Source organism: Barbus barbus, assembly GCF_936440315.1.
Source record: "Barbus barbus genome assembly, chromosome: 26".
Classification (NCBI taxonomy): domain Eukaryota; kingdom Metazoa; phylum Chordata; class Actinopteri; order Cypriniformes; family Cyprinidae; genus Barbus; species Barbus barbus.
In genome coordinates, this window is record NC_136754.1 from 10,104,827 (window position 1) to 10,176,915 (window position 72,089).

Below are 72,089 nucleotides of genomic sequence, written 5' to 3' on the forward strand. Positions count from 1 at the left end.
TGAATGGCGGCAGACTGACCCTGAAGAGAAGAAAACATTGAATAAAGTCATTATTTTAGTTTTCTTTGTGCACAAAAAGTATTCTCGTAGCTTCATAAAATGATGGTTGAACCACTGATGTCTTGCTGTTAGTGGATTTCATCAAAAATATCTTCATTTGTGTTCCATAGAAGAACGAATAACAGAATTAATTATAGCAGAAAACACTCCTTGGATCTTTTCACAAAGCTGCTGGTGTTTTCCGTGGCTGACAGAAGCTGGTTAAACATGACATTTTACATCTTGACCACATTAGCAGGATAAACGGTAACTTAGGTTAATTAAACTTAATTACTTCTAATACCATCAAATAAGCTATGCAGGAGATCTAATGATATTCTTATAAATTACCATGGGTCTCTTAAATATGTTTATATTTTTAAATGTGAAAAGGTATAAAAGTTTATAGTTAGAGTATCAGCAGGTACCTTCTTGAGCCACGGCACAACAGTCAGGTAAAATGGGACAATATAAAAAGAGAACAACACAGGCAATTTCAGCTGCAATCATTTTATTTTTAACAGTAAATTGACACTATTGTCTTTAGTGTGCCATAGCAACACCATAAATGTATTTCATTAAACAGAAAGTTGAATGGATATTTAATTAAACAATGCAATTAAAAACGAACTGATGGTGTTGTATAGATGTGTGTTTCTGTGCATTGGTGACTTTTGTGTGCATGTATGTGTGTATGCTTGTATTTTTTTTAAAGACTGTTAAGATTTTATATGGATACATATCTACAGTAAGCCTAAAAAACCTATTTTCACCCTCAATTTCTGTGTAAAAATGTGTATGCATCCCATTTTACTGACATCTTCCTTCATTTCCCTTTCTCTTGGCCCATTTTAGCCTAACCAGCCATTTCTACCTAAAATGACCTTTTTCACAAAAATCAAAGTTTCTTTTATAAATTAATTTTTTTTATTTGAAAGAGCATGTCAAAACATTGTTCATAAGCCTTTGCTTTGTTGGTAAGTATACTTATAATTGCTTTAGTACCCTTAATACTCCTTTTTCAGTATTTTTGTCTTTCTAAGAAGCGCCGGAATCATAACTATACAGAGAGACATTTCTAAAGAACGAGGAATATAATTTGAAGGTACAAAATGAAAAGAGAAATCTCATTGTGCCACTTTTCACAGCAGTTTTGTAGCTACTGAGTTGCTTTAACTGTGATTAAGGATTAACTTCGTATAGCATTCTTTAAGCAGTGTTGATGATCTTAAAATGCTTTGTTGTTTGTGTCTTGCCAAGGCCAGAAGAGACCAGGAAAGGTGTCTACGTCTCAAGTAGGGATATCTTCTAGAAGGTTTGTTTCAGAGTGGAACAAGCATTGAGGAGCATATTCAAGACGTCACTGGAAGTGCTCAGCCCTGTCTCCTGGCTCTGGGAAGAATTGTTTAGGAATGGGGGCAGTTGTGGCCTAATGGATAGAGAGTCGGATTTGTAACCCAAAGGTCGTGGACTCGTGGGTTCAAGTCTCAGGTCCGGCAGGGATTGTAGGTGGGGGAGTGAATGTCCAGCACTCTCTCCTCCCTCAATACCACGACTGAGGTGAGACCCTTGAGCAAGGCACCAAAGCCCCAACTACTCCCTGCACGCCGCAGCATTGGCTGCCCACTGCTCTGTGTTTGTGTGTGTTCACTTCTCACTGATGTGTGTGTGCACTTGGATGAGTTAAATACAGAACACAAATTCTGAGTATGGGTCGCCATACTTGACCACACGTCACTTCCTTTCCTTCAGTTCAGTACTTCAGTTTAGATCAGCGTGCCATTCCACGCAAGCCAATCTCTTCTCTTGATGCCTTTGATGAACTGTTTAATGGGGTTAATTTACCCAAAAATGAAAATTGTCATCATTTATTCACCCTCATGTCGTTCCAAACCAGTAAGACTTTCGTTCATCTTCAAAACACCAATGAAGATATTTTAATGAAATCTGAGAGATTTCTGTCCTTACATTGAGAGTCCACGCAACTAGCACATTCAAGGTCCAGAAAGGTAGTAATGACATCATTAAAGTAATCCATGTGACTCCACTGGTTTAACCTTAATTTTATGCATGCATTCACAAAATGTCTGCTTTAATTTCAAACAAAACACTCATCTTTCGTCGTGCTCTTGTGTACGCATGTCAGGGATTAATATTTTCATAAAGTTGTAAATTTATATGAAAAAAAATTCCTTCGCGCAAACAAAGCAAAATAAAACGGAAGTTAAATCACCATAGTCTCACGGATTAATTTAATGATGTCTTTAACACCTTTCTGGGCCTTGAAAGTTTTAGTTATAGGGTGTCGATGAAAGGATAGCAGTCTGCCAGATTTCATTACAAATATCTTCATTTGTGTTCAGAATATGAACAAAAGTCTTATAGGTTTGGAATGACATGAGGGTGAGTAATTAATGAGAATTCACATTTTTGGTGAACAAACTTCTTAAGGCGCTCTTTGTTTTTGGCTCCACTTATAACACTATTCTACACAATATGTACACTTTCATTCAGATCACTGTGTTCAACAAAGATGTTGGCAAAGTGAAGGTCCTTGTATAGCTGAGGTTAGAGCAAGGCTGCTTAGCTAGGTGGTTCAACAGTTTCTGTACTGAATATAGTGATGTATTGTCATTTCATGCAGACGTGATGTATTTTTGTGCATGTAATTGTGTATGTTTCTTGAGCATGACAGCATTGTAATAAATGTTTTAAATCTGATGTCATTGATCTTGTTTTCTGTTCTGTTTTTAAAACACCAGATGGGATTTAAAATTAGAGAATTTTTCACTATTATAAATGTAAATGAACTCTACATAAGTGAAATATTAACACTAATTAGAGTACATTTTCCTGCAGAGTTAAATTGTGGTAACAGTTAATTTCCCCTAGTGTTAAACTCTGGTAACACTATTCAGTGTTGAGCAGTGTTCATTTTTTACTCAAAATAGTGTTAATTTAACTCTGAAAATTTAACACTATGACGAGAGTCAATTTATCTCCAATTCTGAGTGGGACCAAATACACTCGGGCCGAGTGTTAAATTGAACTCTTATAGAGTTAATTTAACACTGCAAAATTTACTGTGTACAGGTGACGTGCCGGGCTCTGTAGGATAGAGTGAATGTGAGCGGGCAACTACTTGTAAGACAATGGTGTTTGGGCAAATCTTGCCTATATCAAAAGTATGTCATTTTACCTTAAGATTAAGTTATATTTTATTTGAAATTTACAAAGTCAAAAACGACTTTAATAAATTAGTTATAACAATAAATTAATTGTTCACAATATGAGCAATAACATACACTGAAAAAGAAAAAATAGTGATTTTGATTTCAACCAAAATGTTTTATTGTTTGTGTTCATGAAACCGATTGTGTCAATTTTAACGAATGCAATATTATTGTGAAGTGCAACAGAATAAATATTAAATGTTTCCTTGTATAAAAGTTGTGTAACTTTTAAAGTGCAAGCATTTAAAAAAAAAAAAAAACTTTCAGTATCAGTGTAACAGAGGACACTGTTATAATGCTTAAACTTGATAATATGGGCTTGAAATAAGTCATATATAAAGGAAAAACGTAGTAAAATAAAATTGCAGTCTCTGAAGCTGTTGAATTTGTCATCCGGTGACTGTTGCAGGAGTTATCCTGCGTATGTGTGTGTAGGACTTCCTGAGAGTCACACTGCCATGGTGAGATACTCCACGTGGAAGCACACACTCCTCAGTCAACTTTTTCGTCTCTGGGTTCCAGCAGAGAACAGTAGCAATCACTTCGTTCTTGTCATCACGGCCACCAGTAATGAAGAGCTTGTTACTGCAGGCAGCAATGCCACAGCTGGCCCTTTCACAACCCAGCTGGATTATTAGCGTCCAGGAGTCTTCCAGAGGACTGTAGGAATACAAGGCCTTCATCGCACCACCTTTATTTTAGAGGAGATTACACAGTTTATCACCAAAGCAAGGCAGTTATCTCTGGTGAGTAGTTCGTTTTATTTAAGCAAAAAAATGTAAAAGGCACGAACCAACAACAAAAATGGCATCCTTAAAGGTCACTGCGTTTGTGCATTTGGCCTCAGTTGGCATCGGACATTTTAAACTCCATTTGTTTGATAGGGAATCAAAGCATTGCATGTTGTTTGTGGCTAGCTTGCCATTGGGGCCTCCACCTATCACAAATATGTATTTGTCATAGCTGGCAGCAGAGAAGGAGCTTACACTCAGCATGAGTGGTGCTGTCTGGAAGGTGGATAAAAATATTAAATTGTGAATTGTAATGAAAATATAGGATAAGATTAACCACCATACTGTAAATGCACTGTAGTGATGGGTCGTTCTTGAACGATTCGTTCATTTTTAACAAATCTTTAATGTGACTCGGGAAGAACGAGTCGTCTCGGGGAGTGATTCGTTCAGTCGCGCATGCGCATTGCACAACATTCTATGGGTCCTGTACTGGAATTAGTTCACCTCCCGAGTCTTCGGGTTTGAGTCGTTCGTTCATCATGTGACAGCCCCATAAGCTTAACCAATGCAGCCTGAGCCGGAAAGAGAATTGATTAGTTCACCTCTTGAGTCTCGGGTTTGAGTCGTTCTTTTGTCACGTGACCACTTGCCAGATCAGTATAGGCTACTATAAAGTAAAACTGTATTTTTTGTATGTTGGATCATATTTAAGAATTATGAGTATCTGTGTTATTTTATAAATAAATAAAAGCCTGTTATAAATAAAATATTGATTGACTTGTCCTTTGACTGTCAAACACTAGGATTAGGCTATATAATAAAAAAATATCCAAGCCTAAAATTACAAAGCACTTATAGTTTGTTCATTTTTGTTCCAATTTTGACTTTAGCTGGTATAATTGTTTTTCCTAGGGAAACTTGACATATTGGTCTAATATTTGTATAAGAAGATTGGTCAAAAAGGACACAATGACAAAGTGAAAGCAAATAAAATTTTGAATTTGAATTAATGTTAGTTAAAAATATTAAGGTTATGATGTCAGCTTCAATGGTTGTAATCCAAACTGACATAAAACTGGAGAGTTAAAGTGATTTACTTAGAAATATAGTCTGCTTGGGTCACACAAAGTTCAGCTGAAGGACAACTGCCACTCAAGACTGTCACCAAGGGAACAGTGACCTTTCCACACCAATCCCCCTTTGTTTTTCACTAGGTGAGGGGCAGAGAAGAGCCTCAGACAGATGTTAACATCTCAGGAGAATGAGCACTAGAAAAATTAGTGATGTTTGGAGTCATTTTGTGGCAACTTCAGCCACTGAAGCAAAATGCAACATATGCAAAAAAAAGTTTTTCAACTAAAGGAGGAAGCACTTCTAATTTGAGGAGGCACCTTAAATCCTCACATCCTACTGTGCTGTTAGCACAAGTTAGAACAGAGACTGCAGATGATAACCCTGCAGCAGCTGGAGCTGTTTCTACCACCAGCACTTCTTCAGCTAGACCTTCCACGGCTTTGGCTGGCATGCTGACCACATCTACCACATCCAGTACACCAGCAGCATATATATATAATCAATTCTCTTTCCGGCTCAGGCTGCATTGGTTAAGAGTATGGGGCTGTCACGTGACAAAAGAACGACTCAAACCCGAGACTCAAGAGGTGAACTAATCAATTCTCTTTCCGGCTCAGGCTGCATTGGTTAAGCGTATGGGGCTGTCACGTGATGAACGAACAACTCAAACGAAAAGTAATGAAAGGTGCTGATTTCTTAGATTCTATCTATCTATCTATCTATCTATCTATCTATCTATCTATCTATCTATCTATCTATCTATCTATCTATCTATCTATCTATCTATAAATTTGGAATAGTTCACATTTTTTACGTTTTTGAAAAAAGTCTCTTATGCTCAACAAAGCTGCATTTATTTGATAAAAAACTAGAAAAGCAGCAATATTAATTCTCTTTCCGGCTCAGGCTGCATTGGTTAAGAGTATGGGGCTGTCACGTGACAAAAGAACGACTCAAACCCGAGACTCAAGAGGTGAACTAATCAATTCTCTTTCCGGCTCAGGCTGCATTGGTTAAGCGTATGGGGCTGTCACGTGATGAACGAACAACTCAAACCCGAAGACTTGTCAGATAAGAGGTGGTGCGCAAATCATAGACTAAAGACCCAGGTAAACAATTAATTAATATTATTGTTATCATTTTTATGTTGATGGTTGTATTCTGTTTTATATTCGTGATTTTTGAGCTTTAATAAAAAAAAAAAAAAGAAAAAAAAAAAAGAATTAATATTTTCTGTTTCTTATAGCATTATAGTTTTGTATTGTTTGTAGTGTGATAAACGTTTGCATAAGTAGTAGATGTGTTTGGAAAGTAACACGTAACATTTGAATTATATTTTGCTAAAATGAACGAAATGACTCGAAAAAAAGATTCGTTCATTTTGCTGAACGAGACTCAAAGGTCCGAGTCGGTAAAATGATCTGAACTTCCCATCACTAATGCACTGAAAAGTAATGAAAGGTGCTGATTTCTTAGATTCTATCTATCTATCTATCTATCTATCTATCTATCTATAAATTTGGAATAGTTCACATTTTTTACGTTTTTGAAAAAAGTCTCTTATGCTCAACAAAGCTGCATTTATTTGATAAAAAACTAGAAAAGCAGCAATATTGTGAAATATTTTTTATAATTTAAAATAAAAATTTTATCAATATATTTTAAAATAGAATTTGTTCAACAGAATGTTCAGCAGCCATTACTCCAATCTTTATTGTCACATGATCCATCAAAAATCATTCATGCTGATTCGGTGCTCAATTATTAATAATGGTTCTCATTATTATTAATGTCAAAATTATAAATGTCTTTCCTGTCACCTTTGACCCATTTAATGCATTTTTGCTGAATAAATTTATTATTTCCTTTTTTTCTTACCCCAAACTTTTAAATGGTACTGTGTCACAGTTTACGCAACAATATTAAGCAGCAAACGCAGCGTGTTGTTAACATTATTAATAATTATAAACATTTCTTGAGCAAATCAGCATATTAAAATGATTTTTGAAGGATCAAGTGACACCGAAGGCTGGAGTAATGGCTGTTAAAAATTCAGCTTTCCCATCACAGAAATAAATTACATTTTAAAATATGTTACATAAAAATATTTCAATACATATTTTCATTAGAAACATTTTTCATACATGGAATATTTTCTGTAATTCATAGACATTTTTAGCAAACAGACAAAACTGAAAATAATATTTTATCTATCTCTCTCACTTATTTATTTTTTTAATTTTACTGTTTGGACTGCAAAGGGCCCAAAGTTACCATACAGGATACCGGATATATAAAGGACTCACCTCTGTCCAGCAGTTGTGAAATGGATCGTAGGCTTCAACACTGTTCAATCTCTGGGCTCCATCAAAGCCACCCAAAACATACACTTTTCCTCCAACAACTGCCATCTTGTGTCTCCAGCGGCCTGTGTTGAGATATTCTATCTGGATCCATTTGTTTAGTGATGCATTATACTTCCACACATCATGCAATGTTTCCTTGCCACCTGTTTTAAATGTAAAATAACGAGTTTTACACATTTCTTTGATCTTGTGCATCAGCGCCCATGCGAATAAACAAACTACACTGTCACTTTATCGCTATCTCAGTGTGTGTCAGTGTGATGTACTGATGCTCACCTGATATGTAGACTTCATTTCTGAAAGTGACACATGCAAACTCCACCCACTTCTTATTTTCATTCTCAGATTCCATCTCTGTGTTTGGTAGTTTTGCGACCTCTAAGCGACTCCGGCGTAATGGGTCCAGACAGGTCACCTCAGATACAAACTTCTCATCCTTTGTGCATCCTCCAATGATCATAAACACCTCAGACTGGAACTCCTGCACTCTAGGTTTGGTGCGCTCTGAGATCACCTATAAACCAGTTCACCCAAAAATGAAAATTCTGTCATCATTTGCCTACCCTCAAGTCATTCCAAGCGTATACATTTCTTTGTTCTGTTGAACACAAAAGAAAACATTTTGAAGAATGTTGGTAACCAAACAGTTGACGGTAGCCATTGACTTCCACAGTATGGAAAAATACTATGGAAGTCCATGGCTACCGTCAACAATTTGGTTACCAACATTCAAAGTCAGAATTCTACAGGTTCCCTGTAGAATTTACAGCTTTTGCTAACAGACAGTTTCTTTCATATGTAAGCAAAGTGGACATTATGCATTAATACACTTCCTCCAAATAGAAAGCTTGCCATGTCATTATGACGCACAGTCATTAATCCTAAACTTGGATTTCAGTTCCTGAATTTGAGTCTTGTGACCACTTCAACATGACATCAAGCATTCAGAAGTCACCTTTGTAAAACTGACCTCTTTGCCTGAGAGGTGATAAACCCGGGCCTCCTGCAGCAGTGGGAACACCTCGGCACACTGGCGGATCAGAGGGTCTCCTTCCACCCTTTCTACAAAGTACCACGGGTCCAACAAGGGCAGCCTCACATGTGTGAGGACACGGGGCAGCTGAGCTATTCTTTCATCCTGTCGGGCCCTCAGCCAACGCATAACCACATCAAACACCTGCTCCTCTTCTGTTACCCCCAAGTCATCATGCTGGAGCAGACTGACCAACACATCTGCAGGAAGCTCAAGGATCTCATCATGGTCCACCACTTGAAAGAAGTTTTGGATAATGTAGGTGTAGACTTGGGATTTCAAAGACTCCAGCGAATGCACATCAGCTAGATGCAGGATTCCCACACAGTTTTCCGGGTGAAGGGCTTCTGCCAAGTAACCGGCACAGGCATCCACTATACGCGGAAACTGCAAACATCGATTCAATTTAAGGTGATAACAGAGCATTAAATTATTGCTTTGCATTTAGACATTTAGGGACTTTTTAAAAAATAAACTAATACTTTCATGCAGCAAAAAATGCATTACATTGATCAAAAGTGACAGTAATATATTACAAAAAATTACAATCCTGAAAAAATGTATCATGGTTTCCACAAAAATATTGTGTTTATACTGATTAATAATAAAAATACACTGATTATAATAAATGTTTTTGAGCACCAAATCAGCATATTAAAATAGTTTCTGAAGGATCATGTGACACGGAAGACTGGAGAAATGAATGCTGAAAATGCAACTTTGCATCACAGGAATAAATTATTTTTAAAAATATATTAGAGAAAGTCAATTTAAATTGTATAATATTTTTACCGTTTTTACTGTATTTTGATTAAATAAATCAGCCTTGTTGAGCATAAAAGACATCCTCTTGAAAACTATTAAAAAAAATCTTACCGACCCCAAACTTTTAGAGAGTAATGTTTTTATACAGTGGTATATGGTGCTATATATATGCTTTAATAATCTGAAATAGCCTGATAACAGATTTGGCCTTTGCAAAAATGTCATTATTATGATTATACTTAAAAGTTTATGTTTTGATATATAAGCTACATCAACTATATTTAGTAAACACATGACCCCACCCAGCTACAGTACCTTAAGCCAGATGTACTACTAAACCTGACTGTAGTGGAAAATACTCCCTCTGTAAATAACGTAGTTTCACTTCCCTGTTATATTTGGTACTTTTGAGGTCTTCACCTCTAACAAAAAGAAACAATACATAGCAAAATACCACACATATGGCGCTGGGGAAGTAAAAAGTGAAATATCTGTCATGTGTACCCAGCAAAAACATAATGCTGAACAATAAACTGTCATACTCGACAGCGACCTTTTACATGTAGGCTATTCTATCATACTAGAAGTGCTGCAGGTAAAAAAGTAAAAATGTTGTCCATAAAGGAAAAGTTTGATATAAAGCTGAGTGTACAAACCTGAAATAGACTGGCTGCCTCAAGCATTCTCTGAACATTGTCCTTGGTTATGATGACTTTGCTGGTGTAAGTGTATTCTAACAGGATTCCCATTGTGTCAGCATCAATGCCTTTAATATTTACGCTGTCTTCATGTTTTTCTCTCAAGTCATTACAAAACATTGCTCTGTAAAATATGTATTAATAAAAATTCAACTTTAAAATTGTCTATCTAAAGTAGAATCACTGCTCTCTTACCATTTCTTTTTGTAATAAAAATAAATGCTATATGAAACAAGCAAACTCATTTCTTCAGATCTGAATGTGCCACTGGCTGACCTGAAATAATGACTGGCTGCAGCAAGGACCACTCGATGGCACTGGAAGCTCTGACCCTGTACGTGGAGGCTGACGTCGGTTAAGCTGTCCTCCAGCCGGAGACTGTGCAGTCCATCCTGCAAATAACCAGCAAACACAGAGTCTTCAAACACAACCTGCCCATCTTGTCGGTTCTCCTGCATCGAGCTCTCCAGCATGCTCAGACCGCTTGCTGAAGCTTCACTCTTGGCAGATGGAGGGCACTCAGAGTTATTCTCTAAAGTGTCAGCCATGATCTGGAGTCCCAAAAAGTTACATTCAGCTACTCGGAATCAAGTTTAACACCATGTGATATCTAGATATTGGCGAAACACTAGAGGCGAAAGCTGAACTGTTCTTTCCTAACAATCAAGCTTCCTGTTTTCATAACGGACTACAAAGAGGAAGTGCTGAGGCCTCTCAAAATTGGCTCTGCAACTTCTCAAGTCTTTTAATTTTTGGCTATACCTCTGTGCTATCTGTAAACTGTATTTTTTAGGGGAAATATATTAGTTCACATGCTCAAGCTATACATCAGACATCAAAGGTTCATTAAAATGAATGAAACAAATGTCTTAATTATACCTTCTGATAAAAAAAGAAAGAAAAGAAATAATGAAGGGACATCCTTTTCAAGTACAGAGATTATTAAACACTACAGTCTGACCAAATAGGATTCACAGCAGTATTAACATGAATTTCATTTAGATTTCATCAAGTACTGTAGTCAACTATATCTTTTAAGTCACAACAGAATGCTGCAAGCTCTAGAAATGTACCAGTCCACGTTACAGGTTCAACCATCTTTTCTTTGCTCCATGTCTGTTTTAATAATAATTTACAAAGTATATTTTTAAGATGGTTTCATCATTAACAAAAACTTTGTATCTCATAGGAAACAAGAAAATAGACAGAAAGTGTATGTACTCATTTGGAATGTCTAAAAAGGTTTCTCATCAAAATGTTAAAAACAAGTTAGATTTAACATGCAAAGAATATAGCACATTATTCATTTCTATAACAACCTCTGGAGACGCATTAAGGTATGGTATTCTGTCAGATTGTTAGTTAAAATATAAAATACTGTATACATACACAAATACAAAACATGTAAAAATGTCCTGATTTGCCCCCCCCTCCCATTTCTGCATGCTAATCAAAATACATAATATACAAAACGATTTAATAAACTTTAGGTTTTGCAATAAAAATTTAAAAACAGAAATGGTCCATTTAATTTCATACAGCAAAATTGTTCCATTTTGTTGAGAGGTGAAGACAAATAGGTAGTAGGCACAAGTGACAGGTCATTAAGAGAGGATGGGATAGTTCAAGTATTATAATACTTCTCTGGAAGGTAAAGTTCTTTGTCAGGCTAGAGCTCAACAATACTCAAAAAACAAGAGAATTTTGACAAATGCATGAAATGTTCAGGTACACCGGCCGATGCAATGGTGTCTGAACCGTTTACATTAAACAAATACAATGAGAGACATCAGTAGAAAACAAGAGAGGTCTACAGTCTGTGGCTCCTCTGGTTTTGTAGCCCCTTAAGGCACATTAAAGGAGAGTTTGGTGTGAGGAGGCAAGACATGGTGATTGTGCAAGTTAGTCGCCCAGGTGGAGATGATCAGGGTCCTCAGGGCTGAATGGCGAAGGTCCTTCACAGGACTAGAAGGGAGACTCTGCTGGAGTGATAAGAGGTTCTCGCAGGAATTGGTCGCGAAAAGGAATTTGGGCATTGGCACATAGTGACAAACGGCTAGCGGTTACTCTTCATTGCCTCCTTGGCAGCAAGTATAAGGGGAGTGAGGCTGGAAAGAGGTTTCGCCAGCTTCAGGAAGGGATGCTACAAGAGACAGAAGGACATTAGCACATTTTCCAGAAAATTACCTACTCACCAATAGTCTATTCCAGGGGTTCCCAAACCTTTTTGGTCAGCAAAACCCCTTAGATGTAAAATATTTACTTTAAGTAAACATTGCAATAAGTTAAGAACAAGTCCACAGTTTTCTGATGATGGTTAACAGTCTCAAGATTTGCAAGTTAACAAGTTAAAATGTTTCATCTTTTTAGTGCCTTTTTTCAATTAAATTAATTTAAATTATTATTTTAAGGAAATATTTATAATTATTATTATTACTTTTAACTCCATAAAATGAAGGCAGAAATATATTACAGTAAATTAAAATTGTACTTCAAAGTAAAAACATATTTATAATGATTATAATGTAAATTTTATACTACTAGTTTCAGCTACTACTAATGTTTGTGTCTTAAATTCCTCACTTTCAAAAGTTCAAACCCTTGAGCATATAACATTTCAAATCCTCAAGCTTTTATTTTGGCAGAATTTTTGGTGAAATGCTGTAAACATTTGTCCACAAAACTGTTGGAAATTATGTGAATTTAAATAAAGAGAACTTACTGCACATTGCGGTAATGAATGCACTAAATAGTGATCATTACAATTTTATTTTGATTACACTTGCAGCCCTATTTATCCATTTAAATTTTACATTCAATCTTTTATTAGCTTTTCATCCCCTCACAAAGCCATTGCTAATTCCCTCACAAACCCCCGTTAGGACAAAACTCGGTTCATAATTCAGTTTTGCTCCTTACCTGCAAGAGCTCTTTTCCTCCACCTCTCTTCTCCACATCCATCTCGAGGCAGCGGTTTAGGAAGTCTCTAAAAATGGGTGACAGCTTCTCTGGGTTCTGGAGCTCTGGGGTGCCATTAGTAGCAATGAGGTACAGCGCCTGGGGATGAACATTAAGCATTAATGCAATAAATATTTTCTTTAAAGTTAAACAGATCATAATTACATAATTACAAAAAGACTTAAATGAGTAATAAAAGTATAAGACAGGAAAGGCTCACCCTCAGAGGATTCTCATTGAGATAAGGAGGTTCGCCCTCTACCATCTCAATGGCCATGATACCCAGAGACCATATGTCCACTTTGGGCCCGTAGGCTTTACGCGTGACCACTTCAGGGGCCATCCAGTAGGGTGTTCCTACCATGGTGCTTCTCTTACTTTGCTCAGGCGTGATTTGAGCACAGAAACCAAAATCAGCTGAAAAGAGAAGAGCAAACAATTCATACAAACTGTTCTGATATAATGAAGCCAGGACTTGACAGTGGGATCATGGACGCACTTAGTTTGACAGATCCATCCATTCCTAATAGAACATTGTCACTTTTGATGTCTCGATGAATGACCTGGTTTGAATGCAGGAACTCTAGAGCTTGTATACACTGTAGAGGAAACAGACCACAATGTTCAGGTGGTGATGGGAAAAACAAATGCTTCGGAGCTCACAACTACGCCAGAAATACTGTACCTCTCTGCAGACAGCAGCGATTTGTGCCTCATCCATGCAGGTTTCTGTTACCACATCGGTCAGAGAGCCTCCAGCAAGATACTCCATTACCACAAAGAGCTCATCTCCTACCAAGAAGCTGAACATACAAAACCACCCCCGTCCCCCGAAAGGTAGATGTTACAGTAGATGGCTGAAAACATATTATGGGATACAATGCACAAAATAAACATGTTTCAATAGCTTTAAGGGATGTAACTACCTGTCTACAAAGTTGACAATGTTTGGGTTCTTCATCTCCTTCATTACCAGGATCTCATTGATGATCAGCTCCTTCTTGGGCTGCTTCTGTAGGTTAATCTGCTTGATAGCAACCTACAGAAACACATCACTGTCAGTTAGCTTAGCCTATGTCAACTAACTATGAAAAGCCAAAATGAAACTCAAACAATTAAATCACGGTAGTCCATTTAATGTTAATTTGGTGTAATTAAAGGTTTGGGGTCTGTAATATTTTTAAATAAGTCTTTTACGCTCAGCGAGGCTGAATTTATTTGATCAAAAATACAGCAAAAACAGTAATATTATGAAATATTCTTGCAATTTAAAATTCAGTTTTAATATATTTTCTTCAAAAATCATTCTAATTTGCTGATGTGGTGCTCAAGAAACATTTCTTTTTTAATGTTGAAAACAGTTGTACTGCTAGAAATGTGCATTTATTTGAAATAGAAATCCTATGAATGTCTTTACTATAATTTATTTACTTATTGTGTGAACAGTAGTGTACATCAAGCAATTGTTCTAATAAATTAAATCTTTATTCAAGGTCTTTTCTCAGGAAACATTGATTAAAATTAGATTAAGAACTGAATAGAGAAAATACCTCTTGGCCAGTAGCAACGTCAATAGCTGTATACACCGTACCAGACGCACTGTAAAGAGACAATATTCAATTGAAGCAATATTAGATTATAGTTCATATAAATTCAGCTACTGTGATACAGACTGACATATTGAAAAAATAGCCACGAATCATAGAATATATTTACCCTTGTCCAATTTTTTCAAATCTTGTGTATTTTTTCTTGGGGTCTCCAATACTGACAATAGTTCCTGAGATCAATCACAACGCCAACACAGTTAGTATTCTGTCATACAAAATCACTTTCACATGCTGCAGTGCATATAATAATAGTATTGTTATAGTGACCATCTCTAATGTTTAGTAACCACCAAAGACTTACTAAGTTTCTCCATAATCTCCTCATCTGTCATCTTGCCCTTGCCCTTCTTCTGTTTATCTGCAGCTTTGCAACCATCCGTGTCCGCAATGGCAGCAGGTGCCGGAATGGGATCGATGACAGAACGAGTGTATACCTATCCAGACAACAAAGACACCAATAATGGTGTTCACTCAAGAACCAGTATGACATGAAAAACTAAAGTAATATGCCTATTTGACATGATAAATATGACAAGAAATCTTCACTCACAGATATGGTATGCTGTGGACGTGGTGCTACAATAGGGGGCGGGGCTTCATCGTCGTCATCATCGTCAGGATCCTTGACTGGTGATTGCTCAGAGCCTTTTTTTGCTGGTGGTGCATCTTTATCTGAAATCAAGAGGAGGAACATAGACATTAGAGTATGAATTCAAATACAGTTGGAGTGGTGGTATGCATGTGTACTCATTTACCTGTAAAGCTGAGGTATTTCTGCCTGCTGTTGCCTGTGGAGTCGTAGAATTTGAGCACATCCAGCACAGCCTGAGGGTTTTTCTTCTGCTCAGATTTCGTAATGTTGGAGGTCTGCAGCAGCCGAGCCCACTGCTCTGGCATGCCCTGAGACACAGATAGAGAAATGGGAATGAAAATAAGAAAGTGAGTTAGGGCCCATCTGATAATTTGATTAATTAAACTTTAGCAAATTGAATCAGTGCACTATGACAGACAGGAGACAAATGGTCACAGAAATCAACTCTAGGCAACTGAATTGGCAATTCTTTCTAGCATCTGATGGATTAGGACAGATCAGGGGCAGGCATGGGTAAATTGCACCAGAGGAAAGTACATCTAACTCACAGTGAACTCCCCCGTCACAGAATCGAAGCCCACGTGTATGGTGTGTTCAAAGTCAGAAGGGTTTGAAATCTCTGGACGCTCCTTATCCTTGTCTTTTTTTCTTCCTTCAACAGAAAGAAGGATTGTGGTTACATGCTTCTGGTCACTGGCAAAATGACAGATTCCAGTGGACAATTTTACAATCAATGATCCAAGTCTGAGATGAGCCTCTGTGTCCAAAAATGTGATCAATTACAGCGTACTATAGAGGGGTCAGTTAAAGCCACATAATACCACAAGGTTATAGCAAGTCATTAACAACGAAGTAAACAAGACAACTCATATGTTGAAAAAAAAAAAATAGCAACTAGAATTGAACATCAAATCTTCTATATTACACCTTTATTCAAGGAGAAAGAGTGTTTTTTTAAGTGAAGAACAAGAGATTTTAATTTTTTTGCTAGAGTGTCTTTTTTTTAGGGCTAATAATTTATTAAAAAGTGAATCAAATTAAATATTAAGCTAATATTTAAATCAAATTAATCATTCATAATTTAACAAAAAATTTGCCCCTAAAATCTTTATAATTGGGAATTTACATACATACATACAAAAAAAAAACTAAGTAAAAAGAAAAATTTAAACCTCATGACATGCATATATGGTTAAACCTTTCACAGAGAAAAATGAATACACAAATTATGCTGTTAACAAATTACAAGTTCATCCGCTTAAAACCACAATCCTACTCAAACAACAATATAATAAAGGAAAACATCATTTAAGTGAAATTTTTTGTGACTTACAGAAAACAATTTTTGAGTCAAAAATATTTTTCAATAGTATTCAACACAAATGCTATTTTGTATTGACCCAAAATACTGTTTTGAATGCATCCTGGGCCCTCTGGTCTTACCTTTCTCTGCTGAGAATATGGATATGATCTTGTTGCGCGGTTTGTCCCTCTTCTCCTCTGGGACAGAGGGCAGGGGTTTAGAACTGGGATTTGTTGACATACTGTCCTTAATGCCAAAGTTGCTGCTCATTCTGACTGGGGGGGCAGGGGGTTTGTCCTCCAGCTCTCCGTTGTCAGACATGACAGGGAAACACACTCAGAAGGGTAATAGGGTTTCAGAGATCAACCTGCAGAGGGCGGCAGAAAAACAAACAATTTAGCTGATCAATTAATTGCTGCACTAAAGACAATTAAGATACAACAAATGAAGAGAATTTTCATTGACAGATAAAAGGCCATTTTGGCAAGAGACTTTATCGGGGCATATCAGATTCATCACTAGAAGAATACAAGCAAAATAAACAAGGTTATTCATCCAGTAATGCGTCGTTTGAAATGCCCATTAAAAACAATGTAACTATTTCAGTAAAATCTCAGAGGAGCAATATCAGAAGTTTATTGTACAGACCTTTTATGAAAGCTTTCCAACCACCACAACAGCCACACCAAGAGTCCTCTAAAACAGTGCAAAACTTACTAACCACTAGCCAACAGCTGCTACTGTGCTACAAAAACAGCCAGTCAACAAGAGAGACTCTGTCTCATGTTCTGCTAGCTGCCAACTCTTTTTTTGAGTACGCCAACAATGTCAACCCCTGTGCAAAAGCAACTGATAGATTTTGGAGCATTCACTGCTGTAATCTAAATCTGTAACACAGAAAGCTGTCAGTTAGCTTAGCACTGCAATCCTCCGAGTGTAACCGTTCTAGCAGGTCATCATTTCAACTGAAAGTGCTGAGGTTTTCAGGTCAGAACGCAAGTCTGCACAACAGGATGTCTGTGTGACATCAGCACACTTAAACCTAGTGAGATTTGCTACCTTGATGTCTAGCGACTATGACACCATTTGAACCAAAATAGAACCTCATACGTAACTGATTTGATGCACTCTATATAGGCAGCAACTACAAAAACACCTCTCCTCATGTGAAATAAGAAATTTGAAACAAAAATACAAGTCACATGGAAAAATTGCATACTTTTCAGTTCTGAATGATATTTTTCTCTGATAAGAATTTTCACTAAGGCTGTCACAATGGACTATGGGGTTGCCTTCTTTGGAACAGGTACATGCAATGCTGATTAGAACTTCAGTGGAGCCACAAAAGGGTTCTTAGGGAACATTCGAGAGTATTTTTTGTTATTATGTACTTTAAGGGCTGCCATATTTTACTGTAAAACTGCACCGGAACAATATTAAACTCTGAAAATGCTATACAAGTATATCTGAATGGAATTGCAAATTATTTTCTTAGTAATGAAACAAAATTTCAACAACGAAAAAATGCAATTTTGGCCGAGATAGTTTTGAAGGGCCAAATGATTCTTCAATGATGTGTTTTGAAGACACAAAGCGTGGATAAGCTACAACAGGTAAACATGTCAACAATGTGGACACATTTCACCGAGAGCAAAAATGATGATAGAATAGCAACAAGTTTAGCTGAAATATTGAAAGGCAGAAGAAATTTACCACAACTGGTTCATCATGAGGTCCTCAACAGCATATGTAGTTCAATTACCGAAACTTTATTTCAGTTTTGGCTAAAAACTATTTACTGATGTCTACTGAGCAAGAGGCTTTTATTCAGTAGCTTAATAGAAAACCTCATCAGGTGCATGTGGCCTAAGATGGTACAAAGGTTTTTTTGCAAACAGTCTATCAAGTCTGGTTAGAAATCAGTGCCATCAAGTGGCTGTCTGCATCCTCTCCGCCCCTGTCATCAACATGTCCAAATAAGGAAAAATTCTGTCTCACCTTAGTGAGGTCAATTCAGCAAATCATGTGCAACTCAACCTCGACATGACCACAATCTCTTCCTGTTTGACAGCACAGTTCAACTGTGCATTGTATTCAAACAACAAACGCCTTAGATACCGGATTAATTCATCTGAACAGGACTCATTAGGATGTTCAAATGAGTAATTGCCTCACACAGCCATAGATTACACACTTTCTTGTTTATTCTGAATCTTTTTTTAGAAACAACGGTCTAGCTGAGCAAAATCAGATGATATGAAAATGACAAAACGATGATGCAACATTAAATACCTAGCCTAGTTGAATTGTGCATTTCACCACGATTTAACATCTATAAGAGAGACCTTAAAAAATCCAGAAGTGCTTTCATCATGAAAGCTTTAAAAGATCCTTAAAAAGACAAGAAAGACATGTTTTACCTGAACTATAAAAAAGATATTTCTAAAGAGTCGAGAAACTATCAATAAAAGACTAACTATTGCACAAGTCTTGCATGATCTTAGACTAACACTCATGAGCCAGTTCCTCTTCATTCTCAGAAGCTAGTCTGATTAGGAAATAGAAATAAAACTCCAATACGTATCACATGCAATCCAATGAAAAAACCTACATAAAACAAAAACACTTGTATCTTCTTTAAGTAGTCAAACTGTATTAATTAATACAATTCTTTTGGAGCACAATCAGTTTAAAGAGCTTTTTCCAGCACACCTCAACTTGTAAAAAAAGAGCAGTAAACACTAAAGAAATCAAGGAAAAAGGATGCAAACAGATGCCAGTACCACCACTAACACCATCTCACCCTGAAGAACCCTGATGGAAGATCCAGATGAGGTCCCTGGCCCAGACCTGCCACACTCCTGGGACATTGAGGGGCTTCACTATGGTGTGTCCACAGTCTCTTTCTCCCTGTGCTTCCACTGAAGAGAGCCGAGATAAAGGCGTGTTGATGCAGGCATACTTCATTCCACAGCAGGATAAAAAGCTGCGAGTGCAGTCATGCCTTTGTGCTGCGCATTGCTATACTGATGTACCAGCCCTCTGGCTTGATGTAAGGCCCTACAGCGGAGGAGCCATTAGGCTGGACATACCTTTCCACATCACTGACTCTCACTCTGAGGAGCCACCACCACCGTTACACAACAATTGCACTTGTAGGAATGAATCAGGATTATCGGAGGTGTTTTAAGAGCTTGATTAGAGAGCACTTTCACCCCCACGAATCTATAAAAGAGGATCTGAAAATAAACTTTTGTTTAAAGCATGGTTTCATTCAGTATTGCATACCACTACACAGACTTCCAGATCGCAGATTTTAGTAAACAATTTCCATTTTTTCTTAAGGAATGTTATTTGGGATCATCAAGTCTTAACTTGCTTTCCTATAATGACAGTGATTTGGAGAGGTGTGGCTCTCTTGAGTACACAGTGTTTTATAGGCTCAAACACACTTCTGCACGGTCCATTCCATGAGTCTTTTCCATTCACAGCCAGTGTTTCAAGTTTCCCCTTTAGAAACTGAGCTATCATGAATCTTACAGCCTCAAGATACTGATTCCACAACTATTTCTGTGAAGCCATGGATAACGTGATTCAGGACTCCAAGGGAAAAAAATGAAAACATTTGGGAATCAAATTAGCCAAATGACTTATTTTGTTGATAAATTACAGAATCATTTGATAAAGAGCAAGCTTTGTTCAGAAATGACTGAGATCAGTTTTAAAATGTTTTAAGAATCAGACATAAAGGCTTGTGATGAGTTCACTGTTGCATGCAAGAAATACTGGCATGCACTCTAAAGATGTTCTTAACCAACGAATCACATGACAAAATGATGCACACAAAGTCAAGGGTGATCATATTTTAAATTCTTGTCACAAATTTAGTAGCATATTTGTGACCATTTCAGTTGTAATTACTAGAGCCCTGCTGAGGACCACTTATTCGTCTGTCAATCATACATTGTTCTTAAGCTTTGCTGTTAATGTAAGGATTTAAAACAGGGTTCCTTAAACCAGTGCCCTGCAGATTTTAGCTCCAGCCCAAACACACGAGCAAACTAATCAGGGTTTTCGGGATCACTAGAAAATCACAGGTAGTTGAATTGATCAAGGTTTAAGTTAAACTCAGATGTGAAAAACCCTGAAAAAAAGGTAACTATTCAGTAGCGCTGGGCAATAAAACCTAATTTTTATATGGTTCTGACTGTTTGAGTTTTATTAAAAATAAATCGCTGGCCTTCCATATAGCACAGGCATCAAAAGCCTTCTGACTGAATCACTGTGCACAGTGTTTCTCCTGTTTGTCAGCACCATTTCATCTGGCTGCAAACTAGTGTATTTTAGTGCTCGTGTGACCAAGACTCATCAGTGAGCTATCGCATCTGCTCTAGTGAGCTTCTGGTGCTGCACTGCATCTGAACTTTGAGCCAAGTGGCTAATGAGTAGCCAATTTCGTTCCAATTTTGGTGCATAAACATTATATCAAGCTCTTGTTATCGTCTTATAAAGGAAATTTATATCACGATAAGTATCATTTTATCATATAATCATTTTATCATATAAAAAAATCTCAATGAAATGCTCATACTTATACAGACCTGACAGAATATATTCAATATGCGGACAAAAGTGTTTGGTAAATTAAAAAGTGCAAATAAATAGATGCACTGTATGATCTATGCTTGACAACAACTACTGGCTTTTCACTTGCCACTGCTGTGACGAGATTAAAATTCATGCATATTTAACAGCAATGGTGAGTGAACATAAATGTTTTTTTTGTTACTTTCTCTTTGATTTTACTTTTACTTTTGATATATGCATTATCAACTCACAGTGACAGACTAATCTAAGACATGAATTCAAGACTAAAGAAGAGCATGGCACTAGTAAGACCAAATTCATGGATTTGATTTCTGGGGAGCACATGAACCAACAACAACAACAAAAAATAAATAAATAAATGCAAACCTTGAATGCAATATAAGTTCTATTAGATAAAAGCATCTGCCAAATGCATAAATACACAGTGATATCACAGAAAGCTCCACCTGTTACAAATTACAGGATTTTCTCCAGTAACATCATGAAGATATTATTTCTCCATTTATTGCATGCGTAAAAAGCAAGTAGGCCTTCAGCCAAAGGCTACAAGCTGTCCTCTCAGTTTGTGTGAACGAACAGGGGAAGTGAGATGCCAGAGAAAGAGAAAGCTCATGGGAAGCGGGACTCTGGACATTCCCGTCTGCTCCCCTGAGCCTCTTTGATACAAGGCATGCCAGACCTAAACTAACTAGCATATATTTGTTCTTCACAGTTACAGACTGGTGGGCCAAAAGTAAACATAAGGTGCCAGTGACTATGCATGCAATGCGGGCCCTCCATATGAATCCAAGAACATCACTATTAACTAATCAGCATTCGACCAACAATCATGAAGCACTGACACAAGTCCCGTGAACTGAATGTATCACACATTTTTGGTCAAAAATTTCTAGCTGTGTTACTTCTAATAGTGCTGATTAAAATCTTCAAGCAACCACTAGAGAGACAGTGAAGAAAAAAAAATGAATCAGCAGAGTGCCTCCACTTCCTATTACTCACATCCCCTCCTCTTCTGATTGGTGGACGGATAACAGAAGCATTTCCTGATCCTACCAGACACACTTGCACTTAATCTGACCAACTGGACCAAAACAAAGATATCAGAGCACGCCTCTCTTTTACAGACGTGTGGTTGTGTAGAGGAACTGTTTACAGGAAGACAGACCAGGGGCCTTTTGTATTTGCAGCTTCTATAAAAGGAAGTACTGAGCAAGGCTTCCTGAACTAAGCCTAGCTGTCGTCCTCCTTCCATGCTATTGGAGAATGAAGGCATGTGCTGGTCCAGCGAAGAAGCAGCCAACTTTCTAACCGCTAAATTCTTGCTTCTGGTCGAAGAAATGAAAATGTTGTCATCATTTACTCACCCTCATGACTTCAGTTCTTCTGTGGAACACAAAATCAGATGTTAGACAGAATGCTATGAGAACTATCAGACTCAGTCACCATTTATTTACTGCATCTTTTTCATACAATGAAAGCGAATGGTGACTTATATTATGATTTATGCCAAACATCTACTTTGTTTTCCATTAAGAAAATAAAACATAATTGGCACATGACCACATAAAAGAAATGCCCATAAAATGGGACTTTGATTTACAGTATTGTTTGTTTCTCACGCAACTACACTTCAACAAACACTAATATGAAACAACAGTTGATGTAAAAATTCTTAAGCTTAAGATTGACTTCGCCTTAGTTTTGTTGACTACTATCTACCTAAACAAATGCATACTCTTTTGGAGAAAAACAACCCAGAAAACATCAACTCGAAAGGGCAAACAACTCTGCATTTTCAAATCAAGGCTCTCTCAAGTAGTATAAAATCAAAAGCTCAGCGATAAATCATCAATACACATCACTCTTTCTGAATATCAAGAGATCTGCGCACTGCTGGCCGAGCAGATGTCAGGATTAGACCAGTTTTGCTTTTTCAACTCACCAGAACTCCCGCAAATCTCGTCAACGTTTTGGCTCCGCCTTTTTTAGTCTCATAAACTGATTTTGCTGCAAGTATAATGAGAATATCTCCCTGGATATTATGATTTGCGACGCCGTGTCTGTAAGTTTTTTGAGTTAACTTCTTCTTGGACACAGGATCTGTCTGCTATGGCGGAGGGGAAGCGGAACTGTCGACCCAGCCCAGTGTGTGCACTTCACTAAACGTAGCTTTTTAGGTTGAGCAGTGTTTAATCCAATTATTCATAAAAATCTGAATTAATATTATTAAACTGCTCGAAAAACTAACTGTGATAAGACGTTTTCTGCAACCTCAAACTACTACTGTTTGCAAATAGGTTCCGACCATGAGTGCTGACGGCTCTGTTGCATGACGGGAAATGTAGTCTACATTTGATTGCACTGTACTGAGGTGGAGTACTCTAAAAACTACATTTCCCTACACTGATCAGATTCCAACTTTGCTAAATGATTTCATTCTACCCGGTATGCCAACGTAAGTGTTTCAGTCCTATGAGACCCATGCGCTTAGATAAACATATAAATACTAAAATGTATATATTATAGATAGTAAGATCCAATATATTTAGACAAGGCATACAAGTAACAACATAAAAAAAAAATATTCCAAGGCAAAATGAAAAGAAAGTGATACAAGCCCTCTGCTGGCACCAACTGGAAAATACATTTAATATTCTTCCCTGTTGTTACATTCATGGTCGTCTACATAGCAAAGGCACATTTTCAAGCAGTTAATCGATTTCCACTGAATAGGCTGTAATAACTGGACATTTGATTTAGGATGCATTGTAGAAGTAGACTATTTTTTTCTCATCTCTTGGGTGCATCGTGGGCAGTACCTGTAAATGGAGAACACAATACTTAAAACTGCAATATTAAGTACATGGAGAAATCAGTCAGTATGTGAATTGTGCAAATAAAATAAATATCAAGTAAAGGAATTTGGCTCACCATTTTCCTTTTGGTTTGGTTGTTAGGCCAACACAAGCAAAGTGAAACCATTCTATTGGACACTGTTAAAAGAGAAGAAACCTTCCTTTTCATTCTTTTACATATAAACTTTTTCCCCCTTATTTTATTATGTAAACAGTAATTGTTTATGTGTGACAATTGTATTTTCGCAAACAATGGCTTGAAAAAATTAAAAATGATTTATATTATATAACTATTACTCACATCAGAATTGTCACATCCAATCATTTCTCCATATGATACTTGAGTACATAAACAGTATGTGGGTTCATTAGGGTCCACTGGCATATCCAGGACATCTGATGGGTGCATGGCAAGCAGAGATTCACTTATGTTTGCACTAGTGTTTGAGAGAGACACACACACACACACACACACACACGCACACACACACACACACACAAAGAGTTTAATACAAAGCCTTAAAATAATATACACATGCATCAAACAAATGTGTCCTTTTAATATGACAGTTACCCATTTTTCAGTTTTTTCTGCTTGGGTGAGTCTTGATCTGATCCTTTCTTGTCTCTTCCATGGGATGCCCTCTTGTCTTTTATATTCTTATCTTCTGAAACAACAAATGAGTCTGTTTAGGCTCATCCCAAATTACAACAAAAGGGATACACTGGGCATTGATTGTATTGATACATACATGAAGATAAGCTCTGAACAATAAGACTTACTTCGAGATTGCTTTTCATCTGAGCTATCCAGGCTACCTGAGTCCAGTTTCTCCTGCAGATCGTTCTCAAAGCGTGCAAGATCAGCATCCAGTCGCCGAATGTGTTCATCCACCTGGCAATGCAAGCAGACTTGTTTTTGCTTGATGCATCCAGTGGTACATGCAAATATAAAACTGAGGACTGCGTCTCACTATTTCATAAATCTGCATTGCAAGCTGAACTTTGTCATCGCTGTACTCTTTGCATTTGTTGTAGGCATTTTCAATCTTCTTTAAATGCTGGACACGCTCCTCAGATGCCAGATTTCTAACTTCTGAAATATACTCAGAAGCTAGGTCACTTATCTCTGCTTTTTTCTCTGTGAACAACCGTAAGAATGTAATTGTTCATTAGTCATATTTTTTTTTTAAAGATAACTGTAATGGCCTTCTGATACAAAGTGATACTGATCCAAAAAAATCATACCTTCAGTTCTATTATCTAAATCCTCCATCAATGAGAAGTTTCTCTGCAACTCGCAGGGAAGCCCCTCGATGCCTGGAGTGAATGATTATAATTAAAAATCGTGCAAGCTGTGTTTACATGTAAGGAAAATAAACAACATGCATGCATATGCTACAGGAAGCTAACTTTACATACTGTCCAAGGGTATTAAAAAACATTATTCAGGCACTCAGTCATGTACAGTTCAGCATTTTATCGTAATGAAACACATATTTGTAATGCTAAAACACAACAACTTCTCAACTCAAGTGGGCTGCAAGAGGAATTCATCACATTTCATACAACTTGACAGCAAATAAAATGTGGCAACAAGTTTTTGAAGAATAAAGTTTAAAAAAACTTACTGTCTAAATAATGCTCTAAGTACATTCCTTTCGCCATTCTTGTTTGTATTGGCTTTGTACTGCAGGCGTGTTAAGATTTCCCTTTCTGGAGTCGCTGTGTAGGTTATGCGATTTTTATATAAAACGATCAACTGTACTACTATTAAGCAAACACATAAAACTGTTCACACGGTTTACATATCAGGTCTTGTAGCGAAACATCTTCATATGTAGTGCATCAAGTCACAACTTGCTCTATATCGCCATCGACTGCAGTGGAGTTGCAGTTCGCGCCATGTGAAAGAACAAGATAATACAGTGAATTTCGGTGAGTATTATATAGTTTTAAATATGTCGTAGGTTTCTTAATATTAACTGCCACCTTATGTCCTTTTTGATAATGTTTAAAAAGTGGGGGACACGGCAACGTGAAGATACATAGGCCTACTGTATGTTCAGAACAGAACTTACCACCAGGTGGTAGTGTCGTCTTAGGTATCAAAGTGACAGGTTGAGCCTCATTATTATGTGAAATACAACAAATGGCTTAACTGATAGGTTATTGATTTTACTTAGCATTTTCTCTGTATGAACAAAGCACATGGGCAATGGACATGGTGAAACGGCTGTCTAATGGAGTACATACGGAGTTTAAGAAGAGATGTAGCCTATCAGAGACCTGAAGTCATCCAGCATTGATGCTCTGAGACCCACTGTGACCAAATCACATTTAGTCCTCATGCAAAAACACTAGAGATGTCGGGCTGCAACACATATAGACATAAATAGAGACATGCCACTCCAACATTTGATTGAAAAATGTTAAATTAGCAGTTAAGGGCTAAAATTAAATTAAGGGGAAATATATTGGATTAGACAGCTCCAATATAACATAATAATATAGCATAAACCCTGTGATGTAATAAGGAGAGTATATGTAAATGACTCCTCCCAGGTTTTGTATTTAGCATTTGTAAGTGATGAAAGCAGTGACAAGACATAGACAGTGAATATCTCTTTTATTTTGCATATTTTGGACACTGCAGTGATGACATTGTGCTACAGTTCACTTTTTGTGACAACATTTATCCTAGGTATGTATTTTGACTTTCTTGATTTTTTTTTTTTTTTTTATCATGAAATTCATTGTGTACTATGTATGTTTGATTGAATAGGATGCACAGCACAGGACACTGTAATACAGTCCCAATCAGTTATGACAGCTGATGAAGATGGAACAGTCACTCTTGACTGCACTTACAAAGCAACCAGCACTCAATATCCAAATCTCCTCTGGTACCAACAGAAGACTAACGGATACCCAAAATACATGCTGATTAGACTTTCTGGATCTAGCAGCAATGACGAAGAGTTCAAGGAGAGATTTAATGCAGATCTTAACACATCTACATTAACAGTTCCTCTGACAATCAAGAATTTGCATGTGTCTGACTCTGCTGTGTACTACTGTGCTCTGAAGCCCACAGTGACAACACACTCCACACCAGACAATAACCTCTGACACTACCTTGTTCCTAAAGTCAGTCAACAAAAATACTTCCTGTTTGGTGGATATATATTGCAACATTTAAAAGTTACATTTAAATGTATCAATTTGGTAGAAAGCCACATGCAAATCATATGTAGTATATTAAGACAAGTAAAAGTGATATTACATTTAGGATGAATTACTTTTGGAAAAATTATTTATATGCATCATTAACACATTTCATGATAATATCAGTATTCATAAGGTTGTCAAATGGAGCAAAAACATCTAGAGACTGCACTGTAATAATTGTCAGTACCAGACAGAATATATCACACAGCCAACCTTAAGAATGGGAGGAGTTACATTATGTGTTATAAAAAAAAGCATTCAAAGAGACTTAACTAGACATTGACTATGTTGGATGTTTCTTCTCCCATCAGACTGTGGATGGTGATTTCTATTATCCAAACTACTAAGGGAAACCATGGCACAATGGCTAAGGAATTTGTTTCTTGTTTTTGTACTTTATTTAGGTATGGCAATACAATTTTAAGCATTTTAGTAAGTTGTTCTAGGTGATATGCCACTTTTTTGTATTTAATTAATTTAATATGTTTGCAGAATGTAGAGGGGAAGAAACAGTCAGCCAGCCAGAAAGACATCAGACTGAATTGGATGGAAAATCAGTGACAATAAAATGCAAATACAGCAGTGCTTCAACAGCTCCAGATCTCTTCTGGTACATCCAGAGAGCAAATGACATTCCTAAATACATGCTGAGAAAGGGCAAGTTCGGAACTGGAGAAACTGGCACTGAGTTTCAGGAGAGATTTCACTCTGAACTTTTATCAGATTCAGTTCCTCTGACAATCAAGAATCTGCGTGTGTCTGACTCTGCTGTGTACTACTGTGCTCTGAGGCCCACAGTGACTGAAACACTCAACACTCATACAAAAACACAGGAGCAGAAATATGCTCTCACATATAGCTGTTTCCTTGATTTAGTGAAGCTATGTAAAATGGTCAAATAAAGTCTATGTTGCTGATAGTCTTGTTGTAGTTATATCATAATCAATACATTTACATAAGCAATGATACATTAAGGATTGTGCACAGTAATACCATTTTGTTTGTGCATGTGTGTGTGTGTTTTCCTTTAGATTCTTAAAAGCTCGACTCATTTAAAATAATTAACATCTGGTGAACATGATTTTAAAAATTTGGATAGAAACATTCCACAGTATCTATCAAATGCAGTGGAAACTGAAAGACAATTTTAGAATTTCTTTCATTTGCAGGCCATAAATATATTTTATGCTTTCAAAGACTTTTAAATTGTTACAAAAAAAATAAAAAAAATAATGAAGGAGTCCTGAAAAAAAATTGCCATGGTTTCCACAAACATATCAAGCAGTACAACTATTTTCAACACTGATAATAATAAGAAATGTATTTAGAACAACAAATCAGCATATTAGAATAATTTCTGAAGGATCACGTGACACTGACTACTGGAGAAAAAAAAAAAAGCAAAATTACCAACCTCAAACTTTTGAACAGTATGGAATCACACAGTAGACACATTTAGAGCACACAGAAAATATAAAAATGTTTATTTATTACATGCATACCATAGACTAAATTACAATGTAACACACAAAACACATTAGAACATACATTAATGAGTGCAACTGGCTCTTTTTTTTGTTACCCAGGTTGAATGACATGGTTCATAGAGGAGGGACAGTGTTCGCAGATCTGACATGATGTAATGTTTGACAGAGACTGTGGAACTATTCAGTCTGACTCTTCTCAGAATGAACACTTGTACAATGGATCTTCATTCTGTTATTCTGTTCTGTGCATCAGCAGGTGTGTATTTATATTAAGTGAATGACTGATTTATGTAACTGATTGCATAAAATCTCTATAAAATGCTACCCATTTCTCTTCTGTTTCAGCTGTTGTCTTTGGAAATATCAATCCAGATACAACAGATGTTGGTGCTGATGAGGGTCAACAAGCTACACTGTCCTGTAGTTATTCCTCCTCTGGGGGTTCAGATAATCTCTTCTGGTACCGTCAGTATGGAAGATCAAAACCAGAATTTCTTGTAGTCACATACAGTACTGCAAAAAAGCCTGAGGTATCTGGAGTAGATTCAAGATTTTCCGTTACAGTAACAAAAAAGGAAAAAATCCATGTGATTCTGGAGATCTCCTCTGCTGCTGTATCCGACTCTGCTCTGTACTACTGTGCTCTGAGGCCCACAGTCACAGGAAGCACATGAACACTGTACAAAAACCTTTCTTATTTAATCCAGTTAGAACAAGCAATATAGAGAGAGTCAAAGATTAAAAGAGAATCTGTAAACTGCAGTTGTAAGTAATAAACTGGAAAATAAGTGAATGAAAATAATGTGAAAAATAAATAAGCTGATGAATCCAAATGTGCTTATGTAAATTAGCAGATAAAAAGATGACATATTCAAAATCAATCTGACATAAAAATGTAATGAAGCATTCTAATATTTTGAATTAAATTAAACACATAAAATGGACTACTGAACTAAGTTTCAATCCATTATCATGTGTAACAGCTTGTGTAGGTATAATGTGCCACAAGGTGGCAGTGTTCTCAGTCACTTAATAGGAACTGCAGCAATGAACAACAGAATTCAGAATATACTACATTTTAATATTATAAGAAAAGACAGAAAAGCACAGACATAATTTTATGTCTCTTTTTTCATATATCATACCATTAAAAACACTATTAATGAAGGTTCAAAGCTTGCATTGGTTTCACACTCAGAGATCAGGAAGTTCATGAATGTCTTGATAACTGAACAGCAGAAAGCATCAGTAACACAGTCAGAGCACAGAGAGAATTAACACACAACTGATCTGATCATATTCACCATGAACAAATACATGCTGCTGCTTTTCATTATGGCATCAGGTGCGTCATTTATGATTAGACTGCCTCAGATCATTTAGCTATTACCTATTTTATTGATTTTCTTTCATAACACTTGTGTGCTTAATGCTTGTGCTTAATGTTTGCAGATGTGACGGCTGTAGACAAAATTGAGCCAAATAAAGGGACGAGCATCATCAAAACAGAAGGAGAGACTGTAACGCTGAGCTGCTCTTATGATTCAGACAGTAACAATGTACGTCTGTACTGGTACAGTCAATATAACAAAGGAGAACCTCAATATTTATTACGTGAAGGAGCACGATTAAACAGTGCTAAGCACAGTTCTGATCCTCGATTCCAGTCAAGCACGTCTCGTATATTGACTGAACTCATTATTAGCAGTGTGACCGTGTCAGATTCAGCTCTCTATTACTGCGCTTTAAGAGTTGAAGCCCAGTGATACAAAACATGAAACAAGTCGTACAAAAACTACAAGCCATTTTTTACTTTGAAGCTATTATTATGAAAACCAAATCAAAACCTCAATGTGAGAGATAATAACTGCAAACACCTGCGTGAGGTTGAGGGAAGAAATGTTTTAGAAAAGGGCCAAAAAAAAAAAGAAAAAAAAATGCTTAAAAAGGTTTAGGGTTGCAACTGTGTGTGCTAAAAAAAATCAGTATCAGTAATGAGCACAGGCCACTAAAAACTGTTCCTTCAAAATAAAGTTTCTCTTTTGTCTTGAAGTATCAAAAGAGGAGGGATCTGACATGATCTAATTAAGTCTGACAGAGACTGTGGTAGAAACTATTCAGTCTGACTCTTCTCAGAGTGAACACTTGTATACAATGAATCTTCATTCAGTTATTCTGTTCTGTGTCTCAACTGGTATTTACTTGGTTGATTATTTGGTTTTATATAAACAACACTACAAAGCTGCAAATGTCCCTCTTTTCTTTTTTAGCTGCTGTCTTTGGAAATGTCATCAAACCAAACAAAACAAATGTTTTTGCTGAGGAGGGTTCAAGTGTTACATTATCCTGTAGTTTTTCTGCTTCTGGAGCTAATGATTATCTCCACTGGTACCGTCAGTATGGAAGATCAAAACCTGAATATCTTGTACTCATCTACAGTAGTGCAAAGCAGTCTGATGTAGATCCAAGATTCTCTGTTAACATTCCAAAAAGAGAACATGTGGATCTGATCATCTCCTCTGCTGCTGTATCAGACTCTGCTCTGTACTACTGTGCTCTGACGCCCACAGTGACAGGAAACACATCAGCTCTCTACAAAAACCTGTTACAATAAGAGACAAGAGAGTAACACAGAGAGTAACACAGAGACAGAGAGACAAATTGTGAGGATGAAGCTGACATATTCAGCTATGATTCACTTAAAATTCAGTACTTTGTGTTGTTTTATTTTATTTTGCACGTGGAGGCAAAACAGTGCCATTTCACTGTTTGACAGATTAAAAAGAATTTGACTCATTTCAGAATGTTAGGTTTTGTGTTTTGATCCTTTTTTGCTTTAGATTACTTAAACCTTTTTATACCAACTTCTGAAAAAGGCCTGAGAGCAAAAAACATTAGTTTTGTTTGCAGTTAAAAAAGGGCAGATGGTACTCATTTGTGAGAATACAGCAAGTTATTTGTATCCTCATTATAATATCAAAAACAAAACTCTCCCATTCACTTCTTTATCTTCAAGGTGTATTCAACATTCAGTGCGTTTACATGCACCCTATTAATGCGATTATAATTAGATTTGGGCGATATTGCGATTAAACTTTACCTCATGTAAACGCAATACTTCGATTTAAATAATGCGATTAAGCTCATAATCGCAGCAAGCATAGTTAATCGATTTTAATCGAAATATACAGGCATGTAAACAAGTTAATCGCATTATTGCCGCTCTGACCAAAGTGCGCATGCGCTCGTGATGTACATGAATGACGGGACGCACACCTGTAATAATACCAAAGTCCCTGTAGTCTTTGATAATACCCAGATTAGAAACGATGGAGGGGAAGAAAGCATCGCTTTCCTGGGGAAAACACAACTCGCTGCCACCAGTCTCTGTTCCTTACCCTCATTCAGAAACGGAGAGAACGCGATGGCAGCGTATAGGCAAACTAATTCAACCACATTTCTATGTGGCCGGAAAAGCATAGAATACAGACATAAAAAATCATTATGCATTAGACGTATATAAATTAAAACGGCGGCCAGTAAACACACTTGCTCTTACTGAGTCCATCATTTGTGCTGTGCAATGGGGTATGTGAATAATGGCAGTAAACATTTTTACCACATTTCTTAGCGAATAATAATAAGAATAATGAAAATTGCATGTAAATGGGAGTAAGAGCTTTGCTCTTGACATGTAAACATCATAACGCCAAAAAAGTCCTTACTCTGATTATTGGAAATAATCGCATTATTCGTGCGCATGTAAACGTAGTCATGACACGTCACACAGGTTGAGGAATATATTTCTCTTTGCACTATTCATTCTTGGTATGAATGTAATAGAACTGCATTTTCAGTTGTTTACATCAGTTTACATTTAATACTCTTAAACCTTCACACAATATAGATCATAGGATATGGTTGATCAACTAGACAAGACATGTGACTAAAACTGAACAGAGAACAGAAATACATTAATAAAATAGATTCAATAAAACAGATTCAGAATCGCAAGTTTTATTCTGGTACTTTTGAACAATCATTTGAAATATGGTGGGAAAAAAGTTATCAAACACAATTAAAAAATATACAATATACAATACAGCATATGGATGAAAGTGAACATCCGGAAGTTCAGAGAGGAGGAAGTTCCTGTGTGTGTGTGACTGATCTGCAGTGACTTACAGCTCAGAGCACTGAGAGACTCAACAGAGAACTGAACTGATCTGATTGAACATGGACAGATGCTTTATACTGATTCTCATTGTGGGAACAGGTACATTAGTTACTGAGCAACTGAAGAAAATAAAGTTTTAAATAATACAATCTAAAAGGCTAAATTATTTAATTGATTGATTGCTTTTTCATAAATAGTATTTGTTTGTTTATTATTCTTTTGGTCATATGTGCTTATTGTTGACAGGTTTGGTGGCCGGAGACAACATTGAACCAGATAAAGGGACAGAAAAAACTTCTAAAGAAGGAGAAACTGTCAAGCTGAGCTGCTCATATAGTACAAATAGTGACTATATTTTGCTTTACTGGTACAGACAGTATCCCAACAGAGAACCACAGTATTTATTATATAAAAATGCTCGGTCAGCGGGTGGTGAACACACCTCTGATCGTCGATTTCAGTCGACTACATCACGTACATCCACTGAACTCACTATTACTGATGTACGTCTGTCAGAGTCAGCTCTCTATTATTGTGCTCTAAGAGTAGTAGCCCAGTGATACAAAACATGAGACATGTCGTACAAAAACCTGAAGCTCTTTTCACTTTGAACTTATCTAGTAAAAACCACAATGAAAACCACAATCTATCTCTGAATGTAATAAAATATGTGGTAACACCTGTGCAAGATGTTCCACATATTAAACCATTTTATAAGGCCATGTAATCTCCACTCTCCAGCAGAAACAGAACAGCTTTCTCTTAATCTCTTAAACGTAAAACCACTTTAAATTAATTTAAATTGAATAAATTAACTTTCATTATACTGACTGTCATTCCACTTCCTCATATTCCGATTCAAATTTCAGTGCAGCTTCTGGTGAGGTGTGACCAATTCAAATCAAATTCATGAAAGGGAGCTAGTTTTTAAATTCTGAATTGTGCACAAAGCTGCTTGATTTAATTTTATTTAATACAGAAAATCCACTATATACATAATATCATGTTGGGAACGTAAAATTAAGTAACCATCCTCACAGTGAAAATGAACATTTCTTGAACTTTTCAAATGTAGTATTTATTTTATTAAATGCCAGTGGAAACTGATGTGGAAATCTTTTTCAGGCAAAAAGGCAAAAAACTTTTTTCAGGATATGCAGTATGTTCTGAGGAAGATATATTTCAAAATCAAACATAAAACACATTAATATCACAGAGAAATCAAGAGAAGACATTAATAAGCTGTTTAGCTTGGTACCCTGCCTGTTAAATGTATAACCATGATGTGGCTCAGAGAGGAGGGACTGACATGATCTAATGTGTTTGACAGAGACTGTGGTAGAAAGGATTCAGTCTGACTCTTCTCAGAGTAAACACTTGTACAATGGATCTTCATTCAGTTATTCTGTTCTGTGCATCAGTAGGTAATTATTTCTATTGATTGATTGATTTGACTGTATAGATTAAATCTCTCTAAATATATAAGAAATATATAAGCTGATTAATCCAACTTATGTAAAATAGCAGATACAAATGTGACATATTTAAAATCAGTGTGACATAAAAAATCTAATAAATCATCCGTATATTGTTAATTATATTAAACCCATGTAAAAATGGACTATTGCTTAAGTTTCAATCCATTATCATGTGTAACAAACAGCTTGTGTGGGTATAATGTGCCACAAGGTGGCAGTGTTCTCAGTCATTTAATAGGAACTGCAGCAATGAACAACAGAATTCAGAATATTTATACTACATTTGAATATTATAAGAAAACAGGCTGAAAAGCACAGACATTTTTTGTCTCTTTTTTCATGTATCATACCATTAAGCATACCATTAATGAAGGTTCAAAGTCTTCACTGGTTTCACACTCACAGAGATCAGGAAGTTCCTGAATGTCTTGATAACTGAACAGCAGAAAGCATCAGTAACACAGTCAGAGCACAGAGAGAATTAACACACAACTGATCTGATCATATTCACCATGAACAAATACATGCTGCTGCTTTTCATTATGGCATCAGGTGGGCCGTTTACTAAAGATCTTTTAGTAACAGCTTTAAAGACCCTATAAAACACTGGATGGTATTTTTTCCTCTTTCAAAACAAATACAGAGTAACATTATTGTTAAAATGTTTAACATGAGAAATAATGAGTTAATATTGTGTTTAATGTTTGCAGATGTGACGGCTGTGGACAAAATTGAACCTAATAAAGGGACGAGCATCATCAAAACAGAAGGAGAGACTGTAACGCTGAGCTGCTCTTATGATTCAGACAGTAACAATGTACGTCTGTACTGGTACAGACGATATAACAAAGGAGAACCTCAATATTTATTATATGAAGGAGCACGATCAAACTATATCAAGCACAGCTCTGATCCTCGATTCCAGTCAAGCACGTCTCTTATATTGACTGAACTCATTATTAGCAGTGTGACTGTGTCAGATTCAGCTCTCTATTACTGCGCTTTAAGAGTTGAAGCCCAGTGATACAAAACACGAAACAAGTCGTACAAAAACTATTAGCCATTTTTTACTTTGAAGCTATTATTATGAAAACCAAATCAAAACCTCAATGTGAGATAATAACTGCAAACACCTGCGTGAGGCTGAGGGAAGAAATGTTTTAGAAAAGGAACAATACGCCAAAAAAAATAAAAAAATAAAAACTTTTCAAAAAGGTAAAAATGCTTAAAAGGGTTGCAACTGTGTGTGCTACAAAAATCAGTATCAGTAATGAGCACAGGCCACTAAAACTGTTCCTTCAAAATAAACCTTCTCTTTTGCCTTGAAGTGTCAAAAGAGGAGGGACATAGATCTGACATGATCTAATTAAGTCTGACAGAGACTGTAGTAGAAATGATTCAGTCTGTGAACACTTGTACAATGGATCTTCATTCAGTTATTCTGTTCTGTGTCTCAACCGGTATGTATATTTATTTGGTTGATTATTAAAAACAAAATAAAAATGTACATAAATGTGCCTCTTCTTTTTCAGCTGCTGTCCTCGTAAATGCCATAAACCCAAACAAAACAGTTGTTTTTGCTGAGGAAGGTTCAAGTGTTACATTATCCTGTAGTTTTTTTGCATCTGGAGGTACAGATTATCTCCACTGGTACCGTCAGTATGGAAGATCAAAACCTGAATATCTTGTACTCACCTACAGTAGTGCAAAAGAAGATGAGGTGTAAGATAGATCCAAGATTCTCTGTTAAAGTTGAAAAAAGGGAACATGTGGATCTGAAGATCTCCTCTGCTGCTGTATCAGACTCTGCTCTGTACTACTGTGCTCTGAGGCCCACAGTCACAGGAAACACATCAGCTCTCTACAAAAACATGTTTCAATGAGAGACAAGAGAGAAACACAGAGACAGAGAGAAAAATTATGAGAAAAAAAATCTAGTATACAAATATTTAAATAATCTAATGCAAAAAGCATCAAAACATGAAACAAAGCCATATTCTAAAATTAATCAAATTATTTTTAATCTGATAATATAGTTTTGTTTATACAATACTGTTTTGTTAACCAAACCTTACCAAACACATACGACTGAGACTGAAATAAGATCAGTAATATATATGAAAGAGATTCAGAACTGTGAGTTTTATTCTGGTATGCTTTTGAACAGTCATTTAAAAATGGTGGGAAAAAAAGTAATCCAACATAATTAAATTAAACACAATATACACTACAGCATATGGATGAAAGTGAACAGCAGCAGGAAGTTCAAAGAGGAGGAAGTTCCTGTGTGTGTGTGTGACTGATCTGCAGTGACACAGCTCAGAGCACTGAGAGACTCAACAGAGAACTGAACTGATCTGATTGAACATGGACAGATGCTTTATACTGATTCTCATTGTGGGAACAGGTACATTATTTACTGAACAATTAATGAAAATTTGTAAATAATTTAATTTGTTTTAAAACATTATTATTATTATTATTATTTATTAATAAAGATTTTTTTGGAGAGGGGAGATTTATTTACTTTTTTGATCAGGTACATTGTTATATACAGTAATTATATTGTTTTAAACAATTAATACAAAAAAAAATACTTTATTAAGAAATACTGTAAAATGGGTCTGCAATAGCATTTAATCAACATTGCTTTCACAGTTTAAACATCTGTTTATTTGTGCTTTTTATTCCCAGGTTTGGTGGCTGGAGACAGTGTTCAGCCAGATAAAGGGACAGAAAAAAACTCTAAAGAAGGAGAAACTGTCAAGCTGAGCTGCTCATGTACTACAAGTACCGAATATATCTATCTTTACTGGTACAGACAGTATTCTAATGGAGGACCACAGTATTTGCTATACAAAAATGCACGGTCAGCGAGTGATACAGACACCACTGATGCTCGGTTTCAGTCGACTGCATCACGTACATCCACTGAACTCAGTATTACTGATGTACGTCTGTCAGATTCAGCTCTCTATTATTGTGCTCTAAGAGTAGTAGCCCAGTGTTACAAAACATGAAACATGTCGTACAAAAACCTGAAGCTCTTTTCACTTTGAACTTATCTAGTAAAAAACCACAATCATAACCACAATCTATCCAGCCTCAAATGTAATAAAAAACATGGTAACACCTGCATGAAGGCCTGTTATAATACTTCAAAGAAACATTAAGATATCATGTTCCACATGGCTCCTTTTTTGCATATATAGTCTTAAAACACCTTAACTTAATTATAATGTGAATTTAATATGGAAAACAGTACAAATGCAGGCAGAAAATGAATTTTGAGTTGATGGGCACAAAAGGTTGCAAGGTTTGTTTCCCATTGTCTACCACAACAAAGGTAGAAATAATCTATGAGCCAAGTCAGAGGGAGGAGTCAAAGAAACCTCTTCAAGCAAACTCAGTAGCTCAAGTGATCTTACACATTACAGTATATACAGTCACTCTATCATAGTCTAGATCAGGAGTGAGAATAATATCTGGATTTAGATCATACTCGATTCTTAAAGCAGGAAATATGACACATTGGATAAAACAAGCTATCGTTGTTTTCATATATGTCTGGCGTAAGTAATATTTTTGAGAGTAATCTTTTCAGCACTCAATGGTTATGTTCAATGGTTTATGATATTTCTTTGCTGATGTTGTTCATGATTTGGTTCTACAGGAATAGAATCACAGGACGGCGTTGAGCAGAAAACAAGAGTTCAAACTGCTTATGAAGGTGGAACTGTAATAATCAACTGTACATATCAAACTTCATACTCTCCGACTCTCTTTTGGTACCAGCAAAAAGTAAACAGAGTTCCTAAATATATGCTCCAAAGAGTTGGTAAGAGTGGAGATGAAGATAAAGAGTTCAAAGACAGATTTAATGCACATATCGACACATCTTCAAAAACAGTTCCTCTGACAATCAAGAATCTACATGTGTCTGACTCTGCTGTGTACTACTGTGCTCTGAGGACCACAGTGACTGAAACACACTCTACACTCATACAAAAACTATAATCATTCCATCAGTTCTGACTGTTGTAGTTTATATTATTATATCTTAGTTATTATGTATGCAGTTTTTATTATATCTTAACTGGTTGTTCAATCATCCATTTGTTAGTTGTTGTTTTTAAATGGTTATTTCTCTGTTTCTTTGTTCTGGAACTTTTCAAATGTAGTTAGAATGTACATATTCATCAGTGATATTTAATCTTCAAGAGAATTGAATGTGTTAGCTTAAACATCAAAAAACACTTTTAAGAATAAAAACGGACTGATCTGCAACTGAGGAAACTTTAAGACAGATATAAATTTATTGCCATTATACAGTAGCTATACGGAGCCAGTAGAGGGCGATTAGTATCTTTAGCTAATATGTGTTGCTGAAATCTTACTCTCTGTCAGGGAGTTATTAAATTATTCTCTCATAACAAAATATTCTCATTATGTTAATATTCAATATATATATATATATATATATATATATATATATAAACAGACCAAGTACAATCAAATTTAAGAACTAAAAGACATAATTTAATCCATGTCACTAGTCATTCATTCATGAACTGTGGAGGCAGAATTCATGGCTGCTTATATACACTTGTGTGATGATTGACATGATTATGTACATGTGGCTCAGTAGAAGCTTTGTCCCTAATTTTCTTTCAATGCATTCTTCAAACTTCTTAGAACGCAAAAATATGCGCTTATGTGACATGAAAAGTGATCTCTTGTAAACATAGGTGTGTGTTAAACTGTTTTCTCTTCATCTCTCACACATGCAAATAGATTTCAAATGTCTTAAAAAATGTTAAATTACTTTCAATTTTATGGAATTTCATTCAAATTAAAAATGTTGTGGTTAAAATTCAAACTCATGAAATGGAGCCATTATTTAAACTCTGACTTTTGCCCAAGGCTGTACCATGTTTTATTATTTAAAAACAGCACTATGGTATTTGTTAGATATCATACCGGGGATAAAAAAAAAATTATACATTTTTTTGTTACCCAGGTGTGAATGACATGGCTCATAGAGGAGTGTTCACAGATCTGACATGATTTAATTATGTCTGACAGAGACTGTGTTTGAAAAGATTCAGTGTTACATACAGAGCACTGAGAGCCTGAACAGAGAACTGAACTGATCTGATTAAACATGGGCAGATGCTTCATACTGATTCTCACTGTGGGAACAGGTATATAACTTACTGAATAACTGATGAAATTGAACAGTTTAAAATCGTAAAACCCCAAATGATAAATGATTTGATTGACTTTTTTATAATATTTTTTTATATTCATTATGTGTGAAAAATTATTTTGTTCATTATATGTCGTGGCCTAATGGTTAGAAAGTCGGACTCGTAATCCAAAGGTTGCGGGTTCGAGTCGAGGAGCTCAGTGATACAAAACATGAGACATGTCGTACCAAAACTTAAAGCTCTTTTCACTTTTCACCCATCTGAAAAACCACAATCAAAAACAATCTTTTCAGCCCTGAATGTAATAAAATATGTGGTCACACCTGTGTAAGACTGAATTAGATCTTTACTGCAAGGCATAAATTGTAAACTAGAAACTTCAGAAAAGAAGCATTAAGAGTATATCCAGATATTAGTTCCACATGTTAAACCATTTTATAAGGCCATGCAATCTTCACTCTCCGGCAGAAACACAACAGCTTTCTCTTAATCTCTTAAATTTAAAACCATTTTAAATTCATTTAAAATTAATAAATTAACTTTCATTACATGGACTGTCATTCCACTTCCTCATATTCCGATTCAAAACTATTAGAATGGACCTGTAACGGTTTTGTGGTTGTAGGTGCACGTCAAGGAGTGGACGAAAAGGAGCTTTAATAGGCATCAACACACAATACCATTATAAACATTAAACCAAGACAAAGACTAAAGGAGAACTGAGGACTTATAAAGGGACTGGAACAAAGGAACAAACGAGATGATTAATACAAAACAGGTGAATGGAATAAACGATGATTAACTAATGACAGGAAACCGGCCAAATAAGGACAAACTGGAACTAAACTGAAACCAACACGTGACAGGACCAAAGTGCTGTCCATAATTAATAATACTAAAATTCATACAAACATAAAATAACAATAAAGCATGACAAAAAGCCAATCATTCACAATTCTCCAACCCAATTAAACGTCAAAAGCTTGATAAAAATAAATAGGTCTTCAAGTCCTTTTTAAAAATGTCCAACATAAAAGTAAAACAAACAAACAAAAGTACTGACATCCTAAACACAGAGCGACGGCAAGCCAACCCACTACCCGGCACCATCTTGCTTAATTAATAATGACAGATGATTAATGATGATTAAGATGAATAATTGAGAGATGAACAAATAAATGTTCCTCGAAAGCCTGACTATTTGATGCATTTGAAGAATGGAGAATGAGTAAACTAGTCATGTGATGTGGCTCAGAGAGGAGGGACTCAAGTGTTTACAGATCTGACATGATCTAATGTGTTTGACAGAGACTGTGGTAAAGGATTCAGTCTGACTCTTCTCAGAATGAACACTTGTACAATGGATCTTCATTCAGTTATTCTGTTCTGTGCATCAGCAGGTGTGTATTTATATTAAGTGAATGATTGATTTATGTAACTGATTGCATAAAATCTCTATAAAATGCTACCCATTTCTCTTCTGTTTCAGCTGTTGTCTTTGGAAATATCAATCCAGATACAACAGATGTTGGTGCTGATGAGGGTCAACAAGCTACACTGTCCTGTAGTTATTCCTCCTCTGGGGGTTACAGAAAATCTCTTCTGGTACCGTCAGTATGGAAGATCAAAACCAGAATTTCTTGTAGCCACATACAGTACTGCAAAAAAGCCTGAGGTATCTGGAGTAGATTCAAGATTTTCTGTTAAAGTAACAAAAAAGGAACAAATCCATGTGACTCTGGAGATCTCCTCTGCTGCTGTATCAGACTCTGCTCTGTACTACTGTGCTCTGAGGCCCACAGTCACAGGAAACACATGAACACTGTACAAAAACCTTATTTAATCCAGTTAGAACAAGCAATATAGAGAGAGTCAAAGATTAAAAGAGAATCTGTAAACTGCAGTTGTAAGTAATAAGTTGAACAATAAGTGAATGAAAAGAAATAACTGGTAAAAGGCTGATGAATCCAAGTCTACATATATAAAATAGCTGATAAAAAGATGACATATTTAAAATCAATGTGACATTAAAAATCAAATGAAGCATCCTAATATTATTAATTACATTAAACCCGTATAAAATGGCCTATTGTCCAAGTTTCAGTCCATTATCATGTGTAACAGATTGTGTAGGTGTGTAGGTATATTGTGCCACAAGGTGGCAGTGTTCTCTGACATTCACTAGGAACTGCAGCAATGAACAACAGAATTCACAATATTTATATAACATTTTAATATTATAAGAAAAGAGACTGAAAAGTACAGCCTTAAGGTTTTTGTATATTTTTTATATTTATTTTTCATACCATTAAACATATTAATGAAGTTTCAAAGCTTGCACTGGTTTCACACTCACAGAGATCAGGAAGTTCCTGAATGTCTTGATAACTGAACAGCAGAAAGCATCAGTAACACAGTCAGAGCACAGAGAGAATTAACACACAACTGATCTGATCATATTCACCATGAACAAATACATGCTGCTGCTTTTCATTATGGCATCAGGTGCATCATTTATGATTACTTAAGATCTTTTAGCAACAGCTTTAAAAACCCAATAAAACACTGGATGGTATTTTTTATTGATTTTCTTTCAAAACACTTGTAATTTATATTTTTAGCGATATAAAGTGTTTAAAGTAAGACAAAATGAGTTTCTATTGTGCTAAGCTTACAGACTGACAAACTGTCAGAGACTAAAATATGACTAAAGTTCATTTTAACTTGTAGAACAAAATCCACTATGTACTATGCACTTAGAATTATTACTACTTAGAAGTTGTGTTATATGCATTTTAACAATAATAGACAGAAATTTTGTTTCAAATAATGGTAGCAGTAATGAATCAAGCCACCAAGAAAAACTATTTCTTACATATTGAAATAACAAAAGAGGAGGGACATAGATCTGACATGATCTAATTAAGTCTGACAGAGACTGTAGTAGAAATGATTCAGTCTGTGAACACTTGTACAATGGATCTTCATTCAGTTATTCTGTTCTGTGTCTCAACCGGTATGTATATTTATTTGGTTGATTATTAAAAACAAAATAAAAATGTATATAAATGTGCCTCTTCTTTTTCAGCTGCTGTCCTCGTAAATGCCATAAACCCAAACAAAACAGTTGTTTTTGCTGAGGAAGGTTCAAGTGTTACATTATCCTGTAGTTTTTCTGCATCTGGAGGTACAGATTATCTCCACTGGTACCGTCAGTATGGAAGATCAAAACCTGAATATCTTGTACTCACCTACAGTAGTGCAAAAGTAGCTCAGCCGTCTGATGTAGCTCCAAGATTCTCTGTTAACATTCCAAAAAAGGGAACATGTGGATCTGAAGATCTCCTCTGCTGCTGTATCAGACTCTGCTCTGTACTACTGTGCTCTGCAGCCCACAGTCACAGGAAACACATCAGCTCTCTACAAAAACCTGATGCAGTGAGAGACAAGAGAGAAAAAAAATGTGAGAAAGAAGCTAGCATACAAATAGTTAAGTAATCTAATGCAAAAAAAGATCAAAATTATTTTTAATTAGTTAATTTGTGAAATTGCGCTGTTTTGTTTATGCAGTTCTTGCAGTTAACCAGTAGATGGCAGTAGGTACTTAATATTACCCTTGAGAATACAGTAGCTTGGTTATTTACTTTATTTTTTGATCATCATTATTATACCAAAAGTGCAGTTTTTTGGATCATCATTATCATACCAAAAGCTCATATGAAAAGTGTATTCAACATGTCAAACTGCTTCTTTTCACACTATTCATTCTTGGTATAATATAACTGCATTTTCAAGTGTTTACATCATTCTACATTTAACGTTTTACATTTCAACCTTTACAGATACAGAGTGCAGATCAAAGGATATGGTTGATCAACCAGACAAACGTGACTAAAACTGAACAAAAATCAGTAATATATGAAAACTATACTTTTGAACAGTCATTTAAAAATAAAATGGTATGCAAAAGAGTTAATAAACAATTAAATGAAACACAATATACAATACAGCATATGGATGAAAGTGAACAGCAACAGGAAGTTCAGAGAGGAGGAAGTTCCTGTGTTTCTGACAGATCTGCAGTAACTTACAGCTCAGAGCACTGAGAGACTCAACAGAGAACTGAACTGATCTGATTGAACATGGACAGATGCTTTATACTGATTCTCATTGTGGGAACAGGTATATTGCCACATAATTACAATAGTATTTTGTCAACCTTGCTTTCACAATTCAAAAATCTGTTTATTTGTGCTTACTGTTGACAGGTTTGGTGGCTGGAGACAGTATTCAGCCAGATAAAGGGACAGAAAAAACCTCTAAAGAAACAGAAATGGTCAAGCTGAGTTGCTCATGTACTACAAGTAGCGATTATACTTATCTTTACTGGTACAGACAGTATCTTAATGGAGAACCACAATATCTATTAAACAAAAACGTACGGTCTGCAAATGATGCACACACCTCTGATCCTCGGTTTCAGTCGACTGCATCACGTACATCCACTGAACTCACTATTACTGATGTACGTCTGTCAGATTCAGCTCTCTATTATTGTGCTCTAAGAGTAGTAGCCCAGTGATACAAAACATGAGACATGTCGTACAAAAACCTGAAGCTCTTTTCACTTTGAATTTATCTAGTAAAACCACAATCACAACCATAATCCAGCCCTGTAATAAAAAACGTAGTAACACCTGCATTGAGGCCTGTTGTTCAAACTTCAAAGAAACATTAAGATATCATGTGTGGAATTAATATGGAAACCAGTACAAATACAGGCAGAAAATGAATTTTGAGTTTATGGGCACAAAAGATGAAATCTCACTCTGTTAGGGACTCTGACCAGGATTCACAGTAAACGGCATTCAATGGTAAACAGACATCTATGTGTGATGACTGATAGGACAGAATAATCAGGCCCCCCAAAACTACATTAATAAGTGTAATTGGCTCTTTTACCCAGCGTGAATAAAATGGCTCAGAGAGGAAGGACTCGGTGTTCACAGATCAGACACGATGAATGAATGATGCATTTATATAGCGCCTTATTGTGTATTGCTGTACACCCAAAGCGCTTTACAATCATGTGGGGGGTCTCTCCTCAACCACCACCAGTGTGCAGCATCCACTTGGATGATGTGACGGCAGCCACAGCACAACGGCGCCAGTGCGCTCACCACACACCAGCTACAGGTGGAGAGGAGAGAGTGATAGAGCCAATCGAGTGGATGGGGATTATTAGGAGGCCATGATAGACAAGGGCCAGTAGAGGGAATTTGGCCAGGACACCGGGGTTATACCCCTACTCTTTACGAGAAGTGCCATGGGATTTTTTAATGACCACAGAGAGTCAGGACCTCGGTTTAACGTCTCATCCGAAAGACAGTGCTTTTTAACAGTATAGTGTCCCCGTCACTATACCGGGGCGTTAGGACCCACACAGACCAGGTGTTCACAGATCAGACATGATGTAATGATCAGATGCGCATGCGCTGATTTGTGACTGCGTGTTTTGAGTTTGAGCTCCATCAAGTTGATTCTTTATCGTCTATTTGTCTATATCTTAAAAACTATTTCTTAGACTATCATTTTCGTTTCTATAACGTGTGAATATATCCCCTATAGCATTCTAAAACAAAACCAATCAGAGCGCCTTGTTATCACTAGTTTTATTTTGATTTCTCGAGTCTGCTATTAGCTTCTAGTCCGTTAGCATCGGCAGCGTGGCTGCCGCTAATCTCGCTTAGATTGCTAATAATCTATTCCAGGGCTGTCCAAACTCAGTCCTGGAGGGCCGGTGTCCTGCAGAGTTTAGCTCCAACTTGCCTCAACACACCTGCTTGGAAGGTATGCCTAGTAAGAGCTTGATTAGCTGCTTCAGGTGTGTTTAATTAGGGTTGGAGCTAAACTCTGTAGGACACCGGCCCTCCAGGACCGAGTTTGGACACCACTGCTCTATTCACACACATTACCATTGTTTCACTGTTACTTGCTTAAATGGCGGATTTGTGTCTACCTTTGAGTGCAGGTGAGGACACATTCGAGCTGCATTCGGTGCAGCTGGAGCTGGAGGCCGTGGAGAAGCAGATCCGCGACATGGTGGAGAAGCAGGCCCGGGCTGACGCTCACAAGTCCGGGGGTAAGTAGTATACAGCACGCTGCTAACACTCCCACCACCTCTACTCCAGTGTTAATTTTGGCAGGCATTTTTGATTTAGTCTTAGTCTTTATCTTGAGACGAAAATGCTTAATAGTCTTAGTCACATTTTAGTCATTTGAGTCTTTCATAGTTTTAGTCTAGTTTTAATCGACAAAAAGTCATTGCATTTTTGTCAACTTTTAGTCATTACTTTTAGTCAAACTGCAGTTACCAACATTTATTTTGGTAGCTATTTTATATGTAGTATTCAAACAAAAATAGTCATCAATTCTTCTCTCTTTAGACCAAATCAATTAAGCTTATATGAGAAATTTGAATCAAGGATTGAATTTGGAAAAACTGGAATAAATTTTCATTTTTTGGTAGAGATATAAATGAAACTAATTTTTCAGATACAATAGGTTTACTTAACAAGTATACAACATCTTTTGTTCGTTAACATTTATGACAGATAATTAGGAATGTTGTCCATTTAAGACGAAAGGTATGTATGTAATAGCCTACTGACATACATTCAGTTTTCACCCACCTGTTTAAACTCACTTAATCCATAACGGACTGTATTTCCGTGAAATACTCTACATGAGAGACATGTGGACTGCTGTGTGTGTATTTGAGCACTGAGAACTGATCGCTCGCTGTATGAGAACTGAAGAAGTGGAGCGTGCGCGAGAGAGAGCACTTCTATCAGCGCGATTCTGCCTATCGCACCTTCACTGACTTTAAGTTAATCGACAATGAATTGTGACTCCCGGGAAAAACGGGACGTCTGGTCACCCTATCCCTAACCCTTCGGTTGCTGAGGCCATTGTTTCAGATCGCTAGTTTGCGTTTTGGTAGCCTATCCCTCCACTGCGGCTGCCATGCAAACGCACCTTATCCAATGACAGAGACGCACATTTTGAAAGACAAGACAGTTAATTTAGCCTATAGGATGTATTTTGAATGTCCAGTAGTCCTCAAATAACATTTTAGTCCCGTCTCGTCTTGTTAATGAAGACGCGCATAAATTTCGTCATAGTTTTTATCATCAGATGTTAGTTTTAGCTCGTCGTTTCGTCTTAGTCACAGAAAAAAGGTTCGTTGACGAATATTTTTCGTCGTCGTCTTCGTCAACGAAATTAACACTGCTCTACTCCGTGTGTTTCTCTGCACAGACCCTGTGCACCCAGGACGCGATCTTCCCAGATGTCCTTCACTCCGGCGCCGGGACGCCACGGACCCCGGGTGCACCATCAGCGGAAGACGCGAGCCAGGCCCCGGGCGACGACCTCTCCCCCTCCGCCTCCGGTCTTCGAGATCTCCACCCGGAACCGCTTCGCTCCCCACTGCGAGACGGAACGCGACGCTGTGATCGTCAGAGACTCCATCGTCCAGCACGTCCGTGCTACGTCAGCTGAAGGTAAAGTGCACACTCACTGTTTAATAAGTTAAATATATTAAGGTTCTGCAATATATAAATATATTGTGGAAACTTATTTTCTTGTAGATCTGCTTTGCAACGATTTGTATCGTAAAAAGCACTATACAAATAAACTTGAACTTGAACTTAATGTCTGACAGAGACTGTGGTGCAATTCAGTCTGACTCTTCTCAGAGTGAACACTTGTACAATGGATCTTCATTTAGTTGTGCTGTTCTGTGCCTCAGCAGGTGAGTTTATTTATTTTCCCTTGGCAAGTATGACTTTTCCTTAAACAAACAAACAGAATTCACTAAAAAAGCTTTTGTGTACTTTTTAACAAATCCATGTCTATCTACTGAAGATATCCTCTGCTGCTGTATCAGACTCTGCTCTGTACTACTGTGCTCTGCAGCCCACAGTCACAGGAAACACATCAACACCGTACAAAACCCTTTTCTCATTTTAGAGACTAAACGGAAAGTTACACAAAAACAAAGACAAATCTAACTGCGAAATCTTAACATGTAAAGCGGAGCAATAAGGGAATCAATCGGTTAAAAAAAAACTCACAAAAATGCAAATTTTTGGATAAAAGTAAATTACAGATATCATGTTAAACATATAAACCAATATAACAAATGCAAACTGAAAGTAGCATCATAATATTGTTAATTACATTAGATTCATACAAAAGTAGCCTATGATTTATGTTTCAATCACAAAGATCTTTAAGGTGGCAGTGTTCTGAAACTTTCATTAGGAACTGAAGTGATGGAAGACATTTAAAAAAATATATATATTTCTAAAACATTTTTATATTTTCATGCTCATGAGGACAGAGAGGAACACTTTGATTTGTAGTCATAAAAAGTAATAGTAATAACTAAAAATAAATAAATACAAATAAATAAATAAAAACATTCCAGATTAATTCCTCTAAATTTCTCTGAGCAAAAAAAAAAAAAAAAAGACAAAATTTACATGAAAGTCATTTTTGCCTCACCCTATAAAATAAAATGTATAAATATAAATCTTGTTGCTGTTGTCTGAAATGATCACACATTACATCATTATTTTATGTAATTTTCATAAACAATTAACAATGTTACAAAGCCTTCACTGGTTTCACACTCACAGAGATCAGGAAGTTCCTGAATGTCTTGATAACTGAACAGCAGAAAGCATCAGTAACACAGTCAGAGCACAGAGAGAATCAACACACAACTGATCTGATCATATTCACCATGAACAAATACATGCTGCTGCTTTTCATTATGGCATCAGGTGCGTCATTTATGATTACTTAAGATATTTTAGCAACAGCTTTAAAGACCCAATAAAACACTGGATGGTATTTTACTGGTTTCCTCTTTCAAAACAAATGCAGAGTAACATTATTGTTAGAATGTTTAACATGAGAATGAGTTAATATTGTACTTAATGTTTGCAGATGTGACGGCTGTGGACAAAATTGAGCCAAATAAAGGGACGAGCATCATCAAAACAGAAGGAGAGACTGTAACGCTGAGCTGCTCTTATGATTCAGACAGTAACAATGTACGTCTGTACTGGTACAGACAATATAACAAAGGAGAACCTCAATATTTATTATATGAAGGAGCACGATCAAACTATATCAAGCACAGCTCTGATCCTCGATTCCAATCAAGCACGTCTCGTATATTGACTGAACTCATTATTAGCAGTGTGACCGTGTCAGATTCAGCTCTATTACTGCGCTTTAAGAGTTGAAGCCCAGTGATACAAAACACGAAACAAGTCGTACAAAAAATAAAAGGCATGTTCACTTTGAAGCTCTTATGAAAACCAAATCAAAACCTCAATAAGAGATAGTAACTGCAAACACCTGTGTGAGGCTGATGGGAAAATGTATTGTAAAAGTAATAAAGGGCAAACAAAGCTTTTGAATAAATTGCCATTTCAAAGAATAGTACCTAATAAGTTGAAGGACTGTAACTATAACCAACTGCTTTGGCTAACATGCTTTACATCATGTGACTTTATTTCAGCTGTGTAACACTTGCAAGAAAACAAAAGAAGGCAATATACAATAAACAGAGTGGTTTCCTTTTGGTTTTCACAAACTTCTCTTAAGAGTCCTATCATATTATGAAAGCGAAACTCTCTTATTGAAGGATTTATTCTGACTTCTGTATATTTGAAACAGATCATGAGGTGGTTCAGGAATATATTTCTATTTGCACTATTCAGTCTTGGTATGCATTTCTACATTTCAAGTAGCTATAGATCACTCTTAAATATTTGTAAAGATTGTTTGTTGATATGGATTTTGTGATATACATCAAAAATCATAACTACATCAAATATTTTAAAATCTTTACAGAGTGCAGATCAGAAGACAAAGTTGATCAGCCAGACAAACGTAAGTGTAGCTGACGGGAAATCAGTGACCTTAGATTTTACTTCTGTCAGGACCATTATTGTCAAATTGATAGACACTTAGCATATGGTTCTGTTCTGGGCAGAAACTCCCTGCCCATCCATGCAGCCGGTCATGAATGAGCATGGAGAGCAGCAATAATAACCCCCCTATAGGGTTAACAAAATAGAACAAAGCAGATATCATTAATGTACTTAATGATATTTAAGTGTAACACATTACTCAAGATAAAGGATTCTGATTCAAAAAGGAATATCAGAAAGCCAAGTCCTGACTGTGGCGAAAGGAGGTGTTGGGGGTGGAGGAGGGTAATTTGCTTCTGAGCAAGCAAAGAGCTGCAGAATAATACTGAATAGAGTTTATAGGAATGCCATGATAGGTGTCGTATTCCTATGTGATCAGCTGAGAGTCAGCTGATGCAAGCTTGACTCACGTGACCTGCCAGAACTAAAGCTATACCCTTAATATAAACAACAACGAGAAAATGACACTGAGTTTCAGGGAAGATTTCACTCTGAACTTTCAGTAAATTCAGTTCCATTTACAATCCAGGATGTGCATGTGTCTGACTCTGCTGTGTACTACTGTGCTCTTAGGACCACAGTGAGAAAACAAGAAAAAAGTCAAACCACATACAAAAATACAGAGGAATAAAGATGTGACTGTTTCTTTATGATAAGTACTGTATATTTGACATTTACAAACTAAAATCATAATGAAGGTAACAGTCAGTCATGCAATTATTATTATTATATTGATTGCATGATTTATAAATGGTTTCAATATAATGTAGTTATAGTGTTTTCTTGATTTAATGCTGTGTGCTGTGTGCAGTAGAATTGTCTTTCAACACGAACAGATGATTCAAATAATGGTACACTGTTGTGAGTAAAGCCCAAAATAACATTCTAAACGTGACTTTAATGGAAGCTGAATCTTAGTCAAGAAATTCTAACAAATTCTAACGAACACATCAGCTCTCTACAAAAACCTGTTACAATGAGAGACAGGAGTAAAATACAGCAAGAAATAAAGCAAATAAATGTTATCTCAAATTATTCCCATGTGTATTACAGTATATAGAACATACACTGTACATTCACATGTAGTGCCTGCTTGTTCAAAATTCTGATTACATTTTATATAAAAATAGCTAGACTATACATAATAAATATTCTTTACAGCTCAGAGCACTGAGAGACCCAACAGAGAACTGAACTGATCTGATTGAACATGAACAGATGTTTTATACTGATTCTCATTGTGGGAACAGGTACATTATTTATAGAGTGGAAATAAATAAAAGTGTATTTACATGACGTGAAAACCACAACCTTTCCAGCCCCCAAAGTAATAAAATATGTTGTCACAGCTGTGCCAATTTGAATCAGGTCTGCTAAAAAAACAACCACTTTTTTAATCTAGTGGGAACAACATAATTTCAGAAGATGGCAATCATCTATGATATTGAACTATTCAGTTAAAATTCTGCGGTGTGTAACGTCTGCAAACAGTTTTGCACTTGAAAACTGAAAAGACTAACATTGCCTGCTGTATATAAACTGTTTAAGTCAAGTTTAATACAGGTCTCTGTTCAAATCCTGTCTGTACAGATTTATATATGTTGCACTGTGGTCCTGTGAGGCACAACATATAGCAAAATGACAATAAACCTGACTTGACTTTAAACTTGAGATGTCACTTATGCAATACTTGCAGTTAACCAGAAGAGGGCAGCAGGTGCTCAGTATTAGATTTGACAGTAAAAAGCTTTTATAAGTCTCCACAAGCTCCTCCTTGGATCATCATTACAATACCAAAAACAAAACTGTCATATTCACTGATTTATCAGGACTTCAACATAGACAAAGTCATGCCACACAGGTTGAGGAATATATTTCTCTTCGCACTATTCATTCTTGGTATGAATTCTAATTTAATACAATTGCATATTCAGTTGTGCATATGTTGTATTGTACTCTACATTAAATATTCTTAAATCTTTACAGAGTGCAGATCAGAGGATGAAGTTGATCAGCCAGACAGACATGTGACTGAAGTTGAAGGAAGATCAGTAACATTACAGTGTAAATATAAAACAGATTCAACACAAGATTATTTATTCTGGTACATCCAGAGAGCAAATTACTTTCCTAAATACATCCTGAGGAGAAGCAAATATGGAGGAGAAGATAATGATGCTCAGTTTCAGGAGAGATTTCACTCTAAACTTTCATCAAATTCCGTTCCTCTGACGATCCAGGATGTGCGTGTGTCTGACTCTGCTGTGTACTACTGTGCTCTGAGGCCCACAGTGAGAAAACTCAAGTCAAACCGCATACAAAAACACACGAGCTGAATCTCAGTCAAGAAATTATAACATGTGCTTCTCCTGTTTAGAATATGAAATGTTGCCTATGGTTTTGAATACTCATTTTATGAACAAAATTATATTATAGAAAAGTGTAATAATCTAGCAATTAAATACAAATAAATATATTATACAGTCTAGTAACAACCACAATCAAAACCACAATCTATCCAGCACTGAATGAATTCAAATATGTGGTAACATCTGTGTAAGACTGAATTAGGGTTTTGTTGTATAAATGTTGTATAAAGGCATAAATGAGAATCTTCAGGAAAAAAAACATTAAAATTATGTCCAGATATCATGTATGCGAGTGTTTATTTAAAATAATTCAAAAATAAAATTTAAAATTTAAAAACTTCCAAAATGGACAGTTGTATAGCATATCATTTATGCTTAACATATAAATTGTTTCAAATAATGGCATGCTGTTGTGAGTAAAGCTCAAAATAACATTCAAAACATGATGGAAGTAAACTAATAAAAAATACTCTAATTTAAAACAACATTCATGTTTTGACAAAATCTTTTCATTTAATGATGTTAAATCCCCTCAAATGACTATCTTCACAATAGTCCCATTCTCATAAGGCCAAATTCTTAAATAAGGATGGCAGATCAAATTTGATTTATTTGTTCTGTAATCATACAGTTGTAACATTAGTTCATGTGACTGGATGTGATGTCAAATTCAGGTATAATGTGGTTCAGAGAGGAGGGACTCAGTGTTCATATGATCTTAGTGTCTGACAGAGACTGTGGTAGAAAGGATTCAGTCTGACTCTTCTCAGAGTAAACACTTGTACAATGGATCTTCATTCACTTATTCTGTTCTGTGCCTCAGCTGGTATGTTATTTGGTTAATTATTATTATTTAAATGTAGATTTTTATTGTTAAAAATTAGTTGAATGAAAAACATCTCACAAAAATTACAAATGTCCCTCTTCTTTTTTAGCTGCTGCATTTGGGAATGTCATTAAACCAAACAAAACAGATGTTTTTGCTGAGGAAGGTTCAAGTGTTACATTATCCTGTAGTTTTTCTGCATCTGGAGGTTCAGATTCTCTCCACTGGTACCGTCAGTATGGAAGATCAAAACCTGAATATCTTGTACTCACCTACAGTAGTGCAAAAGAAGCTCAGCCGTCTGGTGTAGATCCAAGATTCTCTGTTAACATTCCAAAAAAGGAACATGTGGATCTGATCATCTCCTCTGCTGCTGTATCAGACTCTGCTCTGTACTACTGTGCTCTGCAGCCCACAGTGACAGGAAACACATCAGCTCTCTACAAAAACCTGTTACAATTAGAGACAAGAGAGTAACACAGAGATAGAGATGAAGACAGAGAGAAAGAAGCTGTAAGTGGCAATTACAGAATTGTGAACCAATGAAAAAAATTAAATCACAGGCTGTACCAAAATCATAAGGTGGACATTTTCTTTTTATTATAAAGCATGAATTTGTGTGGCAATGTGAAAGGCTTACATTAAATTACAGTTACATTAAATCCAGATGAAGCTGCTCTTTAATACCTGTAATTCAGAAAAATCAAGCATATAAAAAAAATCTCAAATGATTCTCATGTGCAATAAATAGTGCAGCTTGATGTATGCCACAGGATGGCAGTGTTCACACACTTTCACATGGAGATTCTGCTATGTTTTTATTCCTATATAACACATCATACTGCAACATTATGTTGTACATTTATATTGTGCAATTTATAAATTACAAAATTGACATATTATTCAGGTTTTCATTACTTAATATTCCCAAGCTAAATATGAGGAATAAATATGAGGATATAATATGAGGAAAATGGCAAACTGGCATCATAACTGCATTTTTGAATTTGGCCAGTGGTTACGAAAACATGAATGGCCATTTCTTTTAATACGGTGTACTGTCGCGCTCGCTACGTACAAATCAGCCAAATCATGTAACATGAATGTCGTACAGTCTCTTGCTCTTACTAAAAAAAAAAAAAAAAAAACGAGTTGAAAGCATGCTGAGCCATGGAAGATATACTGTTTCTCGAGCGCTTTCCGTGAGTGCGATTCAAAACGTGGTGAAACATGGACAAATACGTTTCATCCATTCTTTCACCCCCCCCCCCCCCCAACACAGTTTTGCGTAGGGCCCCCAGAAGTCTAGGATCGGCACTGAGAACCACACACCAAATGTGCAAAACCATACACTAATTCTCAGGCTTTGACTCCGTTTTAAATTTCATAAAACACTTTTTGCAAAACACAACACACAATTCTCTATGTAACACAGAAATCTAACAGGAAGTATCTTGATTTCCTTTTTTTAACACAACAAATGAAAATGCCACACTAATTCATCATTGCCTCACACTCACACTCCTCACATGTGCAAACACTAATTGCTTAACTGATCACTAACCAATCACTGCTTTACTGTAGTATAGGCCTATAAATAGGTCAAAGGTCAGAATACCTGTTTTGAACAATGTATGCCAACAATGGACAGAGAGCAAGAGGAGTAGGAGGAAGAGGAAGAGGAAGAGGAAGAAGATGACGAGGGCAAAGAAGAGAAGGAAGGAGAGCCATCTCTGATGAGATTAGTGCAACACTTGTTGATCATGTGATCAACCACGGTTTGACCAATGAGAGTCCAGGCCAACTTGAGTCGATTTACAGTGGCGTCCATAATTCGAACCTTCAGAAATGAGAACAGGTATGCAACTATCTAATGACTATTTTAGCATTACAGTAATGTACAGTAAAATACGTATGACTGCATAGTATTGCATAAACATTTGTGACTCTAAGCCATCCATTTACTGCACTGCATTGAATGAATGAGGTTGGTTATCATGCTGTACTACATTTTTTGTAAATTGTTTACAGTTCCTATGCTGAACACGTACTGTGTTTTAATTCTGTACAGAGTGGAAAGACAAAACCATCATGGAGGACGAGGACGCTTGTTTACAGATGTACAAGAGACTGCAATTATAAATATGGTTTTGGCCAACAATGCAATAGGATTCGAGAGATAAGAGAGCATATCTTGAACAATGACACCATATTTAACAACATCAATGCTGTTACAACATTCATACAACACATCCTCCAACGGCACCAAGTGACGATGAAACAACTTTACAAGGTGCCATTTGAGAGAAACTCTGACAGAATCAAGAATCTGCGACATGACTTTGTAGAAGTATGTATGCAACACTACTTCCAGTAATTCAGACATACCATATTTACTCATCTGAATATCCTTTTCTCTGTTACAGAGAGTATTGGAGATGGATGCCCATGTAATTTATTTATGTGGATGAGGCTGGCTTCAACCTCACCAAAACCAGGCACCGCAGAAGAAATGTAATAGGACAGAGGGCAATCACCAATGTCCCTGGACAGCGTGGGGGTAATATAACTATGTGTGCTGCCATCACTCAAAACGGGGTCCTCCATCACAATGCCACACTGGGTCCGTACAACACCGGCCATATGCTCACTTTTCTGGATGCAATTTACACAATGCTTGTCCCTGATCCAGACCAGGAGCCTTCTAGATTTGTGGTTACATGGGACAATGTTAGTTTTCACCAGGCTGTTCTGGTCCAAAACTGGTTTGCCACCCATCCACAATTTGTAGTTTTGTACCTACCCCCATATTCACCTTTTCTAAATCCCATAGAGGAATTCTTCTCAGCCTGGTGCTGGAAAGTATGATCGTCAACCCTATGCCCGCATGGCGTTTCTCCAGGCAATGGGGGACGCATGTGGGGACATAGAGGTTGCCTCTGTCCAAGGTTGGATACGCCATGCTAGGAGATACTTCCCTTGATGTTTGGCAAGAGAAAACATATCTTGTGATGTGGACGAAGTATTGTGGCCAGACCCAGCCCGGAGAAGAGATGAAGCGTAGCTTGGCACTGGTGACTAAACCCCCCACCCCCCACCAATTCCTGGACTGCCGCTCTGGGACCCCACACACGCAATTGTGTTCTTTACTGTATTCCAAAGAATATACTTTGGTTTACATATGTTTATGGTTTTGTTGTAGGCTACTGTATACAATAGTAATGTTTGGCCTAATAAATATTTTCTGTTTCTACATTGCATTGGTGTTTACAGTGTACTTGTTACTCCTCTTTGCAGATTACATTCACTGTAGAACATTGTATTGAAATGTAGATATAAGCCTATGAAAGACCAAAGAGCTTTAGAACAACATTGTTTACAAGATATATCCAAACATTTACTATTACAAAAGAAGTGTTTGCCATTTGCTGCAAATGCTTCATTCTGACGTCTTTATGGCATTTTGAATGCAGTGTTACATTTCGAAGGAGATGTGAGGCATTTTGCATTTTGTGTGTGCAGTTTTGGGAATTGTGTGCAGAGTTTTGAAAAAAGGTGACATAGTTTTGAAAACGCGTGTAAGCAGCTGGAAAAAACTGTAACACCAACCAATCATGGCTTTAGAATAGGCCCATAAATACACAACTACACATGGCTGTGTATTTTTTTCATTCATACTGTATAATACTGTATTCACATCCACAAATGCTTACAGTAAAAAATAAATAAATTGCTTTCATGTTTACGGTGAATTGTTCAACATTTCTCTTGCAATTAATTTCAATTTTGTACAGAAATGTACATAGAAGCTCATGGAAGAAGAGCTTTAGGTTTTAAATAATTGTGTGTATAAAATATATCCAAAAATATAATATTATGGCAAAGGTGTTTGCAACGTTAGACAAATGTTAACTTTTGAGATGTTTTTTATATATTTTGAATGCAGTGCTTCATTTTGCAAGATATGTGGGTCATTTTGCATTTTGTGGGTGCAATTCTTGGATTTGTGTGTAAAGTTTTGAAAAAAAGAGGCAAAGTTTTGAAAATGTGTGTAAGCAGTTGAAAAAAAAACTGTAATAGGTAAATAATTTAATAGGTGCAAAACAGTACCTGACACCTGGCACCTAACAACAGAATTGAACTTACGAAACTGACCTTATACAGGTATATGTGGCTCAGAGAGGAGGGACACAGTGTTCACAGATCTGACATGATCTAACCGTGGCTGACAAAGACTAGTAGAAAGGATTCAGTCTGACTCTTCTCAGAGTAAACACTTGTACAATGGATCTTCATTCAGTTATTCTGTTCTGTGCCTCAGCAGGTGTGTATTTATTGGCTAATGATAATTCTTTTTTGATAACAATGACTTTTATTTAAAATATCCCACTAAAAATAAAAAAAAATGTACTCTTACCAGTTTTTCTTTTTCAGCTGCTGTTTTTGGAGATGTCACCAAACCGAACAAAACCACTGTTGTTTACAAGGAGGGTTCAAATATTATTTTAATCTGTAGTCATTCACCTGTATCTTCAGATTATCTCCACTGGTACCGTCACTACTCACCTATGGTAGTGCAAAAGAAGCTCAGGTGTCTGATGTAGATCCAAGATTCTCTGTTAAAGTTGAAAAAAGGGAGAAACTCCATGTGGATCTGAAGATCTCCTCTACTGCTGTATCAGACTCTGCTCTGTACTACTGTACTCTGCAGCCCACAGTGACAGGAAACACATCAGCTCTCTACAAAAACATGTTTCAATGAGAGACAAGAGAGAAACACAGAGACAGAGAGAGAGAAACTGTAAGTGTTTTATACTGTGTACTCTATACAATATTATGTATGTCATAAAAATAATAGAACTAATGAAAATAAATCACAGGTAGCAACCAAAATGTAAAGGTAGACAAATAATTTAACTAATACATGAAAAAAAAAAAAGTCCTAAGACTGTCTTACAATCATAGCTGACAAATCAATTTAGAACATGGTGTAATAAAAAATAAAATAAAATAAGCAGTCGATGTAAGAAATGTTACAATATCTCTCATGATTCTCTTGTGTAATATATAGTGCCAGAGGCGTCATGCCCATTGAAAGTGAGGGGGCACGTGCCCCCTCAGATTTTTGAGCCAAGTTGATTTTGACTGCAGCTTCCAAAAGACAAAAAATAGCCGATTCATATTTTCTAAATTTGATAGAATCACACCGGCGTGATTAGATCGTTCAGTGCGTTATATCATCAGCTCAGATATAACCAATCACACACGATTCTGTTGAGCTTATGAATGCAATGACCAATCAGAGGCGTTCAGATGAGTCATCACTAAAATGCGGTGTTCCCTTCCAAGAACTTCGAGCTGCCTCCGAAACGCTATGGTAACGTCTTCAGCGTGACCACACTCTGAATATCACCTGTCATCAGTCAAAAACGGGCGAGGCGTCACGGGCGGGGTGACGTCACGACCAGGAAGTATATAAGCACGTGCGGCGGAGCCCGCATCAGCTTTCTGTCATTCAGCAAGCGCTCTGTATGTTGTCAGTACGTTTTGTTTCTTGTAAGTCTTATTTGGTGTTGTCTGTCCAGAAAAGATGCCTAAAGCAAAGGCCAAGACGTTGGGCGATCCCAGATCGCGCTTCAGGTTGTGTGTTAGTCCCTGCCCTCGCTACATCACGAGTGGGGACACACACAATCTGTGCGTGGTCTGCCTGGGTGCAGAGCATGCGGCATCGGCTCTCAAGGGAGCCGGTTGCCTGCATTGCGAGCGGATCACGCTGCATACACTCCGCACCCGGAGGGCTCTCTTTGAGAAGGGAGCCTTTGTGAGCACCCCACGCGGTGCTGGTCCCGCTTTTGCCGAGGCAGAGCGGCGGCTGCACTCGTGGGGCTCGCAGGCTGATCTGGCTGGTGAGATTGAGACGGGCATGTCCCTATCTCCTCCCGTATCCGCCAGATCTGGTGTCCCGTCTCTCGGGGAAGCGGTTCCTTCCCCCCGAGATGAGGACTCAACGCTTCGTCTCTCTTCCTCTGACGAGGTCGACGTGACGAGCGTTGACGAGGTTTCGCCGCCTCCCTCGCCCCGGTATGAGGAGTTGTTAGAGGTTGTTACTCGGGCTGTGGCCAAGCTTGACATCAGTTGACCCCCCGAGCAGACATCTGTGCCGCATTTTAGCCTGTTGGATGAGCGTTTTCTACGCTCGCGGCCGCCACCTCTACGCAGGAGCCTTTCCGTTTTTTCCCGATCTCCACACCGAGGTGTCGAGATCGTGGGTTAGACCCTATTCTGCGCGCCCATTCGTTCCCGTGTCTGATTACTACGGTAATGTGCGGGAACTGGATGTGTGCGGGTACAAGGCGATGCCCCGGATCGAACAGACGCTTGCGAGCTATCTGTCTCCTTCCGCGGCATTGTCTCTGAAGGCTCCTACTCTGCCCACTAAGCCTCTGCGCACCACATCATCCTTAGTGGGCAGGGGGTATGCGGCAGCAGGTCAGACCGGTGCGTGTCTGCACACTATGGCAGTGTTGCAGGCGTACCAGGCCGAACTGCTGAAGGAGTTAGATGAGGGCGGGGATATTAGAGCTGACGATATCTCTGAGCTCAGGAGGACCGCTGATCTTGCCCTCCGTGCCACCAAGGAGTAGGCCCGCGCTATTGGCCACTCCATGGCAGCTATGGTGGCAACGGAGAGGCACTTATGGCTGACCCTGTCCAATATTAAGGAAAAGGACAGGGTCTGCCTTCTGGACGCCCCGCTTCTGGCCTGTTCGGCGACGTAGTGAGCTCTGTTGTCGACAGGTTTCAGGAGGCTCGCAAGCAGGCGGAGGCGTTCCAGCGGTTCCTCCCCCGTCGCTCTCTAACTCTGGAGGCTGCTGGGCGGGAGCAGCCTCCTCCGCATGCCAGCTCCTCACACAGGGCAGCGCAGAAGCAGAGCGTTGCCTCTCGTGCTCCCCCGCGGCGGAGCCGAGAGCCGCAGCGCTCTGCACCGGGGACCTCGCGGCCGAAGGCAGATCTTAGGGCTGTCTTGTCGACCAAGAGGTCCTCAACGAAGAAGTCCTGATGGGAAAGCCCCAGGACTACGGAGGACGACCCCTACTGGGGTGGAGCAGCTTACACCGCGGTACTCGGTGACCGTCTCCCCTCGGTGCCCTCTGGGGACCTGTCTACCAACCCTGCCGTTGTTCCAGGGCGCAGCGGGTTGAGCGGTTGGCGATTCGGCATCGAGATGTCGTCCTCGCCCACATGAAAGACTTGGGGTTAGGACTAAACGCCAGGAAAAGTGTGCTTTCTCCAGCTCAGATAACCACTTATCTAGGCGTGGTGTGGGATTCGACCACGATGCAGGCTCGTTTGACCCCTGCACGGATCGAGTCGATCCTCATGGCAGTCAGGAGAGTGCGAGAGGGCCAGCCATCCACTGTGTAGTGCTTGGGTCCTAACAGAACACACACACCTAACTCAACAGTCAGCCTGGCTCTTCTGGAATTAACTCCCTTATCTCCTGAGACCATAAAACCAGGATCTAGTGAAGAAAATTCCCGTTTTGTCATTTTGAAAGAAAACAGAACTCATATTCCCGGATTCTAATTTACGTGGCACCAGATACTCCCCTGAATCTGACTCGTTGAGCGCCGTAATTCAAGAAAGTAATCGCTGAAGAAGACTTTTATGACCTCGCGTTTCGCCCAAGAAAGGAATGCGCCTTTTCTGTTGCGTTCTCTAAAACAGACAAAGAGAGAGAGCCACAGCTTTGCTTAAAGACATTTATAAAAGGGAACAAGTTAAACTAAGTTTCTGCGACTGAAATTATACTCGAAAACAAAAACACTATATACCATATATTTACAACATATATATTAAAGGATGTTTTTGTTTGTGACATTTGTAAGTGTGTTGTGTTATTTTGAACTTATGGTAATCTTTTTCCAGAATGTATAATATTCCTGATCACTAGTTGTTAATTTTCACATGCTCGATGTGATTATTTAGAATTCAGGATCGTTTAATCAATGCACCACGTAATGAATATAAAGGATATGTATTTTTGTGCATGTCAAATGCCTAATGTTTGGTGTCAGACGAATACTAATTTCATGAATAATGTTGTGGTATGAATGAAGATGATCTGTTTTCATCGATGCATGATTACAATACGAATAGAAGTTTGCTGTTCATAATTTTGTTCATGTCACAAAACAACTGAACAAGATAATGTATGCACAACACGCAGCTGTGCAGGGCGGGGCTCCGCCCCACAGAAACACTTGCGATTGGATCAAACTCCCCACAGGAAGAATCCGATTGGATCAGGCGCCCGTGGGCGGATCCCAAATCGGGCCGTTAAAAACAGATGCGCAACTGAAAAGTTCGGTTGGAGTTGAAAACTGAAAAGGAAGAGCTCACGCTCACCTCGCTCGTCTCTCGTTCTGCTCACGCGCTGCAAAGCGCTTCTTGCCACTAACATCACGGCTGAGCATTGCAACTGAGACCAAGACTCAGTTAAACTTTGAGAGAAACTAACATCTGAAGCTAAGAACTAGAAAGATTTACTGAGAGCGCCATCGAGTCAGCATGAAGCCAACCAACCACTGAAGAGTACCCTCGTGACACGACCTACTGAGCAGCCAATCAGCGCATGGTCCGTCTCGAACTGAACAAAGAGCTGAATTCAACTGAGAGCCAAGTTGAAGCAGCGACGTCTTCAACCGAAAGAAAGGAACTGAACTCGATTGAAACACAGACAGTAAGACAATTCTCTTGAATCTGCTGAAACTGGTGATATCTATCTTTTAACCCTTTAGGCGTCAGGGTTTTTTGGGAAAAATGCTTGATTTTGACATCAAGATTTCAAAAGCTTGTGGCTTGAAAGGGCTTAAAGATAGAGATCTACTGTAAATTAGAAAAATGTTGGGCATGACCAAAAGTTTATGTGGGGTGTAAATATACTCATCTAATTTGCATATTATGACGTCAGCTGGGGCGGCCCTCTTGAATTTCATAATATTTAGGAAATAGTAGATATTGAATTGATGTTTGATTTTTTTGTTTGTTTTATTTGTCTTTTTCTCCTCATTCCAAATAATCAGAAAAGAGGAAACCAACAATAAACAGGAGAAAATAATAAGTTATTACTATATTACTATACTATATAGTAGTAAAACCCATGTGAACAGTAGCCTACTTTTTGATTAATTCATCAGTAATATTCAGGAAATAATAGATATTGAATGGATGTTTGAACTTATTTGCATGTTGTTGTTATTTTTTGTCTTTTTATCCTCATTCCAAATGATCAGGAAAAGAGGAAATCAACAGTAAAACAGGAGAAAGTAGTAAATTATTACTATATTACTGTGCCATAGAAAATACATGTGCCTATTTTTTGATCAGTTGACCAGCTATCTGCCCAATCAGGTATCTATGTGACAGTTTATAGTTCTTGAGAGTATGGTACCTCTCATTGCATGGCACAGCGCACAGACCTGCCCCAAACTGACTGCACCAGTACTGTCTGCCGGCGGCCCTTGGAGCGCGCGCGAGCAGAACAAACGACGCTATCTGGCCGATCATCATAGAGCAACAGCTCTCCTATGGACACTAAGACCACGTCCACCCCTGCCACTCCCATCCCCGTTGGGCAAAGTGTTGAAATGATCACTTGTTTGTGCTTTGTGAACGATCGCACCTTGCGCAGCAGCACCATTGCGCGGAAAAGATGTACCGGGAGAAGCGCGATCATTAGACGACCGATCGTCATTTCCAAAAGGCAAATATTCCCCTTCAGAGTCAGAATCGGCGAATCACATTTGCAACATATCCTCACAGTACAACTTTTTATTAGCCATTTGGCAATTTTCTCTCACAAATCTCACTATTTTCTCACACGCTATGAACTGAATTGCTTCCGCATCAATGACACGATAGCTCACTTGCTCTGCTATTTACTCCAACAATTTTGGTCTAGAATTGAAGTACTACATGTCTGCCATCTAGTGGAAGGGAATACAAATGAGATATTACAGCATATTAGGAACTACAGTCTGTTTCATGAAGTATGACGTCTTGTCGCAATTTTGCGACTTTGGCGCTTAGAGGGTTAAGAGTAAAGAAAAAGAGTTTGTGCTGTTGATTTCCTCAGGTTGAAACAAGCATTAGAATCTAAGACTCTCTTCAGATCAAAACAACTCATTACCTGTATGTATGTATGTTTAGATCGTCTGTTTTGTGTTGTCTAGTTAGTAGTGTGTTAGAGTAGTAAATAAACTTTGATTCCATTAAGAGATCTCTAGTCTGTGCTATGTGATTTTGCAACTCGTAATTATTTGCCAAAAAGACAGCGTTACCTACGCTCATGAGCTTGATAACTAAAGTTGACTATTTGGGTTATTTTATCGTTGGCCAGCGAATAAGATAGACAAATGGTTAAGAAATAACGTGCTGATTTTACTACTTGCTGGACAAGTCCTTAATAAGGTATCGTTAACCAGGTATAAGTTGGACATTCTGATTAATAGCAATTAATCATATAAATCATATAATCATCTTAAGAGTGATTCCCTAAAAGCTAAAATAAATATAATGTGGTTAGAATACTACAACTGTCAGGCAGTTTCAGAGGCTGCTTGGGCTCATGGCAGCTGCGTCCAACGTGATTTCGTTCGGCCTGCTGTACATGAGGCCCCTACAGTGGTGGCTCAAGACCAAGGGGGTCTCCCTGAGGGGAAACCCGTTCCACGCTGTCAAAGTGTCACGCCGTTGTGTCCGTGCCTTAGACATGTGGAGGAAACCTTGGTTCTTGTCTCAGGGCCCGGTGCTGGGAGCTCCTTGTCGCCGCGTTTCGCTTGCGACGGACACTTCCCGTCACCGGTTGGGGTGCGGTCATGAGTGGCCACCCTGGCTGCGGTCTGTGGAGTGGTCGCCACCTGACGTGGCATATCAACTGGCTAGAGATCCTAGCTGTGTTCCGTGCACTGAAGCACTTCCTCCCAGACCTGAGAGGTCACCACGTGCTGGTCCGCACCGACAGCACGGCAGTGGTCTCTTACATCAACCACCAAGGAGGTCTGCGGTCGCACCCCTTGTACAAGCTGGCACACCAGATCCTTGTGTGGTCCCAGGGCAAGCTCCTATCATTGAGAGCTGTGCACATTCCTGGGTATCTCAATGTGGGAGCAGACGTCCTGTCGAGACAGGGGCCGAGGCCCGGGGAATGGATGCTTCACCCCGAGGTGGTGAAGCAGATCTGGAAGGTTTTCGGCCAGGCACAGGTGGACCTCTTTGCGACTCGAGAGTCAGCACAATGTCCCCTCTGGTTCTCTCTAGCTCCTCCAGCTCCTCTGGGACTGGACGCTATGGTACAGACCTGGCCAAGGCTTCGTCTGTACGCCTTCCCCCCGATCGCTCTGCTCCCAGGAGTTCTGGCGAGAGTGCGCCGGGACGAGGTCAGCCTACTGTTAGTAGCACCGTTCTGGCCGGGCCGAGTATGGTTCTCGGACCTGATTTCTCTCCTCGACGGCACCCCGTGGCCGGTGCCGATCAGGAGAGATCTCCTCTCACAGGCCAGGGGCACCATAGTGCACCCTCGCCCGGAGTTATGGAAGCTGTGGCTATGGCCCCTGAGGGGGCACAACTCATAGCTTCCGGTCTGCCAACCGAGGTTGTCGAGGCCATCCTCCAATCCAGAGCTCCTTCCACGAGGAAACTGTACACCTTGAAGTGGCAACTCTTTACTTCTTGGTGCGGGGACCGCCAGCTCGACCCAGTCAACTGCCCGATTCGCGCAGTTCTGGAGTTCCTGCAGGCCCGTTTCTCCGCAGGGTTAACCCACTCCACTATTAAGGTCTACGTGGCAGCTATTTCGTCATACCACGCCCCTAGTAGTGGCTAGTCAGTGGGTACACACCCCCTAGTTACACGTTTCCTCCGCGGTGCACTGAGGCCGCCGGTATGATTACGTGTCCCCACGTGGGACCTGGCTGTGGTGCTGGAGGCTCTGTGCGTGGCACCCTTTGAGCCTAGTGAGGAGATCTCGGACAGACTCCTCACCCTTAAGACTGCGTTCTTGTTGGCCATCACTTCTCAGAGGAGAGTGGGGGACCTTCAGGCCCTGTCTGTGGCCCCTTCATGTATTGACTTTGCGCCCGGTTCGGCGAAAGTCTTTCTCTACCCCCGTGCAGGGTATGTACCGAAGGTCCCAACGGTCGCACCACAGCCTGTCGTGCTTCAGGCCTTCTGTCCTCCTCCCTTCAGGGAGCCAGACCAGGACAGGCACAATTGTATGTGCGTACATCCACAGAGCTGCCCTGTGGAAAAAGTCGGACCAATTGCTCGTGTGCTTTGGTCCGCCTAAGAGGGGTCTTCCTGCTTCGAAGCCCACTCTTAGTAGGTGGATAGTGGATACCATTAATCTGGCGTACGAGGCCTCTGAGCATCCCCCGCCGCTGGGAGTCAGAGCGCACTCGACCCGAGGTGTGGCGGCCTCCAAGGCCTTATGGGCAGGTGGTCCACGCCCCTGACATTCGCCAGGTTCTATAACCTCGACATCAGAGCCACTCCAGGCTCATCCGTCATCTCGTCCTGACAGGCAGGGAGGGACTTGTCAGTCTGGCGGCGTTGGTATAGCGTTCCCATAGCGTTTCGGACGCAGCTCGAAGTTCCTGGAAGGGACCGTACTAGGTTACGTATGTAACCCAGGTTCCCTGAAGGGAACGAGAGCTGCGTCTCGTGCCACACTTCCGGCATCCCTGCCAGCGCTTGCTTCATGACTTGAAGCTAACGCGGGCTCTGCTTATATACTTCCTGGTCGTGACGTCACCCCGCCCGTGACGCCTCGCCCGTTTTTGACTGATGACAGGTGATATTCAGAGCGTGGTCACGCTGAAGACGTTCCCATAGCGTTTCGGACGCAGCTCTCGTTCCCTTCAGGGAACCTGGGTTACATACGTAACCTAGTACGTTTTTATGCATATTTAATAGACTACATTATTAGGTTACTTTCTTTGACCATCATAATCTAGGTAACAATCGAGATATTTCATGATATAGTTAATGCGTTTGGGAGTGTTTTGAATAACAACGCCCAGCCCCCTGCACCCCCTTGAAATCAAGTATTTAAGCCATGCCTTTATAAAGCAGGAAGTTCCTGAGTGTGTTTCTGACAGATCTGCAGTGACTTACAGCTCAGAGCACTGAGAGACTCAACAGAGAACTGAACTGATCTGATTGAACATGAACAGATGCATTATACTGATTCTCATTGTGGGAACAGGTACATTATTTACTGAGCAACTGATGAAACTGAACAGTTTTAAAACATAAAACCCCAAATGCTAAATAATTTAATTGACTGATTGTTTTTTTCCAAAAAAGTAAATTGTATTTGCAAAATTATTTTGTTTATTTTTATTATGTGTTTTTTATTATTTTGGTCGTATGCGCTTATTGTTGACAGGTTTGGTGGCCGGAGACAACATTGAGCCAGATAAAGGGACAGAAAAAACTTGTAAAACAGAAACTGTCAAGTTGAGCTGCTCATATAGTACAAGTAGTGAATATGTTTGGCTTTACTGGTACAGACAGTATCCCAACAGAGAACCACAGTATTTATTACGCAAAAATGCACGGTCAGCGAGTGGTGATTACACCTCTGATGATCGATTTAATTCAGCTACAACCCGCACATCCACTGAACTCACTATTACTGATGTACGTCTGTCAGATTCAGCTCTCTATTATTGTGCTCTAAGAGTAGTAGCACAGTGATACAAAACATATAACATGTCGTACAAAAACATGAAGCTCTTTTCACTTTGAAAACCACAATCAAAACCAGAATCTATCCAGCTCTGAATGTAATAAAATATGTTGTCACACCTGTGTAAAACAAAATTAGATCTTTGTTGGAAGGCATAATTTGTAAATTAGAAACTTAAGAAAAGTAGCATTAACATGTCCAGATGACATGTTCCACATGTAAACCACTTTTACATGGTCATGTAATCTTCTTTTTCCGGCAGAAACAGAATCACTATTTATTAATCTGTTAAATGTAAAAACACTTTAAATTATTTGAAAATGAATAAACTAACTTTCATTATATGGATTTTCATTACATTCCTGATATTCTGATTCAAATTCCAATTCAGCTTCCAATGAGTTGTGACCAATTTAATTAAAATTCATGAATGAGAGCCAATTTTTTAAATTCTGAATTGCACTAAAAGCTGCTTGATTTAATTTTATTTAATACAGAAAGTCCACTATATATCTAATATCATGTTAGGAATGTAAAATTAAATTAGCAGAGTGCAAATGTACATTTCTTGAACTTTTCAAACATAGTATTTATTTTATAAAATTCAGTAGAAACTGAAAAGCAATTAAAAAATATATTTTCCAGGGTGAACAGATTTACTAAACAAAATATATTTAAAAATCACACATAAAACACATTAATAGCACAGTGAAAACAAGAGAAGACATTAATAAGCCCTTTCATTTGGTACCCAGGTGTGAAATGTAGCTATAAAATGGCTCAGAGAGGAGGGACTCAGTGTTGACAGATCTGATATGATCTTAGCGTCTGACTGAGACTGTGGTTGAAAAGATTCAGTCTGACTCTTCTCAGACTAACTACTTGTACAATGGATCTTCATGTTGGCTACTTATTCTGTTCTGTGCCTCAGTGTGTATGTACATTCATTTTTATTTATCTGTTTTTAATAAAGTTTTTTTTTTTTTTGAAAGAAAACTCACTAAAACACTAAATGCACATTTTCTCTTTCAGCTGCTGTCCTTGGAAATGTCATCACTCCAGATGAAACAGTGTTATGTGCTGAGGAGAATTCAGATGTTACAATATCTTGCAATTATGCCTCTGCAACTGGTACCGTCAGCACGGAAGATAAAAAAAAAAAATATATATATTACTCACCTACTATGGGACAAAAGAGACACAGAAGTCTAATGTAGATTCAAGACTCTCTATCAAAATCTCCAACAGTGAACAAAACCATGTGATTCTGGAGATCTCCTCTGCTGCTGTTTCAGACTCTGCTCTGCAGCCCACAGTGACAGAAAACTCAACGTAATGTCAAACTCAGTAAATGTCAATTTACACAGCAAGAGACAACATGGAAAGGGAATCAATAATTAAAAAAAAACTCACAAAAATGTAAATTTTGGGGTAAAAGTGAATTACAGATAAAATGTTAAACATATAAATCAATATAACAAATGAAAACTGAAAGCAGAATCATTACATTGTTAATTCCAATAGATTAATACAAAAGTAGATTATGGTTTACGTTTCAATCACAATGCGCCACAAGGTGACAGTGTTCTCAAACTTTCATTAGGAGCTGAAGTGATGGATGGCATTTTAAATACTTTTTCAACATTTTAACATTTTGAGGAACACTTTGGTTTAATAAAAAAGCTTCCAGAATAATATTCCTCTAAATTTCCCTAAAATTGACATTAAAGTCATATTTGGGCCACCCTATAAAATAAAATGTATCAGTATAAATCTTTTTGCTATTGTCTGAAACTTTTATCACACATTATACCATCATTTTATGTAATTTTCATAAACAATTAACAATGTTACAAAGTCTTCACTGGTTTCACACTCACAGAGATCAGGAAGTTCCTGAATGTCTTGATAACTGAACAGCAGAAAGCATCAGTAACACAGTCAGAGCACAGAGAGAATTAACACACAACTGATCTGATCATATTCACCATGAACAAATACATGCTGCTGCTTTTCATTATGGCTTCAGGTGGGTCGTTTACTTAAGATCTTTTAGTAACAGCTTTAAAGACCCTATAAAACACTGGATGGTATTTTTTCCTCTTTCAAAACAAATGCAGAGTAACATTATTGTTAAAATGTTTAACATGAGAAATAATGAGTTAATATTGTGCTTAATGTTTGCAGATGTGACAGCTGTGGACAAAATTGAGCCAAAGAGAAGGACAAATGTCATCAAAACGGAAGGAGAGACTATAACACTGAGCTGCTCTTATGATTCAGACAGTGAATATGTACGTCTGTACTGGTACAGACAATATCCTAATGGAGAACCTCAATATTTATTACATCAAGGTGCTCGATCAAGCCTTACACGGCACAGCTCCGATCCTCGATTTATGTCAAGCACTTCTCGCATTTTCACTGAACTCATTATTAGCAGTGTGACCGTGTCAGATTCAGCTCTCTATTACTGCGCTTTAAGAGTTGAAGCCCAGTGATACAAAACATGAAACAAGTCGTACAAAAACTACAAGCCATTTTCCCTTTGAAGCTCTTATTATGAAAACCAAATCAAAACCTCAATATGCGATAATAACTGCAAACACCTGTGTGAGCTTGAGGGAAGAAATTTTTCACAAAAGGAATAAAAAGGAGGTAGAAGGATTGCAACTGTAATGAATGTACTTTCACTTGCTTTATGGCTAACACGTTTAACATCATGTGACTTTATTTCAGCTGTGTAACACTTGCAAGAAAACCAAAAGACGGCAATATCTCTCAGTATCACACTAACAGAGTGGTTTCCTTTAACTTTTCACAAGCTCCTCCTTAAAGTCCTATCATATTATGAAAGCAAACCTGTCTTATTTATTTTGACTTCATTGTTTGAAACAGAACATGAGGTGGTTCAGGAATATATTTCTATTTGCACTATTCAGTCTTGGTATGTATTTCTACACATTTTATGCAGTTAGATCCAAAAAAAATTGACTGTTTGTTGATATGGATTTTATGATATAAAAACATAACTAAATCAAATATTCTTAAATTCTTACAGAGTGCAGATCAGAAGACAAAGTTGATCAGCCAGAGAAATACGTGACTGCAGTTGAAGGAAGATCAGTGACATTAGATTGTACATATACAACAACCTCAACACAACCATACATATTCTGGTACATCCAGAGAGCAAATGACCTTCCTAGATACATCCTGAGGAGAGACAAATATGGAGGAGCAGATAATGATGCTCAGTTTCAGGAGAGATTTCATTCTGAACTTTCAGTGAATTCAGTTCCACTGACGATCCAGGATGTGCGTGTGTCTGACTCTGCTGTGTACTACTGTGCTCTGAGGCCCACAGTGAGAAAACTCAAGTCAAACCACATACATAAACACATGAGCTGAATCTCAGTCAAGAAATTGTATCATGCTTCTTGTTTAGAATATGAAATGTTGTCTTTGCTTTTTAATACTTTTTTTATACACTATTATATATTTATACGCTATTATAAAAAGTATAATTATCTTACAGCGCAATAAAAATAAATATATTATACAGTATAGGACAACAAATAAATGAATGTGAACATCCGGAAGTTGAGAGAGGAGGAAGTTCCTGTGTGTGTTTGTGACTGATCTGCAGTGACTTACAGCTCAGAGCACTGAGAGACTCAACAGAGATCTGAACTGATCTGATTGAACATGGACAGATGCTTTATACTGATTCTCATTGTGGGAACAGGTATATTATTTATTAAATAATTAATGAAAATCTGTAAATAATTATTTTAGTGTGTTTTAAAACTTTTATTTATTTATTTGTTTTTGTAAAAGTGTTGTAAAATGTGTTTGCAGTAGTATTTTCTCAACATTGCTTTCACAGATAAAAAAATGTGCTTTTTGCTCACAGGTTTGGTGGCTGGAGACAGCATTAATCCAGATAAAGGGATAGAAAAAACCTTTGGAGAAAGAGAAACTGTCAAGTTGAGCTGCTCATATAGTTCAAGTAGTGAATATGTTTGGCTTTACTGGTACAGACAGTATCCCAACAGAGAACCACAGTATTTATTATACAAAGGTGCTCGATCACGTAGTTCTGATCAACGCACCTCTGATGCTCGGTTTCAGTCGACTACATCACGTACATCCACTGAACTCACTGTTACTGATGTACGTCTGTCAGATTCAGCTCTCTATTATTGTGCTCTATTAGTAGTAGCCCAGTGATACAAAACATGAGACACGTCGTACAAAAACCTGAAGCTCTTTTCACTTTGAACTTATCTGTTGAAAACCACAATCAAAACCACAATCTATCCAGCTCTGAATGTAATAAAATATTTGGTCACACCTGTGCAAGACAGAATTAGGCCTCTGTTATAAGGCATAAATGTAAATGACAAACTTCAGAAAAGAAGCATTAACAGTAGCCTATGTACAGATAAACTGTATGTAATTGTTTAAAACAATTTAATTTTTTTGTAATAACATAATGAAGGTAACAGTCAATAATAAACTAAAATGAACGATAACAGTGATCATGCAATCATTATTATATTGATTGCGTGATTTAATGTAATGATTTCAATATAATTTAGTAATAGTGTTTTCTGCAACCTGGTCTCATAAAAATACGTACCTCTGTGTGACACCGTTTTACGTAGGCTACCTTACTGCACGTTTCGCCGCAGTTTCACAGAGAAATGTCCACTGAGCGGCGCTATGGGTTAAATACGTGAACCCTGGCACGTTTTTTATTACATAGATAGATATAGGTACATATTGCATTGTTTTTATTACGTTGCTACAGGTACATACTGCGGCGGTTCAGAATTCAAATATCCGGGGTCTGTCCCTAAAAGTTAATGCTCTATCGTGTTGGAAATATGCCCTACACCAAACCCAACCCTAAATCTACCCGATAGTGTTAACAAATGCAAAACTGGTATAAAAACATATTTGTTGATGCAACTGTGCCATTTCAACTTCCTTGTATGGAGATTTGAACTGTTTTGTCGAACTGTGATTACACGGGATTCGAACCGGAGCTCCTCGCCTCCATGTGCGATGCTAACTTTCAAAAGCATCAGTTTTCAAATCTCCCAGCATATTAATATTGTTTTGAAGTCGTAACATGATATTCTTCAAGTAGCCTAATTGTGCGAAAATTACGCTTTATTAATCAAAACTCTGTAAATTTGTGTGAAAAGGAAGGTGTCGGAGTTTTACTGCCTCTGTTTGTTTCTTTTGAAAACTGCAGTAATATGTAGCCTAGTTATTGGTACGTACTGTATTTCGTGTCTCGCTAAAAAGTGCACCCAGGTCCGTAAATGCCATGAGACCAGGTAGGTTTCCTTGATTTAAGGCTGTCTGAAGTAGAATTGTCTTCCAACATGAACTACTGGATAATATATTATTTATACTTAATGATAGGCAGATAAATTGTTTCAAATGATGGTATGCTGTTGTAAGTAAAGCCCAAACTAACATTCAAAACGTGACTATATGGAAGAAAAACTAACACAAAATACTCTACCTAATTTGACTAAATCTTTTCATTTAATGATGTTACACCCTCTCAAATGCAGAAACATTACAATAGTCCCATTATTATAAGGTCAAATTATTAAATAAGGATGGCAGATCAAATTTGATTTATTTGTTCTGTAAT

At 37.7% G+C, this 72,089-nt stretch overlaps 3 protein-coding genes and 2 gene segments (V, D, J or C); 2 read left to right on the forward strand and 3 right to left on the reverse strand.

Annotated features, from left to right (window-relative positions):
• Positions 1-3,358: 3,358 nt before the first annotated feature.
• LOC306846329 (kelch-like protein 6) lies at positions 3,359-10,627 on the reverse strand. 2 transcript variants are annotated; one of them, XM_079379632.1, is made up of 7 exons: positions 10,219-10,627; positions 9,901-10,066; positions 8,417-8,866; positions 7,723-7,960; positions 7,387-7,589; positions 4,066-4,279; positions 3,359-3,963 (listed from the first exon to the last, which is right to left on the reverse strand). In XM_079379632.1, the coding sequence occupies exons 1-7, from the start codon at positions 10,488-10,490 to the stop codon at positions 3,662-3,664; spliced, it is 1,845 nt and encodes a 614-aa protein (XP_079235758.1). In that variant the 5' UTR covers positions 10,491-10,627; the 3' UTR covers positions 3,359-3,661. The 2 variants fall into 2 exon arrangements, with proteins under 2 accessions (XP_079235758.1, XP_079235757.1); XM_079379631.1 differs by having other exon boundaries at positions 3,368-3,963; positions 8,402-8,866; positions 10,219-10,624.
• Positions 10,628-10,795: 168 nt separating this feature from the next.
• On the reverse strand, positions 10,796-23,344 carry LOC306846330 (serine/threonine-protein kinase PAK 2-like). 5 transcript variants are annotated; one of them, XM_079379633.1, is made up of 15 exons: positions 22,956-23,344; positions 22,378-22,396; positions 16,546-16,772; positions 15,651-15,754; positions 15,266-15,410; positions 15,061-15,182; positions 14,812-14,944; positions 14,617-14,680; positions 14,451-14,499; positions 13,827-13,939; positions 13,586-13,703; positions 13,400-13,499; positions 13,121-13,317; positions 12,862-12,999; positions 10,796-12,085 (listed from the first exon to the last, which is right to left on the reverse strand). In XM_079379633.1, exons 3-15 carry the CDS (start codon positions 16,724-16,726, stop codon positions 11,999-12,001), a joined length of 1,551 nt encoding a protein of 516 aa, XP_079235759.1. In that variant the 5' UTR covers positions 16,727-16,772; positions 22,378-22,396; positions 22,956-23,344; the 3' UTR covers positions 10,796-11,998. The 5 variants fall into 5 exon arrangements, with proteins under 5 accessions (XP_079235759.1, XP_079235760.1, XP_079235763.1 ...); XM_079379637.1 differs by having other exon boundaries at positions 10,870-12,085; positions 22,378-22,393; positions 22,956-23,058; XM_079379634.1 differs by lacking the exons at positions 22,378-22,396; positions 22,956-23,344 and adding an exon at positions 19,209-19,568.
• Positions 22,956-25,715, reverse strand: LOC306846331 (inhibitor of growth protein 5-like). Its single transcript, XM_079379638.1, has 8 exons — positions 25,500-25,715; positions 25,117-25,188; positions 24,843-25,009; positions 24,652-24,763; positions 24,443-24,536; positions 24,170-24,305; positions 23,945-24,006; positions 22,956-23,832 (listed from the first exon to the last, which is right to left on the reverse strand). The coding sequence occupies exons 1-8, from the start codon at positions 25,534-25,536 to the stop codon at positions 23,793-23,795; spliced, it is 720 nt and encodes a 239-aa protein (XP_079235764.1). The 5' UTR covers positions 25,537-25,715; the 3' UTR covers positions 22,956-23,792.
• A 3,087-nt stretch (positions 25,716-28,802) lies between these two features.
• Positions 28,803-29,260, forward strand: LOC306845803 (T cell receptor alpha variable 12-3-like). The segment is given in 2 exons: positions 28,803-28,842; positions 28,932-29,260.
• Positions 29,261-52,512: 23,252 nt separating this feature from the next.
• Positions 52,513-53,136, forward strand: LOC306845804 (T cell receptor alpha variable 12-2-like). The segment is given in 3 exons: positions 52,513-52,573; positions 52,657-52,659; positions 52,769-53,136.
• Positions 53,137-72,089: the final 18,953 nt, after the last annotated feature.

What these genes read in the sequence shown, in the direction of transcription:
- LOC306846329 (XM_079379631.1), bottom strand. Translation starts at nt 10,490, where the DNA reads ATGGCTGACACTTTAGAGAATAACTCTGAGTGCCCTCCATCTGCCAAG. An exon ending in AGGCAGCCAGTCTATTTCAG is followed by an intron (nt 8,867 to 9,900) that starts GTTTGTACACTC and finishes CGATGTTTGCAG; the next exon opens with TTTCCGCGTATAGTGGATGC. An exon ending in TTCACAACTGCTGGACAGAG is followed by an intron (nt 4,280 to 7,386) that starts GTGAGTCCTTTA and finishes TCCACCTTCCAG; the next exon opens with ACAGCACCACTCATGCTGAG.
- LOC306846331 (XM_079379638.1), bottom strand. Translation starts at nt 25,536, where the DNA reads ATGGCGAAAGGAATGTACTTAGAGCATTATTTAGACA. An exon ending in CAGAAAAAACTGAAAAATGG is followed by an intron (nt 24,306 to 24,442) that starts GTAACTGTCATA and finishes CTCAAACACTAG; the next exon opens with TGCAAACATAAGTGAATCTC. An exon ending in ACCAAACCAAAAGGAAAATG is followed by an intron (nt 23,833 to 23,944) that starts GTGAGCCAAATT and finishes CTCCATTTACAG; the next exon opens with GTACTGCCCACGATGCACCC.
- LOC306846330 (XM_079379633.1), bottom strand. Translation starts at nt 16,726, where the DNA reads ATGTCTGACAACGGAGAGCTGGAGGACAAACCCCCTGCCCCCCCAGTC. An exon ending in TTTGAAAAAATTGGACAAGG is followed by an intron (nt 14,500 to 14,616) that starts GTAAATATATTC and finishes GTCTCTTTACAG; the next exon opens with TGCGTCTGGTACGGTGTATA. An exon ending in TCAATGAGAATCCTCTGAGG is followed by an intron (nt 13,000 to 13,120) that starts GTGAGCCTTTCC and finishes GTTCATCCCCAG; the next exon opens with GCGCTGTACCTCATTGCTAC.